Source organism: Triticum aestivum, chromosome 2B (genome assembly GCF_018294505.1).
Source record: "Triticum aestivum cultivar Chinese Spring chromosome 2B, IWGSC CS RefSeq v2.1, whole genome shotgun sequence".
NCBI lineage: Eukaryota > Viridiplantae > Streptophyta > Magnoliopsida > Poales > Poaceae > Triticum > Triticum aestivum.
This window is the reverse complement of record NC_057798.1, coordinates 414,900,871-414,964,577: the sequence shown is the minus strand read 5'-3', so window position 1 is coordinate 414,964,577 and position 63,707 is coordinate 414,900,871. Positions and strand designations below refer to the sequence as shown.

Genomic DNA, 63,707 nt, shown 5'->3' with positions numbered 1-63,707 from the left:
TAAAGGAGATGCAGAAGCTGGCTGGCTACGTAACCTTGGACGCTTCATTTCCAAGCTTGGGGAGCGTGCCCTCCCGTTTTTCAAGCTAATGAAAAGGAAGGAGCCATTCGAGTGGACCCCCGGGGCACACGCAGCCTTCCAGGACCTCAAGAGATATCTGAACAGTCCGCCCGTGATGGTGGCACCGCACCCTCTCGAGCCCTTGGTGCTCTATCTGGCAGCAACCCCACACTCAGCAAGTGCTGCCTTGGTAGCGCTAAGGAAGGAGCGCCCGATCAAGAAGCCATAGCAGGATGCACAACCAGCAAGTGAAGTGCAGCACACCCCAAGGAAGGCATTTGAAGTCTCTGCCAGCGCAGTGGTCGACATTCCTCCTGAGGCTACGAATGGCCCCATGGCTATCGAGGCTCCGGAGCACATGCCTCATGAGGTCAAAAGGGACATGTGCCCCTGTGAAGAACAAGATTCTGTTGATGCCTCCTCCCTCATTGAGCAACCCATTTACTTCGTCAGCACAGTACTAAGGGAGGCCCGGGCACGATACCCCATGCCACAGAAGCTCTTGCTCGCACTTCTAGTCGCCTCCAGGAAGCTGCGCCACTACTTTCAAGGCCACCCCATCAAAGTTGTCTCAGCATACCCGCTAGAGAGGGTGCTCCGGAGCCTGAACGGAGTCGGGCGAGTTGTTGAATGGAGCTTCAAGCATTTGATCTCGAGTTCAGTACCACCATGGTCATCAAGGGTGCGGCCCTCGCTGACTTCGTGGCCGAGTGGACCGACGCTCCAGATCACGGAGAAGGCGAGGATTGCTCCCTCCTGTCAGGAGATGAACAGCCAGACAGATGGGTCATGTACTTTGATGGGGCGTTTGCTTGGCAAGGCGCAGGGGCAGGGGTCATCCTCATCTCGCCCACCAAGGACAAGCTTTGCTATGCAGTACAACTCTGCTTTCAGCGTGGCGAGAAGGTCTCCAACAACATCACAGAATTCGAAGGCTTGCTCGCCGGGCTTAGGGCCGCGGTCGCGCTAGGGGTAAAACGCCTCACCATCAAAGGCGATTCCTAGCTTCTCGTCAATTTCTCCAACAAGGAGTACACGCCTAAGGACGAACACATGGAGGCATACCTAGAAGAGGTGCGCAAGATGGAGAAGCGATTCATGGGCATGGAGCTGCAGCATGTGCCACGTGGGACGAACAAGGAAGCAGACGACTCGCCAAAAGAGCCTCTCGCAGGCTCCCTCAGGAGCCAGGGTTTTTTGAGGAGCGGCTCTTCAAGCCATCAGCGGTTCCGCACGTCACGACTCCAGCACCACCTCAGGAGGACCTGCCACATGCACCAGAGAAGGGAGCTCTAGCCTATGGTCATCCCTTAGGAGCCTGCTTGCTACTCGCGCTTGAGCCTGAGGAGGGGTGCTGGACGGAGGAATTCAAGGCGTACTTGCTTCAGGGGACCCTACCAGAGAAGGAGGAGCACGCCGAGCGTGAGGCCCGCCAGTCCACCACGTACTGCATCAAAGATGGTGAGTTATACCGCAGGAGGCCAAATGATGTTTCTTTGCGGTGCATCTCCAGGGAAGAGGGGCTCGAGCTACTGGCGGACATACATGGTGGGGACTGCAGGCAACACTCCTCGTCCCGCACCCTGGTGGGCAAGGTGTTCCACAACGGCTTCTACTGGCCCACCGCGCTCAACAATGCTACGGAGTTGGTGCGCTCTTGTGAAGCATGCCAGTTTCATGCCAAGCAGATCCATCAGCCCGCGCAGGGCCTCCAGACGATACCGCTCATGTGGCCGTTCGCGGTTTGGGGGCTGGACATCTTGGGGCCATTCCCTCAGGCGCTAGGAGGCTACCGATACCTCTACGTTGCCATCGACAATTCACCAAGTGGGCGGAAGTAGAAGCCGTGTGCATCATCCAAGTAGGATCGGCCGTCAAGTTCATCAAGGGAATCGTGAGCCGGTTCGGGGTCCCCAATCGCATCATCACCGACAATTGCTCATAGTTCACCAGCAATCTTTTCAAAACATATTGTGCTAACCTTGGAACGCAGATCTGCTATGCCTCGGTAGCACACCCACAGAGCAATGGACAGGCTGAACGGGCCAATGCGGAGGTCCTGAGGAGCCTCAAGACCTGCACTTTCAAAAAGAAGCTCGAGGCCTGCGGCAGGGGATGGCTCGACGAGCTACAGTCAGTGTTGTGGTCCATCCGCACCACCGCAACCAAGCGAGCAGGAGAAACACCTTTATTCCTCGTCTACGGAGCAGAAGCGGTTCTCCCTCACGAGGTCAGGCATCACTCCATGAGGGTCCTGGCGTTCGACGACATGCAGCAGGACGCCACGCGGAGGATGGATCTCGTGCTGGGGGAGGAACACCGCCGTCAAGCCTCGCTCCGGGCAGCGAGGTACTCTAGGACGTTAGAGGTGGGCGATCTCGTCCTGAGGCGGGTGCTCTCTAGGGAGGGGCTGCATAAGCTCTCTCCCATGTGGGAGGGCCTGTTTAGGGTTGCCAGTGTCTCTAGGCCTGGCGCCGCGCGCCTGGAGACATAGGACAGGGTCCCCACCCAGAACGCCTGGAACATCTAGCACCTCCGGAAGTTCTACCCCTGAAGAAAGGCTCTGGACTGTGAAGCAAGGCTCCAGCCTGTGAAGGTCTCCACTCGTGACACTCTCACGTAATAATGAGTGGGGCTGTACACGCCCCGGAGTCTCCTGAGAGTCGCCCTGGGGCCTCATGGGGGCTCCCTCCCATGTTCTAGTGGCGGCACTTAGCTCCGCGCTGGTGAGAAGACTAGATTAGGTGCCGGACGCGGCTGTTCATTTGCTTTCTGAAGTTGCTTGCGATTTTCTTAGTAAGTTTTTCAATGGATTTGGTATTCGCGAGCGCTGGTTCCTCAAGTGTGTTTTCTCCTAAGCTGCTTTGGTCTAAGGACGTGAGGGAGGTGGCAGTCGCCCGCCACTTCTCCTCGCGCTCCTCGCGCGTGGGGCTAGGTAAGTGTGTGCGCTTAGGGCTTGCCTTTGCGCGCACACCGTGCCGAACCCCATTATTTCGTCTTTATCCTCATGAGGAGCCCTCGATCGAGTCCGCTGGCGCCAGCACCCCTCATTTTCGTGCCCCCCGGGCAGCGCAACGCGGTGCATCAGGCCCTTAACCTATGGCAGGGGGCTCGCGTAAAGGGGAGCAAGTCGCTCGACAAATTTTCTCTTCCTACAAGGGACGGCTCTGCCCTACTGCGGCTCCTGAGGGCACATGGTGTATCTCCTGAGGGCACAAGATGTATCTACTAAGGGCACAGGGTGTATGCCCTGGGAGGCCTGTCAAGTACCTAAGGATATGTTCTCATGAGGCGGAGGACGAACACACGTATCAAGCTAAGCCTTCCTACCTTGACCCACTCAAATTACAAATACTGCAACACAGCATCAAGGACATCAACCATAACATAAAAAGGCATAACAACATTAGTTCATTACACGCCCTCGCAGGGTACATTCTTCTTTTTTTGATTTGCAGGAGAAAGGAAAAGCTAAACAAAGAGGGCCCGAAGGCGTGCAGGCTTGGCACCAATGCCGCATCCTCAAGCAGCGCCTCAAGGTAGCCCAGCGCTCCACCAGTTCTTCCACAGGAGATCTGGGGCCACCGGCCTTGAGTCCAAGTTCGCCGGCCCTCAGCTTTAGGCTGGGCTCCTCTCCGACTTCACTGGAGCGCTGCGACGGGACGAGCCACTGGTGTCCTCGACACGAGCACGACGACGCGGAGGCCGGTCATAGCCACTGCTGCTCGACCTCTCGTCCGAGGAGGAGCTGCCGCCACGAGAGGAGGAGCGCGCGTCACTAAGGCCAAGTTCGCCATCGCCACCATCGTCCTCGCTGCTATCCTCTGGGCAGTACCCCCCGCGGTGTCTGTCCCCCCTGAATACCCACACGAAGTGGGTCGCCAGTCCGTCGTACTTGAAGTGGAGGGTGCACCTTCCGCTCAAGCCACGCGCTCGGGCGAAAGTCTGCCAGCCACGGGTCAGCACCACGCTACCAGAGGCAGAAACCTCGGTGTTGACCCACGAGGCTCTGCTGCAGCACCCATCAGCCTGCAGCCAGAGGCCAGCAAGCCCCGAAGAAGGAAGCTCGTCGGAGAAGAAGCGAGGGAGCTGGAGCGAGGTGCCAGTCGGGCTCTTCAACCACACCACAAACTCGGGAAGCACCTCCAGTGAAGAAAAGCGCGGCAGGCGGGCGCACGATCACGGCACGCCTCCCTTCGTCATGGGGGCTGCTCCGGGGCCGGTAGCCCCCGCCACAGGAAGAGGTGCCATCATGGGCGCCCGTCGCAATGCTGCCTTCGGGGGGTTCGCGCCCGCGCCCCCTGGATGCTGCTGGAGGGACCACAGGGTGCTTGTGGGGACGGCCACGGCCCCTCTTGGGAGGAGGAAGGCTGGCCCCTCCTTGGGGGCCTTCCCTTTCTCGGCTGCTTAGAACCTCTTCGGCGACGCCATGGGAGCAAGACGGAGAGGAAAGTAGCAAGCGGGAGCAAGACAAAGGGAAGATGGGCAGGGGGCTCCGCCCCTCTCTCACATTTATAGTCAAGGAAGGCCAACCGCCGGCCTCCACTACCTCGCGCCATCATGACCCCCTGCATGCAGCATCGACTAGTCAAGTCGAGCAGTTGCCGAGGCAGCATGGGGAAGCAGAGTCGCCCACGTCCAATCAGTCGCCACGCGTCATCAAGGCCGCAAGCGGTTAGGGCCCGCGGCGCTCCGCACTTGCCCTTTGGCTTCGCTTCGAAGCCAAGCCCGAGCGCGCCTTGGGCCCGGAGGCTATTGTCGGTGTCCTGGACTTGGGGGTATCCAGTCCTGCTTGCCTGCGGCCCACCATGTGGCTCCATCGACGGCCTGCCTGCGGCCCACCATGTGGCTCCATCGACGGCCTGGTACGACCCAGCTTCAACACCAACACAGCAAGACCCTCGCGAGGGGCCAAGCCTCGCAAGGTGGAAAACGCCAAGACCCCCGAAGGAGTTGGCCTCCTCAGGAGGGCTCCTGAGGGGCGGAGAGATCTATGCAGCTACCTCATGAGGCTCAGCTGACGTGAGCCATGACGACCAAGACCAGGCGGGCGCCAGGCGGTTGCAAAGCGCAGGTTTCCTCTTCGGTGCAAGGGAGGCAAGCCGCAGGCACGGAGTCCCGAGGAATCAGCCAAAGGTTTCCATTCTGGTGCAACAAGACCAAGACCGCCAGGACGGCAAGACGGAGGTCATCACCGAGCCCACCGCAGTGTCACGACCAGAGGCTTTTCGCAGGCGAAGACTACTTTTGTCAGGATAGACTGTACTACTTGTCCCCTTTCAAATCCCGCCGTTGTGGAATCCCTTCCCGCTCATATTTGGGAGGAGGACCAAGGCCACTATATATAGGACTTAGCCACCACCATAGAAAGGGACCGAAACAAGAGCAAGTAGAGCACCACACAGCTCAAGAACACCTCACCTCCTGAGGCTTATTCATCCTTGTACTAGTTCATCCATAGCCCCTCGAGGCAATCCACCACACCACACTGGATTGGGGTGTTACACCACAACGGTGGCCCGAACCAGTATAAATCTTGGTGTCTTTGTGTCTCTGTGAGCTCTACGTGCTAGGCTAGGGAGGATCGCGAGTAGGCAGGCTGGACAGGTTGATATCTCCACATGCACCCCCAGTGTTCGAACCTCTCACGGGTTGCCGGATCCCGAAATCCGACAGTCATGCAGGTGCGTCTCCGGCCCACCCAGGATGAAAAGCCCATTTTATGTCATGATTTTTTTGTCATAGAAGTAGGAGCCCACCACATCTACGATGATACCGTGTTTTTCACAATTATCGTAATAGAAGTGTCATAAGCATGACAGAATAAAATTTCATTCCGCCCAAAATGTCACGGATGTGTCTTTTTTTTGTACTGTTAGTTGGTCCTTCCTTCGGGAAGTGTTGCTCAGGAAAGGGTTTGACGATCGTTGGGTCACCTGGGTCATGCAGATGGTGTCCTCTGGGCGCACCGCGGTGAACATTAATGGGGAGATCGGGCCCTATTTCCCCACCTTATGTGGGGTTAGACAGGGGACCCCTTTTCTCTATTTCTGTTCAGCATGGTAGTTGACGCCCTGGCATCGATCCTTGATAAGGCTAAGGCCGCTGGACACATCCATGACACAGTGCCGCACCTAGTGGATGGAGGTGGTGTATCCCTCCTACAATATGTCGATGACACCATTATTATGGTGGAAGGCTCGGTGGCCGATATCTCGAACCTGAAATTTCTGCTGTTGTGCTTCCAGCAGTTGTCGGTTCTCAAAATAAACTTTGATAAGAGCGAGGTGATGGTCCTTGGCTACCCCCCTCCAAAAGCCAGAGTATTGCTAACCTACTCAACTGTTGGCTCGGGTCTTTCCCCACCACCTACCTGAGGATCCCCATTAGCGACTCTCGGCTCTCCGTGGCAGATCTAAGGCCCTTGATGCTCAAGCTTCAGCACTGTATCGAGCCTTGGCAGGGCCGATGGTTGTCTAAAGTGGCTCGAACGATCCTCATCAACTCGTCCTTGTCCAGCCTCCTCCTGTTCATCATGAGTTTCTACAGCCTGCCCGAAACGTTGCACCATGAGATCGGCTTAGTCCAGGTGCGCTTCTACTGGGCCGGCAAGGGTGATAAGCAGAAATACCATATGGTGCGTTGGACCGACGTCTGCAAACCTAGGGACCAAGGCGGCCTCGGCATCATGTCCTCCAAATGCATGAACCTGGCTCTCCTCACGCGATGGCTCTGGCGCATTGTGAATGGAGAGCGTGGCCTGTGGTTGCAAATCATCCTGAAGAAATACTTGTGCGGCCAACCTCTTGCCTTTTGCCTGAGGACGGGAGGCTCCCAGTTCTGGCAGTCCGTCATCCAGCTGCTCCCGGTTCTCCACATCGGGACCTCCATCTCGGTTGGCTCTGGGGCATCCACCCTGTTTTGGTTCGACCGGTGGGATGGGGACTCCCCCTTTGCTGCCAGGTTCCTGGATCTTTTCTCCATTGCGGTGGAGCCTTAGAATCTCCGTCGAGACGACCCTTATTGACTTAGGGTGTCTCGCGTTCTGGCGGCCATTTGGGCCCCTGGAAACCGCCTCCTGGCATGAGCTCCTGAAGGTCGTTGCCCTCCACGAACCTGATCTGGCGCAGCCTCATGACGCTTATCCTGACGCCTCGAGCCCTCGGGCCGGTTCTCCACGAAGTCCCTATACCAAGCCATTGCCCCCTCCCTTGGCCCAGCGGCCCTTGAGATGATCTGGGCTATTCGTGTGCCCCTCAAGATCAGGATCTTCATGTGGCAATGGATCCGCGGTCGGCTTCCCTCCGGCGTTGAGGTGTTAAAACGGAATGGCACGGGCGATGGGTTCTTCCCCCTATGTGGGACGGAGGAAACCTCGAATCACATCTTCTTCTCGTGCGTTTCCGCCCAGTTCCTCTGGAGCTGCCTCCGTGAGGTTGTCAGGGTAGTTGGTGTAACACCAACTTCCCAGACTTCCTCGCCGAGGTCTAGGCTTCTTCCCCGTCGGGCCGCCATATTAGGTGGCTGCTCATTGGGGTCCTTGATTGGACGCTCTGGATCGTGCGTAATAAGCTTGTCATCCAGTGTGTGCCTCTTCGACGTGCCACTGACGCGGTGCTCAAAATGTGTGGTTATTTGCAGCTCTGGCGGCTGCTTAGCCGCATTCAGGACCGGGACGCCATCAACACCATCATTGCCGACCTTCGCACGATGGCTCTCCGCTTGGCGCCGCCGCCTCCTCCTGCACCACCTGAGCCGGATTAGCTTCTTAGCTGCGGTGTATCCACCTTTGTTTTTGTTTTCAGCGCTCGTTAAGTTGTGCCCTCAGCAGAACCCTCTTTTACTCTATGTTGTGTGACTATCTGTGGGTGGGTAAACTCTGTGGTACTTTGTAGCTGTGGTGGTTTGCTTTATTTATAAAGCGGGGCGAAAGCCTTTTTCGGCTGTATTGATTCCTCCACCCAAACACTCGCACATCTCGAAGATTCAAAGAAGATCAATCGATCTACACTTTCACCGAAACACTCGTCTTTCATGGCGGGTGGCCACAAGTGGCTCCAAGGTATGCTGCACGACTTTAGGTGCAAAAGTACACAATAAAATTCCCCTACAAGCACTGTGTCCATATGCTTTCACAAAAATATAACCCAAGGGGCAATTTGTACATGATTATTCTTTTTGTCAACATGTATTTTTACCACACCTTTATGTAGCACTACAGCACACAGGCTTATTCAACACACTAGTTGTATACCAACAACGAAGCATACCTACATACCGCAGCTTATTTTACATACCGGCATTCGCAACAATGGGAGTCCAACTCTGGTCAATACTCAAAAAACACAAGTATGATTACCCTCCTGTGCCTGTTTGGAATCATGAACTCCTGTAGTCCCACTGAAGAAAAATGGCTACTCAGCTTTCAAGGATGACAATGGAGGGGTCTCAGAATACTTCCAAGTACTCGCCATTTCAGAGTACCGCTCACCCTGGACATCACCGGCAGCGGCATAGGACTCAGAGTTCGGCCATCTCCTCTGGTGTGAGCCTCACAGATAGTGCTCCCACATTCTGGTTGAAATTCTCGATTTTTGTTGTGCCAGGTATGGGACAAACATCGCTCCCCTGATGATGAACCCAGGCCAATGCAAGTTGTGATGGTGTGCACCCTTTTCTTGTTGCCATTGCGTTAACACGCTCAAATATCAGGGTATTCTTCTCAAGATTTTCTGGCTGGAATCTGGGCATATGCTGCAAAAGTATGAAGTTTTCAGTGAAATGGACAACTGGCCGTGTAAGTCCCATTCCCCTTTTGTGACAAGAAACTGAAAAGGCGTTTAAATTAAGAAAAGGTATGTGTATGATCAATGCAAAGAAAAAAATCCATCAAGCATAAACACAAATATGTTTGATTGATGAAGAGTTAGAAGCTAACGAAAAAGCAGGATTAAACTGTACCAAAAATAGCAAAGTCTACATAGCAGTCGTTGGAATTCACCTTGCGGTAGTCCTGATCTGATAGCGAGTCGATCAGTTTTGCTCCACCAGAGAAAAATCCTCTACCAAGTGGGCTGTAAGGTACAATTCCAATTCCAAGTTCTCTTGAATTGACACAACAAAATAAATTTAGACCATGTAGTCCCTGATTTCAACAAGCAGAAGATAGCGATTTTTGTTCATTACCTGCAAGTTGGAATTATGTCTTCTTCCACATCTCTAGACCATAATGACCACTCCAGCTGAACTGCAGTAATAGGATGGACAGCATGAGCCCTTCTGATTGTTGAGGCAGATGCTTCAGATAGTCCGATGTATTTTATCTTTCCTTCTTCTACTAGCTTCTTGAGTTCGCCAATCTAGCAAGGTGGAAACTCAGATTTAAAGATGTAAATTTAAAAACATGTCTCAAATTGTGCAACTGGGGTTCTCAAAATTCCGCCAATCTAGCAAGCTCACGTTGTATATGACAGTAACATAAAAAGGGATAGTTCACGTCCACGTTCAAATGTACATGTCTAAAATGGTGCAAGTGGCCCGCGTCGCTCCCAGGGGGCGGCTCGGGCGAACCCTACCGCCGCCGCTGGGCAACGTCGCCGGGCAAAGCCCACGCGGCGGCCGGCGGCGGCAGGCCCTTACCTCTCGAGCGGGGAGACCCCCTGTTGGCGTGGCGCGCTGGCCCTGGACAAGGCGCCCGGTCGGCAGCGGGCGGACGCCGGGGCGGCGGCCCCAGGACCTGGCAGTGGTGTGCCGGCTTCTGTGGCTGTTGGGGTAGCGCGGCAGCTGGATCTGGTGGTGCTCGATGGTGGTTTGGCCGCAGCGGCTCGAGCTCGGATCTGGCGTCACGGCCATGGGCTGGGCGGCTCGGTGGTGGTCGGGTGAAGCGGGCGCGGCGCGAGGGCTGGCAGCACGGCTGCTGGCGCAAAGGGCTGCACGTGGCCGCCAGGTCGGCCTGCTCTGGCTCGGCCGGATCTGGCCGCCGGGGCTGCGGGCGGCGCCGGGGATCCTGCCGGTGCTCCGGGGATGGTACGCTGGGGCGGCGGCCCCAGGCCGCGATGGACTCGCCCTCCTCTTCCCGGGGCGGAGGCGCGAAGAGGTGGATGGCCGGGCATCATGGCTGGTTGTGCTGCGGTCTCCGGGTGGCGCTGCATTTCCTGGCCGTGAGGGCGGCGGGGCTGTAGCGAGTGGATGCAGGCCCTGGTCTTCCCCGACCGGGGGCTGCGGTGGACTCGCCGGTTGGCGGCGCGACGGCATCCGGCTCCCCCATCTCCACAGTGATGGCCCAAGGTGGCAACTTTGCCCTCCCTTCCAGTTTGCTGTGCTCCGGAAGTTGATGGACATGGCCAAGGAGAAATCCAGCGCGGCTGCGGCTGCGGGCAACGGCGACGCTTTTTGGCGCCGTCTCCTCCCTGGGGGCGTTGTCATGGCATGTCCATCCCCTGTTCTGTCACCGGGGGAAACCCTAGGCTCGGTTCGCCGGGCCAGGCAGTGGCGGCGTCTCGGCGCCGTCCCCTTCTTGGAGGCGCTACCTAGGTGCTCAGGGTGCGTCCGGAGGAGCAGCTGGTTTGTTGCCTCGCCCGCTTCAGCGGTGAGGCTTGGGGTGCCAAGTTGTCATGCGCAGGGTGTTGCTGGGGACATGAGCATCCAGGGCACTATATACTGCATCATCAACACTTCTCCGATGGCGTCTTCTCCGAGTCAGGCTATCTCCCGTTGTCCGCTCGCCAGTCCTCTTGGCACCAAGGGTGGAGAGTGCGTTGAGCTAGTTTGGTTAGGTGTTTTTGTCGTCTTTTGAGTTGTTTGGTATAGGGGGGCGCGGCCTGTGTGCTCTGTGACCGTCCTCTTCGCCATTGTTGGCTTGAGTATGGTCAAGGCGGGTTAGTTGCCGGTGTTGTCACGGTGGATATGGGTGCTATCTTCTGTGGTAGAACGTTGCCGAAAGGTGTTGTACCAGCCGTCTTGGCTCTTCTTCTTTAATATATAGTACGCACGCTCGTGCATATTCGAGAAAAAAATGGTGCAAGTTCACGACTGCTAAAGGTATCATTACTTACAGTGGATAGTTCAAATTCTTGTGACTAAAAAAGAAAGAAATGTCATGAGAATAGCAGCATTTAACCACGTTTCTGTCCTATTATTTTTTATTAATTATTGTGAATTGTTTGGGTGAAGTTCAGTCGATGTGGCATTTGGAATTTAGGTTTGGATACTCAAAAGAAAGGATGGAGTGTAGTACTATTTTGAACTTTTAAAGATCAGCAAACTTATTCTTTGAAAAGAAAAGTAAGATGGAAAGTTTAATCCTGTCTTTCAGCTAAACATTTTGAGTTTGCTGATCTTAAAAATGAGAGGAGACAGGTGATCACTCATGTGAGTTGTTTCTGAATTAGTGCATATTTTGTTAACCATTCAACAGACTTGTGAGGCCGGGGTTTATCCTTCTTTTCGGGAAAAGGAAAAAAACTACTCCCTCCATTCCTAAATATAAGTATTTTTTAGAGATGTCAATATGGAGTACATACAAATGTATATAGACGCATTCTAGAGTGTAGATTCACCAATTTTGCTCCACATGAACGGAGGGAGTAATTGTTTAGCTAGTATGTGGACCTGGGTCCAGCATCACCTTTTCGTTGTAGCTAACAAAATAGATAAGTGGGGGTGTGACACTCACCGTGACCTCGATGGGCACATTTTTGTCGATGCGGTGCTGGTAGTAGAGATCAATACAGTCGACACCCAGCCGCTTGAGGCGGCCCTCGCAAGCCGCGCGCACTACGCTGGATCCCCCTGGATGTTCCACTTGTTGTCTGCGAACGAGACGCCGAACTTGGTGGCCAGATCTACCTTCTCCCTCATGTCACCTTGCAACGCCTGCGAGGAGCATTACATCGAACACCTTGAGTGCACGTCGGTGAAACAGACTCCGACTAATTAGTCTAGCTTCTAGGAATCTAGGACCAACCTTGCCGAGTAGAATCTCGTTGGTGTGCGGCCCGTACATGTCGGAGGTGTCGAGAAAGGTGATTCCGGTGGCGACGGCGTGATGGATGAGCGCGACCATGTCGGGCTCGGGCTTGGGCGCGCCGTAGAAGGCGGACATGCCCATGCAGCCGAGATCTCCATTCCCTGAGAGCCCAGCTTCATGCGGGGAACCGCCGCAGGAGCGGACGCCATGTCTCCGGCAAGATGCTGCTCTCAGGCGTGGCCGGGTCGATCGGCGACCACCGTGGTTTGGTGTTGGTGTGGACTGTCGTGGAGGAGCTCGTAGTCTCGTACCTTTATGTAGTGTCAGTGCCCTGTGAGGCTGGCGGGAAGGGTAGCGTCACCCCATATGTCACGCGAGTTGACAAGCGTAGAGTTTCCGTTCAGACTACCCACAGTGGCAGTAATACAGAGGATAACAAATAAATAGTATAGTTTGTACAGGCCAAATAAAAATAAAAATGTTTCACATAGTTTTATGAACGAATAAAAGTAGATACATCTATTGGTTGCCAACATGAGTCATCGTATACTCAACCAAATCATTTTACAGTTGTATGTGAGTTTCCCAATCACGCATGTCTTCATGAAACTGAGTGAACTGCTCAAATGTTGCCACTACTCCATGCTCAGGCACAACATTCTCACTCTGAAACTGAAAGCCTTGATCGTACAGACGTTCTGGGCGCTCGTCTTCTACGATCATATTGTGCATGATCACACAAGCAGTCATCACCTTCCATAGTTTCTGCATGCTCCAAGTATTAGCAGGATACCAAACGATGCCCCATCGAGATTGCAAAACACCAAAGGCACGCTCGACATCCTTTCTAGCACTCTCTTGCTCTTGGGCAAATCTTTTCCTTTTCTCTCCAACAGGGTTGGGTATTGTCTTTACAATAGTGGTCCACTGAGGATAGATACCGTCACCCAAATAGTACCCTTTGTCGTAGTTGTGGCCGTTGACAGTAAAGTTCACCGGTGGGCTGTTGCCTTCGGCAAGCCTAGCAAACACCGGCGAGCGCTGAAGCACGTTGATATCATTGTGTGATCCAGCCATGCCAAAGAAAGAGTGCCAGATCCAGAGATCTTGAGACGCCACGGCCTCTAGTATGACAGTGCAAGCCCTGACATGTCCCTTATACTGCCCTTGCCAAGCAGAAGGGCAGTTCTTCCACTCCCAGTGCATGCAGTCTATGCTGCCAAGCATCCCAGGAAGCCCCTGCTAGCATTCACCGCCAACAAACGGGCTGTATCTGCAGCTGTCGGCACTCTCAAGTACTCATGCCAAACACAGCAATCACAGCCTTGCAGAACTTATACAGGGACTCTAGGCATGTAGACTCGCTCATACGGACGTACTCGTCAATGAGATCACCGGGCACTCCATATGCAAGCATTTGAATGGCGGTAGTGCATTTCTGATAAGAGGAGAAACCAATCTTGCCGATAGCATCCTCTTTGTACTCGAAGTAGTCATCATAGCCGACCACTCCCTCTCTAATACGGTTGAAAACATGCCTACTCATACGAAACCGGCGGCGGAATTTGTGATGTTTGAACAACGGATTTGTTGTATCAAATTAGTCCTTCCAGAGAAGGAAATGCCCGCTCTCTCGGTTATGATTCAACGCCGGAAGGTGGCCCGGAATGGAGCCACGGAACAACGGCCGTTGGTTGTTGAGGTGGTGGTGGACCAACACGGCAGTCAATATCTCCTCCTCGTTGTCGAACGACGAATCGTCGGAGTCGCAAATGAAATTATGGAAAAAGAACTCGTCGGTGGAGTCCATTTTCGTACCTTGGCAAACTGTCGAACAGGTAGCGGGCGTCGAAGAAGGAGACGGCCGGCGAGGGGAGACGCGGCGCCCACAGACCAGCTAGCTGCCCGGCCGGCGTCCGACGAGTGTGACAGCGTCCGACGAGCGTGCCGGTCGTATGTGGCGGGGGCGGCGAGGCGTCTTCTTGGTCGCGGGCGGCTGTGCGGTGGGGGAAGCGGCGGCGGGAACTAGTTTACTCCTCGGCGGCGGCGGGCGACTGGGGACAGGGGCGGCGTTGCTGGGCGGATGTGGAGGCGGCGGCAGCTGGAAGAGTCGCCGCAAAAATGGGCGGCGGCGTCGGTGACGGAGGAGGCGGGGGGCGAGGGTTGCTTGTTGGCCGGAGGAAGGGAGCCAAATGTGCCACAGACCAGCGGGCCCGGGATAGGAGTAGGCGACCGCGCGCATCCGTCGCGTATCCGCGCCGACGCAACTCAGGCATAAAAATGGGTCGGGAATGGGTCACCCGCGGACGAAAAATGGGCGCGCGTCCGTTTGGGTCGACGCGTTGGGCTGCCTTTTCTGTCCGCATCGACCCAAACGAACGGTCGCGGACGAAATGAGTCCCCACATTGAAGTTGCCCTTACTAATCTAAATTACTACCCATTGTAACTAGTCTCAGAAGTAAGCGGTTTCCAACATAGCAGTGTCATCCCATAGGTAAACGTGGCGTGTTGCTACAGAATGAAGTACTGTAGATCTCATCACGTGTCACGTCCTTCTTGTTCTTCTTTTGCGGGTTCTTGTGGCATGTCCTTCTTCGTGCAAATCCTAGTTTTTCCTTCGGGGAGGAAATGGCCACAAAAATTACGTAGAGTCCTGGTCGAAATTAACAACTTTACCCTGTAAAAGAAGAAAAGAAAATACAACAACTTGACTGGGAATAGCAAAAGCAAAGCACATAGCACTTTGCAAAAGGACCGTGCCACAGCGGCACGACACTTCTGCGCGACGCATGCCACGGTGGCCTATTTTGATCTTGTCAGAAAACTATAGCAAAAGTAAACTTTTTATGAAATTATTTCACAATTTATTTATTTTTTGCAACGTCAGAAAACGTGGCGTTTCTATTCCACGTGAAAACGCCGAGCTAGCTAGCATTGCCGCTTCACATGGAAACGCCGAGCTAGCTGACGTTGCTGCCCATATAAAAACGCCAGGGGCGCCAAGGGCGTTGGCGTTTTTGCGCTAGATAATAATTAAGTGTTCTGACAGTGATTTCAGCCGCTGCTATGTCGATCCGACGCAAAGGCCTGAAAACACCATCCCATATGGCCAGTGCATGCATCTAGCTTGAAACGCTTGTTGGCCCGCCCGACGAACAACTGCTGATTATCCAACCTATGCCACATTGCTCCTAGGCCCTGAGCATGCAGATGCATGTACATCATGCCTGTATGTACGGATACCCATGCGAGAAGACAAATAGCCTAGCAGTGGATGCAGAGGAGCAGTAGGAAACCTACCGATCATGTAAACCTGCAGCACATGCACACGGTGAAAAGGCTTGAGAAAAGGTTTTGTTTAATCGTTCTTTGAATATACTCATAAATCAAGTCCAATGAGCACTAGAAAGCTATAATTTAAAAACATGTTTAGGGCAGAAACGCCATGACCACTGGCGTTTCCAGCTTGCCACATCAGCGAGCCCCACGGCCACTTAAATATTTAGGGCAGAAACGCCAAAACTCCGGGCGTTTCCAGGACCGCTTCAAACGCCAAAGCCCCTAGTGTTTCCATATGGGCAGCAACGCGAGCTATCCCGGTGTTTTCATGTGGAGAAGCAACGTGAACAAGCTCAGCATTTTCATGTTGGAGCAGAAATGTCACGGCGTCTGACGTTGTCAAAAGGGCCAGATTGTGAAATAGTTTTGTGCAGAGTTCATTTTGTGCTATACTTTCCTGACAAGGTCAGAACAGAGATTTTGGCCCGCCACGGTGCACGTCACTCCTGACACAATCATGCCATCCTAAAAGAAAAGTACATCGTTGTGTGGCGGTCAAGCGGTGTTGGGCTGCCTAACATGCGCTCTGGCTAAAATGAATCGGAAGTAATTGAACTTGTGGCTCTTTGATCACCGTACTCAAGAATACATCTAATGCAATCACTAAATATGACAAGACATGACTATAAGGTCACTCTTTCACGTATCAAGCTCGTACGCGCCACTATTGATCGCGGACTAGTATCCTCTGACCTACGTCAGTTCTGACGTTGGTCACTGACATGTGGGCCAGCTGGCCCACATGTCAGTGACCAACATCAGAACTGACGCACGTCAGAGGAGCCGCTTCCATTAATCGCGTGCTGACCAATCCACCATGAGAGCTGACAGGAAGTGGCCATTTGCGTGTCGTTTTTGCACACACCCCCCCCTAAAGTGTCATTCAAAATAAATCAAACCCCATTGCCTTTTCATCTTCGGTCACACCGAAGCAGGGTACCGCGCAGGGGAGAGAGAGGCGATCATCGTTGCCACCGACTCATTACCGACGGAGAGGCGTTGTGAGGGTAGAGACGCAACATTCGTCAACCCATGTTCGTCTGGGGGGTGCAGAGGTGTGGCGGCGATGGCCCCTGTTCGTCCCCCCGACGGTGCGCCGCCCCCAAACTACAGTAATCCTCAATCTTTCCCATCAAGTCTTGGATTCTTGGGATGTTAATCTGCAATATTTTGTTTGGCATCAACAATCTTGAGTTAGTTTGATAGGGTCGCCCGCATTGGAGTAGAGATTTCGCTAGGGTTTTCCGCATGATTTGGGGGTTTTAAAGTAGGATCTTAGCTATGTAAAGGAGGATCTTGTAGTTGATTCTGATGCATTTGTACATGTTTTAATCGGCAATATTTCGTTTGGCCATCATCAGTTTGAGTTAGTTTGATAGGGTTGCCCGCATTAGCGTGTTGATTTCGTTGGGGTTTTGGACATGATTTGGGGGGTTTGGAGTGGGGTTTTCTATGTGTAAAGGTGGTGCCTTGTAGTTGATTTTGATGCTTATGTACATGTTTTATTCTTGCAAGGTGCGTGGGGCAAAAAGAATTATATTCAGTTCAACCATGGTGAATATATCCTTGGACGTGGTAGCAACCATTTGTATGGCATGCTCATGTTGTGCGGTGTGTTGAACTAGATGTTGTGATATGGTCTCCAATTATGGTTAAACATTTTGTTGTGGAGATTGGGTGGGAGATGACAGACAGATTGTCAGAACCCGGTCCCGAGAGGGGCCCGAATCTCTGTGATTTATGTGCCAGTCTCTGGATTGATTACTGGTTGATATGTCTCAACGTATCTATAATTTATGAAGTATTCATGCCATATTTATAATATTTTTGTACGGTTTGATATTATTTGAATGTAATTAACCCGGACTAACGTTGTTTTTAGCAGAACTATTGTGGTGGTGTTTTTTGTGCAGAAATATAAGTTCTCGGATTTGGCTGAAAATTTATGGTGATTTTTTATTGACCAAAAGAGACCCCCGGAGCTTCGAGGAAGGATCATAAGACTCACGAGGAAGCGACATGCTCAAGTGGCGCGGGTCCCCACAGGGCGCGCATACCGAGCTTGTTGCTCCCTTATGGGCCCCTTTGATGCGAAACCAACGCCTAAACTTCCTATAAATACCAAAAAAATTATTCCGCTCCGCCGCCGCAAGCCTATGTGCCAAAGTGATCACGTCTGGAGGCCTTCTTTGGCACCCTGCCAGAGGGGGAAATCATCACTGGAGGCCATCTTCATCATCCCGATGGTCTCCGTGATAAGGAGGGAGTAGCCCTCGGGGCTGATGAAATGGATCAAGATGGACCTAGAGGGGGGGTGAATAGGTACAATTACAAATTTTAATTCTTAGTTAGCAATTTTAGGCTACAATGTGGAATACGAAGGTGAGCCTAACAATTGCAAAGATGATACAATGAGCTAAGCAAGGTGACCAAGTATTACAAGGATGTGAATAAGCAAGCAGAATATGTAACAAGTAAAGATAAATAGACAATTAACGACAAGTAGGGAGCTAGGGTTAGGAATAACCGCAACTCCGAGAGACAAGGATGTATGCCGATGTTCACTTCCTTGGAGGGAAGCTACATCACCATTTAGAGAGGTGGATGTTACCATGAAGGCACACCAACACCACAAAGGCTCACCCTATTCTCTCTTTGAGATATCACCATGAAGGCGATTCTCAACCACTAGTGGTAGACCTTGGGGTGGTCTCCAAACCCTCACAAGCTTTCTGGGGGTAATCACAATGGTCGATTCCTCTCCTAAGAACTCCTACCGCTTAGGAGTCTCCAACCTCCAAGACTAACAAGAACGATGGGGAAAAGCTCAAGACTTGCTCAAATCATGAATTTCTTTGGTGCGAAGAAGGGGAAGGAGTGGATCTATCACTTGATTTTACAACTTCTCACAAATGCTCTCAAATCTCTTCGGGATCTAAGATTTGGTGTATGAGTGTGTGTGTGTGTGTGTGTGTGTGTGAGAGAGAGAGAGAGAGAGAGAGAGTGAAATGTGTTCTAGGGTTTGCTCAAAGTGGATGGTCAACCCTCTCTCATGGAAAAAGAAGGCTATATATAGTGTTGGAGCAAATATGGTTGTCGTAGTGTAAGTGACAGGGGTACGTAGGCCGGACATCCGGCCCAGGGGCCGGACATCCAGCACAATGAGGCGCCTATGTAATAAACCAGAGAGCAGTGAACAAAATAGAGAGGCCAGACATCCGGGGGTGGACTCGGACATCCGGCGCACCAGTGAGGTATCGAACATCTAGAAGTAGGCCCTACATCCGGGGTTGTAGGAACAATGAGGCTTCTGTAAAAGAGGTCGGATTTTCGGGGAGCCCCGGACATCCGGCGTCGGGGCCGGACATCCAGCAGCCCAAACTCTGCACAAGAGCACATTCTGTGATTGGGGCCGGATTTTCGGCAAGGACCCCGGACATCCCGTAGGCCATAGGCCAGAAACACATGAAAGAGGGATAGAGTGAGTGTATGAGGTGATAGTTGATCCTACAAGTGATCCAAACTACTTGGGCATATTTAGAAGGTGTAGAAAGGTAGGAAAACATAATGACTTGAGCAAATCTCGTGCTAACCCTATCGATCCCCTCTTAATAGTGTGGGATACCTATACTCAAGAATAAACCAACAAAAAGAGTTATTGATGTGATGTTTATTCTTCATTGAGTTGCATCAATCTCATACGTCCATAATCCACGCACATGTATCATCCTGGGGCTAACACTTGCGATTTAGTTTATACACATAGTTAGTCCCCTACATGTATATTGTCATCAACATCAAAATATGATGTAAGGGCATGATTGCGCTTTCAATCTCCCCCTTTTTGTTTGTTGATGACAATCATACATGTAGTACCAAAATAAAATATCTTGCAATGCAATACATATGTCATATTGGATTTAGCTCCCCCTTAATGCGTGCATAAGAGGCTAAACAATAATACAAAGCACATTTTTTATGTATGTGAATGGGAGAGAGTGAAATATCAAAACAACCCATGTTGTAGTCAATCCATAAAGAGCAATGAAACTTGTGATGAGCAAAGATGGCAGAAAAATTAAGCAAATATATGAGATACACCATCAACTCAAGGTTTCATAGATAATAGGATAGAGTCTCATAATTAAGTACCACACATAGCATACATAAACAATATGAAGATAACAATGCAAACATAGAGCTCGACAACAAGGTACTACAACTACAACTCGCCCTTCCAGAGCAACATGCAAAAAGGGGCGAAGATAGTAGAGAGAACAAAGCTAGATCACTCCTGGCGGAAGTCATCATCATCGGCCACCCCATCAAAGAACTCGGCGTACGCATCACGAGAAAGGAAACCGAAAGAAGAAGTGGATGGAGCGGTAGGAATGGGAGCATCCTCGCTCACTGGACTGCCACGGTCACGAAGCCGCTACTTGAGCTGATTCTTGGAGAGGATGAGACACTTCTGAACATCGTGGTTTTGCTTGCAGTTGAACGTGATAGCCTTCATGATGGTAGACTGTGCTTTCCCCATGAACGAGGCAAGGCGGCCAAAAGGATCACTTATGGAGGAGGAAGCACCAGAGGAGTTATTGGGCTTGATAGGAGTCTTGCCCTTGGTGGTGGCTGTCTTGGACATGTGAATAGTGGGTCTCCACAGAACATGCTAAACAATTTTGACAATCTCAAAAGGAGCAGTGTGATCAATGAGAGCCTGAATGAATGGGGCATGGGGGAACTGATGAGTCTGCAGAAAGCTGGATAAACGGTTCTCATGCCAAATGTAGTGAGCAGTGTCAAGTGGCTCTATGGGCTTATCATGCATGTGTACCATCAAGTCAATGAAGTACCCACGAGCCCAAGAACGGTCTCCTTTCTTGGGATAGAGAGTGCGAAGAACACAGTGAAAAAGGATGTAGTAAGGATATCTGAAGATGGATGACTCACTAGGAGGATACTCAACCTCTTCGCACAGACGCACACTTTTGACCTGCGGCATACATGCATCAATCCCCATTGGATTATGATGAGGATCCAGACTTTGAATCTTATGGACAACACCAAATAGGCCCAAAATCTGAACAAACTGGCGATATGTGACACGGAGCTGAACATTCCCGGTCATCTAGGTTGAGAGTGTTATTTGGTCCAAAGAAACATGTGGCATAGAACTATTATGGCAGCTTCATTCCAGTCACACTTGAAGGTCATGGACGGACCGAGAGCCATATCATCAATGATCTTGACAATGCCATCCGGAAACAACTCAGGATGAGCTCTCATGTAGGGAAGATCCACAGGGCGATGAGGAGCCAGGCCACATTTGCAAACCATGCTAGCATAGATATCTTGCTGCATGCGAGTGCAAAAATGAGGGTATTTCCGCATCGGCTAGCATCTCAAACTGATTGACATCCCTCTGAAATTCCAGATAGGGACCAGCCCCCATGGTCTTGAAGTTGTGAATGGCATGGTTCCCACTAAGAGGCATCTCCATGGAAACATGTCACCCATGAGGGATAGGCATAGCCGACCCACAGGCTTGAGGCATAGGGGCATGCAGAGGACGTCGGGTACCAGACTTGGACTGACCAATAGGTTGCCCGGGGACAATTTCCTCCTCTTCCTTGGCAATGTAGTCCTCATCCTCCATATCAGAGGCAGAGGGGGGGCTATGACGATGCTGTGACCGGCTCTTGGTAGTGGTCTTCTACTTTGGCTTGATGTTCTCTTCGGAGTCGATGGAGCCTTGACGGCGAGGGTCTGAAAGTGATTACAAGATAGGGATACCGATGAGAAATAGCACAAGATGATATGAACAAGGACCAAAACAATTAAACAAGTGGGGATGTGGGCATTTTGTTCATGACCATAGGACAAGTCCAAGTGGTAGATCAAAATATCAACATACCCATGGTTAATTTGTTTAGACAAGTTCACAGGGTGTAATTTTGGACTAGTCAAGTGACAGCAAATCGATAGAGGGACATATGCAGTAAGAGAGCATCCATAAGATTTACCGGAACCCCTAGAATAGGTGAGTAAACACAAGATTAGGAAGAACAGAGGCAGCCATACCCCAAGGAGGTCCGCATTGCTTGGTATGAGCCATGGAGACCACTAGAGTCCGTCGGTTGATGTGCCACCCAAATGAGCCCCTCCCGAGTGCTAGACACCACAAAGATGGAAACAATTGGGTGGAACGATAGATCGGGAGGAGACCGAGAGGTGGAGGGAAGATCGGAGGCCGGTTGTGGAGGAGATGGCCAGGACGGGCCGAAGCAGTACCTGGCGGCAGCGAGGAGCAGGTGGGGGTGGAGGGAGACAGGGAAGAATGCCCCCAATGTTGGAGAACGTTGCAGAAAACAAAAAATTTCCTACTCGTTTCACCAAGATCATCTAGGAGTTCATCTAGCAACGAGTGATTAGATGCATCTACATACCTTTGTAGATCGCGCACGGAAGCGTTCAAAAGAACGGTGATGATGTAGTCGTACTCGACGTGATCCAAATCACCGATGACCAGCGCCGAACGGACGGCACCTCCGCGTTCAACACACGTACGGGACGGGAGACGTCTCCTCCTTCTTGATCCAGCAAGGGGGGAAGGAGAGGTTGATGAAGATCCAGCAGCACGACGGTGTGGTGGTGGATGCAGGGCGTCACAGCAGCAGGGCTTCGCCGAGACTACGAGGGAGAGACGTAACGGGGGGGATGGAGGCGCCAGGGGCTGGTGTGAAATCCCTCCTCTCCCCCCACTATATATAGGGGTGCCAGGGGGCGCCGGCCCTAGTAGATGAGATCTACTAGGGGGGGCGGCGGCCAAGGGGAGGTTTCCCTCCCCCCCAAGGCACCTAGGGGTGCCTTCCACCACATGGACTCTTCCATGGTGGAAACCCTAGGCGCATGGGCCTATAGGGGCTGGTGCCCTTGGCCCATCTAGGCCAAGGCGCACCCCCTACAGCCCATGTGGCCCCCCGGGACAGGTGGCCCCACCTGGTGGACCCCCGGGACCCTTCCGGTGGTCCCGGTACAATACCGATAACCCCGAAACTTGTCCCGATGCCCGAAATAGCACTTCCTACATATAATTCTTTACCTCCGGACCATTCCGGAACTCCTCGTGACGTCCGGGATCTCATCCGGGACTCCGAACAACATTCGGGTTTCTGCATATACATATCTTCATAACCCTAGCGTCACCGAACCTTAAGTGTGTAGACCCTACGGGTTCGGGAGACAAGCAGACATGACCGAGACGACTCTCCGGTCAATAACCAACAGCGGGATCTGGATACCCATGTTGGCTCCCACATGCTCCACGATGATCTCATCGGATGAACCACGATGTCGAGGATTCAATCAATCCCGTACGCTATTCCCTTTGTCTATCGATATGTTACTTGCCCGAGATTCGATCGTCGGTATCCCAATACCTCGTTCAATCTTGTTACCGGCAAGTCACTTTACTCGTACCGTAATGCATGATCCCGTGACCAGACACTTGGTCACTCTGAGCTCATTATGATGATGCATTACCGAGTGGGCCCAGTGATACCTCTCCGTCATACGGAGTGACAAATCCCAGTCTTGATCCATGTCACCCAATAGACACTTTCGGAGATACCCGTAGTCTACCTTTATAGTCACCCAGTTACGTTGTGACGTTTGGCATACCCAAAGCACTCCTATGGTATCCGGGAGTTACACGATCTCATGGTCTAAGGAAAAGATACTTTGACATTGGAAAACTCTAGCAAACGAACTATACGATCTTGTGCTATGTTTAGGATTGGGTCTTGTCCATCACATCATTCTCCCAATGATGTGATCTCGTTATCAATGACATCCAGTGTCCATAGTCAGGAAACCATGACTATCTGTTGATCAACGAGCTAGTCAACTAGAGGCTCACTAGGGACATGTTGGTGTCTGTTATTCACACATGTATTACGATTTCCGGATAACACAATTATAGCATGAATAAAGACAATTATCATGAACAAGGAAATATAATAATAATGCTTTTATTATTGCCTCTAGGGCATATTTCCAGCAGTCTCCCACTTGCACTAGAGTCAATAATCTAGTTACATTGTGATGAATCGAACACCCATGGAATTCTGGTGTTGATCATGTTTTGCTCTAGGGAGAGGTTTAGTCAACGGATCTGCTATATTCAGGTCCGTATGTACTTTACAAATCTCTATGTCTCCATCTTGAACATTTTCACGAATGGAGTTGAAGCGACGCTTGATGTGCCTTGTCTTCTTGTGAAACCTGGGCTCCTTGGCAAGTGCAATAGCTCCAGTGTTGTCACAGAAGAGCTTGATCGGCCCTGACGCATTGGGTATGACTCCTAGGTCGGTGATGAACTCCTTCACCCATATTGCTTCATGTGCTGCCTCCGAGGCTGCCATGTACTCCGCTTCACATGTAGATCCCGCCACGACGCTTTGCTTGCAACTGCACCAGCTTACTGCCCCACCATTCAAAATATACACGTATCCGGTTTGTGACTTAGAGTCATCCAGATCTGTGTCGAAGCTAGCGTCGACGTAACCTTTTACGACGAGCTCTTCGTCACCTCCATAAACGAGAAACATTTCCTTAGTCCTTTTCAGGTACTTCAGGATATTCTTGACCGCTGTCCAGTGTTCCTTGCCGGGATTACTTTGGTACCTTCCTACCAAACTTACGGCAAGGTTTATATCAGGTCTGGTACACAGCATGGCATACATAATAGAACCTATGGCTGAGGCATAGGGGATGACACTCATCTCTTCTATCTCTGCTGCCGTGGTCGGACATTGAGCTGAGCTCAATTTCACACCTTGCAAAACAGGCAAGAACCCTTTCTTGGACTGATCCATTTTGAACTTCTTCAAAATCTTATCAAGATATGTGCTTTGTGAAAGACCTATGAGGCGTCTTGATCTATCCCTATAGATCTTGATGCCTAATATATAAGCAGCTTCTCCAAGGTCCTTCATTGAAAAACTCTTATTCAAGTAGGCCTTAATGCTGTCCAAAAGTTCTATATCATTTCCCATCAAAAGTATGTCATCTACATATAGTATGAGAAATGCTATAGAGCTCCCACTCACTTTCTTGTAAACACAGGCTTCTCCATAAGTCTGTGTAAACCCAAACGCTTTGATCATCTCATCAAAACGAATGTTCCAACTCCGAGATGCTTGCACCAGCCCATAAATCGAGCGTTGGAGCTTGCACACCTTGTCAGCATTTTTAGGATCGACAAAACCTTCCGGCTGCATCATATACAATTCTTCCTTAAGGAAACCATTAAGGAATGCCGTTTTGACGTCCATTTGCCAAATTTCATAATCATAAAATGAGGCAATTGCTAACATGATTCGAACGGACTTCAGCTTCGCTACCGGTGAGAAAGTCTCATCATAGTCAATCCCTTGAACTTGTCGATAACCCTTAGCGACAAGCCGAGCTTTATAGATGGTCACATTACCATCCGCGTCTGTCTTCTTCTTAAAGATCCATTTATTTTCTATGGCTCGCCGTTCTACGGGCAAGTCAGTCAAAGTCCATACTTCGTTTTCATACATGGATCCTATCTCGGATTTCATGGCTTCTAGCCATTTGTCGGAATCCGGACCCGCCATCGCTTCTTCATAGTTCGAAGGTTCACCATTGTCTAACAACATGATTTCCAAGACAGGGTTGCCGTACCACTCTGGTGCGGAACGTGTCCTCGTGGACCTTCGAATTTCAGTAGGAGCTTGATCAGAAGTATCTTGATCATTATCATTAACTTCCTCTTTAGTCGGTGCAGGTGTTGGGTAACGTTGCAGAAAACAAAAAATTTCCTACTCGTTTCACCAAGATCATCTAGGAGTTCATCTAGCAATGAGTCATTGGATGCATCTACGTACCTTGTAGATCGCGAGCGGAAGCGTTCAAAGAACGGGGATGATGTAGTCGAACACGACGTGATTCGAATCACCGGAGATCCTAGCACCGAACGGACGGCACCTCCGCGTTCAACACACGTACGGAACAGCCACGTCTCCTCCTTCTTGATCCAGCAAGGGAGGGAGGAGAGGTTGAGGGAGATGGCACCAGCAGCAGCACGACGGCGTGGTGTTGATGGAGCTGCAGTACTCCGGCAGAGCTTCGCTAAGCAATAAGGAGATGGATGAGGTGTTGGGGAGGGAGAAGGAGGCAACCAAAGGCCAAGGACTCAAGGTATGAAGTCCCTCCTCTCCCCCACTATATATAGGGGTGCCAAGGGGGGGTGGCCGGCCCTAGGAGATCCAATCTCCTAGGGGGTGCGGCGGCCAAGGGGGGTTTCCCTCCCCCCCAAGGCACCTAGGAGGTGCCTTACCCTCCTAGGACTCTTGCCCCCTTGAACCCTAGGCGCATGGGCCTATGTGGGGCTGGTGCCCTTGGCCCAAGCAGGCCAAGGCGCACCCCCTACAGCCCATGTGGCCCCCGGGGATGGGTGGCCCCACCCGGTGGGCCCCCGGGACCCCTCCGGTGGTCCCGGTACAATACCGATAACCCCGAAACTTGTCCCGATGCCCGAAACAGGACTTCCCATATATAAATCTTTACCTCCGGACCATTCCGGAACTCCTCGTGCCGTCCGGGATCTCATCCGGGACTCCGAACAACATTCGGGTTACTGCATATACATATCCCTACAACCCTAGCGTAACCGAACCTTAAGTGTGTAGACCCTACGGGTTCGGGAGACAAGCAGACATGACCGAGACGACTCTCCGGTCAATAACCAACAGCGGGATCTGGATACCCATGTTGGCTCCCACATGCTCCACGATGATCTCATCGGATGAACCACGATGTCGAGGATTCAATCAATCCCGTACGCTATTCCCTTTGTCTATCGATATGTTACTTGCCCGAGATTCGATCGTCGGTATCCCAATACCTCGTTCAATCTCGTTACCGGCAAGTCACTTTACTCGTACCGTAATGCATGATCCCGTGACCAGACACTTGGTCACTCTGAGCTCATTATGATGATGCATTACCGAGTGGGCCCAGTGATACCTCTCCGTCATACGGAGTGACAAATCCCAGTCTTGATCCATGTCACCCAACAGACACTTTCGGAGATACCCGTAGTCTACCTTTATAGTCACCCAGTTACGTTGTGACGTTTGGCATACCCAAAGCACTCCTATGGTATCCGGGAGTTACACGATCTCATGGTCTAAGGAAAAGATACTTTGACATTGGAAAACTCTAGCAAACGAACTATACGATCTTGTGCTATGTTTAGGATTGGGTCTTGTCCATCACATCATTCTCCCAATGATGTGATCTCGTTATCAATGACATCCAGTGTCCATAGTCAGGAAACCATGACTATCTGTTGATCAACGAGCTAGTCAACTAGAGGCTCACTAGGGACATGTTGGTGTCTGTTATTCACACATGTATTACGATTTCCGGATAACACAATTATAGCATGAATAAAGACAATTATCATGAACAAGGAAATATAATAATAATGCTTTTATTATTGCCTCTAGGGCATATTTCCAACAGTCTCCCACTTGCACTAGAGTCAATAATCTAGTTACATTGTGATGAATCGAACACCCATGGAATTCTGGTGTTGATCATGTTTTGCTCTAGGGAGAGGTTTAGTCAACGGATCTGCTATATTCAGGTCCGTATGTACTTTACAAATCTCTATGTCTCCATCTTGAACATTTTCACGAATGGAGTTGAAGCGACGCTTGATGTGCCTTGTCTTCTTGTGAAACCTGGGCTCCTTGGCAAGTGCAATAGCTCCAGTGTTGTCACAGAAGAGCTTGATCGGCCCCGACGCATTGGGTATGACTCCTAGGTCGGTGATGAACTCCTTCATCCATATTGCTTCATGTGCTGCCTCCGAGGCTGCCATGTACTCCGCTTCACATGTAGATCCCGCCACGACGCTTTGCTTGCAACTGCACCAGCTTACTGCCCCACCATTCAAAATATACACGTATCCGGTTTGTGACTTAGAGTCATCCAGATCTGTGTCGAAGCTAGCGTCGACGTAACCCTTTACGACGAGCTCTTCGTCACCTCCATAAACGAGAAACATTTCCTTAGTCCTTTTCAGGTATTTCAGGATATTCTTGACCGCTGTCCAGTGTTCCTTGCCGGGATTACTTTGGTACCTTCCTACCAAACTGACGGCAAGGTTAACATCAGGTCTGGTACACAGCATGGCATACATAATAGAACCTATGGCTGAGGCATAGGGGATGACGCTCATCTCTTCTATATCTTCTGCCGTGGTCGGACATTGAGCTGAGCTCAATTTCATACCTTGTAACACAGGCAAGAACCCCTTCTTGGATTGATCCATATTGAACTTCTTCAATATCTTATCAAGGTATGTGCTTTGTGAAAGACCTATGAGGCGTCTCGATCTATCTCTATAGATTTTGATGCCTAATATATAAGCAGCTTCTCCAAGGTCCTTCATTGAAAAACTTTTATTCAAGTAGGCCTTGATGCTGTCCAAGAGTTCTATATCATTTCCCATCAAAAGTATGTCATCTACATATAATATGAGAAATGCTACAGAGCTCCCACTCACTTTCTTGTAAACGCAGGCTTCTCCATAAGTCTGTGTAAACCCAAACGCTTTGATCATCTCATCAAAGCGAATGTTCCAACTCCGAGATGCTTGCACCAGCCCATAAATCGAGCGTTGGAGCTTGCACACTTTGTCAGCATTCTCAGGATCGACAAAACCTTCCGGCTGCATCATATACAATTCTTCCTTAAGGAAACCATTAAGGAATGCCGTTTTGACGTCCATTTGCCATATTTCGTAATCATAGAATGCGGCAATTGCTAACATGATTCGGACGGACTTCAGCTTCGCTACCGGTGAGAAAGTCTCATCATAGTCAACCCCTTGAACTTGTCGATAACCCTTAGCGACAAGCCGAGCTTTATAGATGGTCACATTACCATCCGCGTCTGTCTTCTTCTTAAAGATCCATTTATTTTCTATGGCTCGCCGCTCAATGGGCAAGTCAGTCAAAGTCCATACTTTGTTTTGATACATGGATCCTATCTCGGATTTCATGGCTTCTAGCCATTTGTCGGAATCCGGGCCCGCCATCGCTTCTTCATAGTTCGAAGGTTCACCGTTGTCTAACAGCATGATTTCCAAGACAGGGTTGCCGTACCACTCTGGTGCGCAACGTGTCCTTGTGGACCTTCGAATTTCAGTAGGGGCTTGATCAGAAGTATCTTGATCATTGTCATTAACTTCCTCTCTAGTCGGTGCAGGCACCTCAGGAACATTTTCTTGAGTTGCGCCATTTTCCGGTTCAAGAGGTAATACTTCATCAAGCTCTACTTTCCTCCCACTTACTTCTTTCGAGAGAAACTCTTTCTCCAGAAAGGACCCATTCTTGGCAACAAAGATCTTGCCTTCGGATCTGAGGTAGAAGGTGTACCCAATAGTTTCTTTTGGGTATCCTATGAAGACGCATTTCTCTGACTTGGGTTCGAGCTTTTCAGGTTGAAGTTTCTTGACATAAGCATCGCATCCCCAAACTTTTAGAAACGACAGCTTAGGTTTCTTCCCAAACCATAATTCATACGGTGTCGTCTCAACGGATTTCGACGGAGCCCTATTTAAAGTGAATGCGGCAGTCTCTAAAGCATAGCCCCAAAAGGATAGCGGTAAATCGGTAAGAGACATCATAGATCGCACCATATCTAATAGAGTGCGATTACGACGTTCGGACACACCATTACGCTGAGGTGTTCCAGGCGGCGTGAGTTGTGAAACTATTCCACATTTTCTTAAGTGTGTGCCAAACTCGTGACTCGAGTATTCTCCTCCACGATCTGATCGTAGAAACTTGATTTTCCTGTCACGTTGATTTTCAACCTCACTCTGAAATTCCTTGAACTTTTCAAAGGTTTCAGACTTGTATTTCATTAAGTAGATATACCCATACCTACTTAAATCATCAGTGAGGGTGAGAACATAACGATAGCCACCGCGAGCCTCAACACTCATTGGACCGCACACATCAGTATGTATGATTTCCAATAAGTCGGTTGCTCGCTCCATTGTTCCTGAGAACGGAGTCTTGGTCATTTTACCCATAAGGCATGGTTCGCATGTGTCAAATGATTCATAATCAAGAGACTCTAAAAGTCCATCAGCATGGAGCTTCTTCATGCGTTTGACACCTATGTGACCAAGGCGGCAGTGCCACAGGTATGTGGGACTATCATTATCAACCTTACTTCTTTTGGTACTCACATTATGAACATGTGTAGCATCACGTTCGAGATTCATAAAGAATAAACCATTCACCATAGGAGCATGACCATAAAACATATCTCTCATAAAAATGGAACAACCATTATTCTCAGATTTAAAAGAGTAGCCATCTCGAATTAAACGAGATCCCGATACAATGTTCATGCTCAAAGCTGGCACTAAATAACAATTATTAAGGTTTAAAACTAATCCCGAAGGGAGATGCAGAGGTAGCGTGCCGACGGCGATCACATTGACCTTGGAACCATTCCCGACGCGCATCGTCACCTCGTCCTTTGCCAGTTTCCGCTTATTCCGCAGCCCCTGCTTTGAGTTACAAATGTGAGCAACTGCACCGGTATCAAATACCCAGGAGCTACTACGGGCACTAGTAAGGTACACATCAATTACATGTATATCACATATACCTTTTGTTTTGCCGGCCTTCTTATCCGCTAAGTACTTAGGGCAGTTCCGCTTCCAGTGACCGCTTCCCTTGCAATAAAAGCACTCAGTCTCGGGCTTGGGTCCATTCTTTGGCTTCTTCCCGGCAGCTTGCTTGCCGGGCGCGGCAACCTCCTTGCCGTCCTTCTTGAAGTTCTTTTTACCCTTGCCTTTCTTGAACTTAGTGGTTTTATTGACCATCAACACTTGATGTTCCTTCCTGACTTCTACCTCTGCTGATTTCAGCATAGCAAATACTTCAGGAATGGTCTTTTCCATCCCCTGCATATTGAAGTTCATCACAAAGCTCTTGTAGCTTGGTGGAAGCGACTGGAGGATTCTGTCAATGACCGCATCATCCGGGAGATTAACTCCCAGCTGAGTCAAGCGGTTATGCAACCCAGACATAGTGAGTATGTGCTCACTGACAGAACTGTTTTCCTCCATCTTACAGCTGAAGAATTTGTCGGAGACTTCATATCTCTCGACCCGGGCATGAGCTTGGAAAACCATTTTCAGCTCTTCGAACATCTCATATGCTCCATGTCTCTCAAAACGCTTTTGGAGCCCCGGCTCTAGGCTGTAAAGCATGCCGCACTGAACGAGGGAGTAGTCATCGGAACGTGCCTGCCAAGCGTTCATAACATCTTGTTCTGCAGGGAGAACGGGTGCGTCACCAAGCGGTGCTTGTAGGACATAATCTTTCTTGGCAGCTATGAGGATGATCCTCAGGTTCCGGACCCAGTCCGTATAGTTGCTGCCATCGTCTTTCAGCTTGGTTTTCTCTAGGAACGCGTTGAAGTTGAGGACTACGTTGGCCATTTAATCTACAAGACATATTGTAAAATATTTAGACTAAGTTCATGATAATTAAGTTCAACTAATCAAATTATTAATGAACTCCCACTTAGATTAGACATCCCTCCAGTCATCTAAGTATTACATGATCCGAGTTTAACTAGACCGTGTCCGATCATCACGTGAGACGGACTAGTCAACGTCGGTGAACATCTTCATGTTGATCGTATCTTCTATACGACTCATGCTCGACCTTTCGGTCTTCTGTGTTCCGAGGCCATGTCTGTACATGCTAGGCTCGTCAAGTTAACCTAAGTGTTTGCATGTGTAAATCTGTCTTACACCCGTTGTATGTGAACGTCTGAATAAAACACCCGATCATCACGTGGTGTTTTGAAACAGCGAACTGTCGCAACGGTGCATAGTTAGGGGGAACACTTCTTGAATTTATTGTGAGGGATCATCTTATTTACTACCGTCATTCTAAGTAAACAAGATGCAAAACATGATAAACATCACATGCAATCAAATAATAAACGTGACATGATATGGCCAATATCACATAGCTCCTTTGATCTCCATCTTGGGGCTCCATGATCATCTTGTCACCGGCTTGACACCATGATCTCCATCATCATGATCTCCATCATCGTGTCTCCATGAAGTTGCTCGCCAACTATTACTTCTACTACTATGGCTAACGCGTTTAGCAATAAAGTAAAGTAATTTATATGGCGTTTCTCGATGACACGCAGGTCATAAAAAGAATAAAGACAACTCCTATGGCTCCTGCCGGTTGTCATACTCATCGACATGCAAGTCGTGAATCCTATTACAATAGCATGAACATCTCATACATCACATATAGATCATTCATCATTCATCACAACTTTGGCCATATCATATCACAAACCACTTGCTGCAAAAACAAGTTAGACGTCCTCTAATTGTTGTTGCAAGTTTTACGTGGCTGAATTAGGGTTCTAGCAAGAACGTTTTCTTACCTATGTTAAAGCCACAACGTGATTTGTCAACTTCTATTTACCCTTCATAAGGACCCTGTTCATCGATTCCGCTCCAACTAAAGTGAGAGAGACAGACACCCGCCAGCCACCTTATGCAACTAGTGCATGTTAGTCGGTGGAACCGGTCTCACGTAAGCGTACGTGTAAGGTTGGTCCGGGCCGCTTCATCCCACAATACCACTGAAGCAAGAAAGGACTAGTAATGGCAAGAAAGTTGACAAATCTACGCCCACAACAAATTGTGTTCTACTCACGCAAGAAGAACTACACATAGACCTAGCTCATGATGCCACTGTTGGAGAACGTTGCAGAAAACAAAAATTTTCCTACTCGTTTCACCAAGATCATCTAGGAGTTCATCTAGCAACGAGTGATTAGATGCATCTACATACCTTTGTAGATCGCGCACGGAAGCGTTCAAAAGAACGGTGATGATGTAGTCGTACTCGACGTGATCCAAATCACCGATGACCAGCGCCGAACGGACGGCACCTCCGCGTTCAACACACGTACGGGACGGGAGACGTATCCTCCTTCTTGATCCAACAAGGGGGGAAGGAGAGGTTGATGAAGATCCAGCAGCACGACGGCGTGGTGGTGGATGCAGGGCGTCACAGCAGCAGGGCTTCGCCGAGACTACGAGGGAGAGACGTAACGGGGGGATGGAGGCGCCAGGGGCTGGTGTGAAATCCCTCCTCTCCCCCCCACTATATATAGGGGTGCCAGGGGGGGCGCCGGCCCTAGTAGATGAGATCTACTAGGGGGGGCGGCGGCCAAGGGGAGGTTTCCCTCCCCCCCAAGGCACCTAGGGGTGCCTTCCACCACATGGACTCTTCCATGGTGGAAACCCTAGGCGCATGGGCCTATAGGGGCTGGTTCCCTTGGCCCATCTAGGCCAAGGCGCACCCCCTACAGCCCATGTGGACCCCCGGGACAGGTGGCCCCACCTGGTGGACCCCCGGGACCCTTCCGGTGGTCCCGGTACAATACCGATAACCCCGAAACTTGTCCCGATGCCCGAAATAGCACTTCCTATATATAATTCTTTACCTCCGGACCATTCCGGAACTCCTCGTGACGTCCGGGATCTCATCCGGGACTCCGAACAACATTCAGGTTTCTGCATATACATATCTTCATAACCCTAGCATCACCGAACCTTAAGTGTGTAGACCCTACGGGTTCGGGAGACAAGCAGACATGACCGAGACGACTCTCCGGTCAATAACCAACAGCGGGATCTGGATACCCATGTTAGCTCCCACATGCTCCACAATGATCTCATCGGATGAACCACGATGTCGAGGATTCAATCAATCCCGTACGCTATTCCCTTTGTCTATCGATATGTTACTTGCCCGAGATTCGATCGTCGGTATCCCAATACCTCGTTCAATCTCGTTACTGGCAAGTCACTTTACTCGTACCGTAATGCATGATCCCGTGACCAGACACTTGGTCACTCTGAGCTCATTATGATGATGCATTACCGAGTGGGCCCAGTGATACCTCTCCGTCATACGGAGTGACAAATCCCAGTCTTGATCCATGTCACCCAACAGACACTTTCGGAGATACCCGTAGTCTACCTTTATAGTCACCCAGTTACGTTGTGACGTTTGGCATACCCAAAGCACTCCTACGGTATCCGGGAGTTACACGATCTCATGGTCTAAGGAAAAGATACTTTGACATTGGAAAACTCTAGCAAACGAACTATACGATCTTGTGCTATGTTTAGGATTGGGTCTTGTCCATCACATCATTCTCCCAATGATGTGATCTCGTTATCAATGACATCCAGTGTCCATAGTCAGGAAACCATGACTATCTGTTGATCAACGAGCTAGTCAACTAGAGGCTCACTAGGGACATGTTGGTGTCTGTTATTCACACATGTATTACGATTTCCGGATAACACAATTATAGCATGAATAAAGACAATTATCATGAACAAGGAAATATAATAATAATGCTTTTATTATTGCCTCTAGGGCATATTTCCAACACCCAAATCCCTGCGCCCCCATAGATTTTAGTCAGAAGCGGGTGGGCCAGACATCTAGGATGGGACCCCGGAAATCCGGCGATAGCGATAGAACAGAAACCGCTCCATGTCCGACCCCATTGCCGGATGTCCGGCCACTAGAGGAGTTCGACCGACGAGAACTGACAGGGCCCAGATGTCCGGCATGGATGCCGGATGTCCTGCCCATGGACAGTGAACAGAGACGGTTTGTGTGTGTGTGTGTGTGTGTGTGTGTGTGTGTGTGTGTGTATACTCCGCCTAGGAGAATTATAGTCATAGTACCTCCATTATCAAGGAACTAGATATGCATAGCAATGGACCCATAATAAGAAAACTATGATTGATTGATGCAACATATGAGCAGTGACCGAGGTCACCATGTTTGAGCATATGAGACATGTTACCGCAAATATGAATCCTTGGGTACATATTCTCTGCTCCATCATTTTAAAGCACCATAGTTCGAAGAACATGATAACTTTGAGAGTGTTTGTTTCATTTATGCATTATACAGAGAGAAGGCAATTCATGAGTTGAATCTCTCCCCCTAAATATATGCCTACATCTAGATCAACATGAAGTAACTGTATGCATAGGTACAAGATTTCACATAATGTTATCAAGCTCCAAGATACCAAGTTCACGCCTAAGTTGACAAAACCTTGCTTCATCCAATGGTTTGGTGAAAATGTCGGCAAGTTGCATATCTGTACCAACATGAGCAATATCAATGTCACCCTTTTGCACATGGTCTCTCAAGAAGTGATACCTAATATCAATGTGCTTGGTGCGAGGATGATCAATAGGATTCTCAGCAATCTTGATGGCACTTTCATTATCGCATAGAAGAGGCACATGTGTATAGGTGATACCATAATCCTTCAAAGTTTGCCTCATCCATAGTAATTGAGTTGCACATCTTGCGGTTGCAATGTATTCTGCTTCGATGGTGGAGAGAGAGAGACACAATTTTGCTTCTTCGAGGACCAACTTACCAAGGAGCGTCCAAGAAACTAACATGCACTGGAGGTAGACTTCCGTCCCACTTTGTCTCCGACCCAATCCGCATCCGTGTACCCAATGAGATCGAACTTGGCATCCTTGGGTTACCATAGACCCAACTTTGGGGGTGTGAACAAGGTATGTAATAATATGCTTAACCGCCTTATGATGACTTTCCCTAGGGGAACCTTGAAATCTTGCCCATATGCCTACACTTAACATGATGTCTGGTCTAGATGCACAAAGATAAAGCAATGAACCAATCATAGAGCAGTAAAGAGATGGGTTAAAAGGGATACCGTTGGTGTCCTCAGTGAGAACAAGTTTTGTTGGCATGGGTGTCTTACATGGGCTTGCATTTGTCATATCAACCTTCTCTAAAATGTCCTTGAGGTATTTTGTTTGGGACAAGAAAATACCTTCTTGAAATTGTTGAATTTGAAATCCAAGAAAGAACTTCAAATCCACATTGAGTGAAATCTCAAAGGTCTTGGTCATGGAGGCCGCAAACTTCTTGCGCAAATGAATGTTAGGAGAACAAAAATATGATGCCATCTACATAGATTTGGCATAGGATCAAATCACCCTTTTCCCTCTTAGTAAAAAGAGTGGGATCAATCACCCCTCTCACAAAACCATCATCGAGTAGAAACTTCTTAAGATGATCATACCAAAAACGAGGTGCTTGTTTGAGGCCATACAAATCCTTGTGAAGTTTATACACATAGTCTTTGTGATCGGGATCAACGAACTAGGGTGGTTGTGATACATATACTTCTTCTTGCAGGGGACCGTTAAGGAAAGCACTCTTTACATCCATTAAAGTGAAACCATTGAAAGCAGCATAAGCAAGTAAGATGCGAATAGATTTAAGACGGGCACCGAGAGCAAAGATCTCATCAAAGTACAAACCTTCAACTCATGAGTACCCTTGTGCCACTAAACTTGCCTTGTTTCGAATGATTATGCCATTTTCATCTTTCTTGTTTTTGAAGATCCATTTTGTTCCAATAACATTGTGCTCCTTAGTTGGTCTCTTGAATAATGACCACACTTTGTTGCGTTCAAAACTAATAAACTCTTCTTGCATAGCAACGAGCCAATAATTTTCCATCAATGCATCTTGTACCTTGAGTGGCTCAACACTAGAGACGAATGAAAAGTGAGCACAAAAGTTTGTCAATTGTGTACGAGTGACTCTACCTACCAATATGCAGTACGAGCTCTTACCAGCCGGTCGTGTTGATGTTGATCAAATTCTTAAAGGCATATCAGTAGGTAGACTCAATAGGTGTGAGAGTTTGATCCATAACCAACAAATATGACCTCAATTGTTTTGGATTGAAAGTTTCCTAACTGTTCTCTCTTGTTGAGAATGAATCACTTGCACCCAAATACACGAAAGTACTTGACATTTGGTGTGTTCCTGGTTAGGAGCTCGTATAGAGTCTTCTCCAATATCGTGCGGAGGAAGAGCCGGTTTGATGCATGGCATGCAGTGTTGACAGCCTTGGCCCAAAAACTATGTGGTGACTTGTACTCATCCAACATGGACCTTGCCATTTCCATAAGTGTACGTTTCTTCCTCTCAGCTACACCATTTTGTTGAGGAGTGTAGGGTGTGGAATATTGATGCTCAATCCCCTCATCACCACTACAAAAAAATACACTTCCATGATGATACGTGCTTCTCACAGTAGGTCATGTTTTCTGTCATGTATGTACATCCATGATGATTTTATGGCAGAATCAAGATAGTCATACATGTGTTGTCATAGAAGTGTTCCATGACAGTACCAAAATTATCATCACAGAAGTGTTCACTTCCATGACGATAAATGACGCGTCATGGAAGTGCTTTCGTCAAGGGTAACCGACACGTGGCATCCACCATAACGGGTCGCCGTTAAGCTATCGTGTCCGGTTTTGGATCCGATAACCCGTTAACAGCCTGGACCAATGGGGATTTTCCATGTGTAAAATTCTCATTGGCCGAAGGAAACACGTGTTAGCTCGTCATTAGGTCAAATAGGCACCTATGATATGTCGACACATGCGATGGCCCAACGCTGGCCCATATAGCTTACAAAGGCCGGCCCGTTTGACTTGGTCAAAAGTTAGCGGGCCGACCCATGAAAAGCCTGTTAACGGTAATGTTTGCATATAGCCCATTTTATGGCCCGGTAACTCACGACCCGTTAGGTCCTTCCCGAAATCGGCCCAATAATGTCATGTGGGCCGTCAAATATAACACTAGCCTGTTTCACTTTTGGCCCATGTATTTCCCACGACGTCTTTCGGCCCATATGAGGTCTTACGTATCTTTAGGCCCTTTAGTGGCCCACGGTGACTCTGACCCATAACGAACAATAAATTTTTTTGTACCCGTTAATGGCCCATGATTCACATGGGCCATTTCCAGCCTGTGTTAGCTTTCAGCCTACTAACGACCCATAAGTTCTTGGGCTCCTTTCCGGCCCTCGATTACTTCCGGCCTGTTACTGGCATGTTCCCCTAATGGGCCAAATTTGGCCCATGGTTAGAATCAGCCCGTTTGTGGCATGTTAACCCGCTGCACCATTTCCAGCCCGTCCTATATTCTGGTCCATTAACGACATGTTATGCCTGTGATAGAATTATGCCTTTGCTGTCTTCTGGCCCGTTAACGGCTTGTTATCGTGCTGGCCCGACACGAATTACGCCCGTTTATGGCCCATGTGGACCCATTTATCCGATGGCTTGAGGCCCACTGATTCTATGACCCGTTGGAGGCCCATTTATTCGACGACCCGTAGGAGGCCCATGGATCCTACGGCCTGTAGCAGGGTCAAGGTTACCATGGTCCGTATATGGCCCAGGGTTGTTACGGCCACTAGCAAACCATGGAAAAAGAAGAGTAGAAAATAAATAAGCTAGAAACTAACGCCAGGCTATTAAGGAGATTGCACATATTAGATCCAATGGGCATCAAAGTTCGCCACCACTGCAAATATAGGGAACACCCTACACCATACGAAAATGGCTTGCTGTTTTCTTCAGCCGGTGGCTACACGTTAAGAACAAATTTTGTATTGCAACAAAACAAATTACAACCATAAAACAAAAGGAAGGTTGGCATAAAAGTTAACAGTCTGGCAGATAAATGCACCACCAGAAGTTCAGAAGCTCGGTTTGTTTAACCTGACTATTACATTTTCATGTTGTACTATCCGATGGAGCACCATAACATTCGCCTTCATTTCTCCTAGGCTCCTGAATAACATAGCAAATGTCTGATAGTCTGGTTTCAAAACCATGCATATCTTGATGACATCGAACAATGGTTGTCCTTGTTTCATAAAGGGTCTTTGTTAGGGAATGGACTTGTGTCTAGAGCGTAGATATAACATTGTTTTGAGCTTGCATATCTTGATCATGAGGCAGTTTGGACAAGATTGCCTTAACAACCAACCTAGTATTACGCAGGAACATGCTTTTGGCACTGTTAGTGGACAGGTACTAACCCACTGCACCAAGAGGTGACATTGCGGTTATAGTTGCCTCGCCACCTTCAGAAGGTGGCGGTTCCACCATTTTTTCCATGGCTTGCCGAAAAGTTGAGTTTTTACATTAGTAGTACCAGAACAGGAGATATTAAGGAGGTAGCAAAACCAAACAAAATAAGTTTGGTCTATATACAGAACTTATTCTGGTGAACCCGTGTAAAATATTAGTTCTATTTTACTGCAAAGTACATAATAAAACCAGGCTCCAAACATATGGCCATGTACCATGGCTAATGTATTGTCTATGTCTTCACATTGTATTAACAACTAAGGATAAAGAGACAAAGCTTATAATACGGTAAGCATAGTATGGCATCATTCATATGACAAAACAACTGAGAATAGACAAACACGCAATTGTAACATTGTGTGGGCAAGTCTAGCACGGGACTAGATTACAGATCAAGATCAAAGGAACATCACTCCTCTCTTTTAAACCTTGTAAGGTGCAATGATACGCTAAGACAATTGTGTATAAAATTGAAAAGAGTAATAGACTTATGACCCACACGTATAGGGGATCTATCGTAGTCCTTTCGATAAGTAAGAGTGTCGAACCCAACAAGGAGCGGAAGGAAATGATAAGCGGGTTTCAATAATGTATTCTCTGCAAGCACTGAAATTATCGGTAACATATAGTTTTGTGATAAGGTAATTCTAATGGGTAACAAGTAACAAAAGTAACTAAGGTGCAGCAAGGTGGGCCAATCCTTTTTGTAGCAAAGGACAAGCCTGGACGAACTCTTATATAAAGCAAAGTGCTCCCGAGGACACATGGGAATTATTGTCAAGCCAGTTTTCATCATGCTTATATGATTCACGTTCGCTACTTTGATAATTTGATATGTGGGTGGACCGGTGCTTGGGTGCTGCCCTTCCTTGGACAAGCCTCCCACTTATGATTAACCCCTTTCGCAAGCATCCGCAACTATGAAAGAAGAATTAAGGTAAACCTAACCATAGCATGAAACATATGGATCCAAATTAGCCCCTTACGAAGCAATGCATAAACTAGGGTTTAAGCTTTTGTCACTCTAGCAACCCATCATCTACTTATTACTTCCCAATGCCTTCTCCTAGGCCCAAACCATGGTCAAGTGTTATGTAGTCAACGTTCACATAACACCACTAGAGGATAGACAACATACATCTCATCAAAATATTGAATGAATACGAAATTCACATGATTACTTATAACAAGACTTCTCTCATGTCCTCGGGAACAAACATAACTACTCACAAAGCATATTCATGTTCATAATCATAGGGATATTGAATAGCATTAAGGATCTGAACATATGATCTTCCACCGAATAAACCAACTAGCATCAACTACAAGGAGTAATCAACACTACTAGCACCCCACAGGTACCAATCTGAGGTTTTGAGACAAAGATCAGATGCAAGAGATGAACTAGGGTTTGAGAGGAGATGGTGCTGGTGAAGATGTTGATGGAGATTGACCCCCTCTCGATGAGAGGATCGATGGTGATGACAATGGCGGTGATTCCCCCCCCCCCCGGAGGGATGTTTCCCCGGCAGAACAGCTCCGCCGGAGCCCTAGATTGGTCCTGCCAGGTTCTGCCTCAAGACGGCGGCGCTTCGTCCCAAAAGCCTCTCTATGATTTTTTCCAAGGAAAAAGACACCATATAGCAGAAGATGGGAGTCGGGGCCTGCCAGGGGGCCCACGAGGTAGGGGGCGCGCCCAGGGGCTATGATTTTTTTCAGGGAAAAAGACACCATATAACTATGATCTCAGTCATTGAAGCAATTGCAATTTATCATAACATAGGAAAGAGTCAATATAAGAGCTTTTCAGCAAGTCCACATACTCAACTATCATTTAGTGTTTCACAATTGCTAACACTCACACGATACTTATGGGTACAAAGTTTCAATCGGACACAGAGAAAGATATGGGCTTATAGTTTCGCCTCCCAACCTTTTACCTAAAGGGTAATGTCAACAATAATACTTTATGAAAACCTACAATCAAGTGGATATCTCTACTCCTAATGTCTCATTTGGTAGTCTCTGCTCACCAGTTAAATTTCCTCCCACCACCACCGATTTTTTTGTCCTTCCTCCCACCTCACAGGTAGTCCCGTCGAAAAAAAAAAACGCCTAGCGATGTCCCACGCAGTCGAAGGCAAACCTCCTGTCGCACCAGAGAAAAAGGCCAAAAATAACCTACAAAAAAATCTATGAAATTAAACCAGCAAAAAAAACTGCTAAACGAACCGCACGCACGTCCGAGTGACGCCTCCTGCTCCTCTCGATCCCCTCGACCTACGATCTGTGACTGCAGATGCACGAGATCGCCACTGCCGCGGACCTCGCAAGGAAGACACGGACGAGATCCCAATCCGCTGCTCCTCCTCTCCCGAGATGCAGCCGCCGCCGCCGAACCAGGGAGACACCAGTGACCGTCACCGCCGTCGTGGATCACCAGGACTCCGCCGCCTGCACCGCCACCGCCGTGCCTCAGATACGTCACGGATCACCGGGACGCGACTATCGCAGATCACTAGGACACCGCCGGCAGCGGCGCCTCAGATACCAGCGACCGACGGCGGCGCCTCAAATATCGGCGACCGGCGGTGATCTAAGACCAACGAGTCGGCGCCACATCCCTGGTACTTCCCTCCCCCATCCGCCAACCCTCTACCCTCCCCCTCTACAAAGGCCAGTGCGGCCCTGTCCGTCCGACCTTTCCGGACGTGACCAAGGATGGTTGTGCATCCCGACGCCTCTCTTCTCCATTGATCCCCCATCTCCTCAAGGTGAATCTTCTCTAGAAGGTACCCCTCTCCTCTCCAACGATCCACCATCTCCTCTTCTGTTTTTATCCCTCGATTGGTAACCCAAGAACTTGATGGCTCTGGACTGAGATGTAGACTTCCCAGTGGAACTACCTGTGCGCAGGAGGATCTGATGATGCCGAACGCAACCATGGAGGACTAGGAGCACGGGGAGAGGATGTGGGAGTGGGTGGTCTCCGTGGTTAGCTACTTCGCTTTTATTTTTGATGGTCTGAGGTAGGAGAGCTAGATGCACACCCTTAGCTCGACTTTTATGATTCAGTTCCGTCAGAGTAGCTTTTACATGAGAAATGCGCCGACATATTCAGCCAGAGTACTGGGCTTTGGACTGTGAACTTCTTCTAAGCTCACCTCGAACCCGTGAAAAATAAAATCATGTCAGTGGAACTTTGTGTACTTTTTCCATAGCATTCATTTATAATCAGTTAATTTGGTCAGAAAACGATTTTGCTGTGCGTACAACAGTTAGACATATTTTTTTTACAATCCTGATTTAAGCCACACATCTCACAGAGCTGAAGTGATCCAGCAATTGACAGATGCATATCATCCAGATCCAGGGGTACGTATAGCATCTGCAATCTCATCTGGGAGTGTCGTACGTATAGCATCCAGGATGGCTATTTAAAACTTTGATAGCATTACTTGTCAGAAAAATGTCATCCAAAAGTTGAAGTGAGCTCAAAACAAGTGAATTCATAAACACTTGAAAACCAAAAACTGAACTGAGGTTTTACTTTGTTTGTCATGCAAACTTCAGGTTTAGCTTGACCCATCTAATACTAATATGGGAGATGGACAGGACATTCTAGGTATAGTTCGTAGTTCATATGAGTGGTGATTCACTTGATCCTTGCTCTTTGTGAGACCTGTTTGGATGTATCCAATTCCATGATCTTCAGATCATCAAATTGTTGAGGAGGAAGAAGGCATTGTGCTTGGAGGCGGGACTGACAGTGACTATCAAGAGATACCTATATGGTTAACCTGTTGAGACCAATGTCCAAGAGTAAGATGCCCGACCCTCCCCCTCTGCTACCATCGTTGGTTTTTTCAAATTGATTGTTTAGTCAAAGAATTTGATTTTATGGTTAACATGTTCGTCTTGGATTTCCATCGCCCGCTAGAACTTGTCTCATTCTCGCAGATTCATTCATGTGTCGGACCACATGTGTACAGGTGATTTCCGCATAGCTTTTGTGTATGATGGCAGGAGGACTAACTACAACCTCGCCTGCCTCAGGGTCCAGAGAGGTCCAAGGCGGCACAACCAACTGCCTATGCATCCATATGCTGGCAATTTACTTTGACTGTTAGTCGTTGACCATGAGCAATAATCTGTCAATTAATTTGATGCTTTAGTTAACTTGTCATTTGCTGAATTATTGGTTAAGCATCGTGCATGTCTTTGTTTGATTGTTAGTTGGTGACCATTAGCAAGAAGTTGTAGGAGGTTAAAATCATCTGCCAACTCTCTTTAAAAAAACTGCCAACTTAATTAATGAATCATGTCGAATTGTAGACGCAGTGAACAGATTTGAAAACTATCGGTGTTACATATTTGCTAATACTATCCGTGTACACGTCTAATGCCCTTTCTAATGTTTCTCACTATCGAGATTATGCTTTTTTTAAAACTGTTTGTTTTGTTTGGCGTCAATCTAGAACAAAATCTGTTTTGATTCCACTCTGGACAATCTTCAAAGAGATGCTAATTCTTCATGATTACTAACTTGATGTCAGAAATATTAATTTCGTCTGTCCTATTTTGGTTTCTTTCAGTTCAGTGTGGTAATCTGCAGCAATCAAGTTAACAAATCTGAAGCATTTTAGCAACGCAACGGTGCAAGTGCTCTTTTGGTGGAAGATGAAGCTTTTGTTGGACTTGTGATGTTTTTTCTGAAGAAGACTGACAATGAACTCAAAAGATAGATGTCATGCGGTATTTGTGATATAGAACTAAATGATCGAGGACTATAGTAGCTCCAGAAAGGATGGCATTCTTCATATTGTGATGCAACGTCATGATACTAGGTTGTTCCTATTTGTTCGGATGCAAGTTCTATAATAGTAGGTTGCTACTACGGGATTACCTAATGTTGCTTCATGTCTGTTATATCTTCCAATATTTACAGAAACTTCCGAAACTAACACCAGGTCAGGACATTCTGATGATAACCTTCCAGTTTTACTGAATCATTGTTACTTGAGTAATCTCTATTCCTAAAGTGTTCTTCAAAGGTGCTCATCAAATCTGTCGATACACAACACTGCAGTTATTGGTGGTTTACACCGGATAGTTTCTAGACCTTTATCGCAAGATGGACGAACTTGGCATCTGAGCCAGTAATCTACCTCATCAATAGTGTGATGTCCCTTTGCATGAAGTTAGGCCAACATCAGAAGGTCCGTAGCCTTTTTGAGGAGATGAAGGTGAAGAATATTAAGCCGGATAACCTCACATGTTGCCTTCTAATGACTAGCCATGCGGCATTGAACAAGATAGATGTTGTTGGAGAAGTTTTAGAAGAAATGCAAGAGAAGGATGTAGTCTAGGGTGGTCTGCATATAGCATGGTTTCTATCTACCTGAGTGTTGGTTTGGTTTTAAAAAACAGTCCGCTCCGAAGAAACTCGAGGGCCTTGCTTTTAGAAGGTAACATAAATATCTAGATTGATTGTTCATGGTCCTGGGGCTGTTTGTTATAGTTCAGGCAAGAGTTTAGTCCATAATACTCAATTTCATCCTGCTTGCATCACCACCACCGTGTAATATAACATAGTACTATGCACAACGATGCATCAGCACTAAGCTCAACATCTAAATAACTTGAAATGTTGGCTCAGAGTATTTTTACTTCATAAAAATGATTTTATTTTTCCTGATGCATTGCTATTTAGGCTTCATTATTCTGCAATTTCTGTCAAAGTAATAAACATGACATGTATAATTTGGTAATGAACCGCAAAATATATAGATGTCCCTTGTTTTGTTATTTAGGCTTCATTATTCTAAAAAATATATTTATTACTTTGGTTACTCAGATTACCACAAAATATATAAGTTATTTAGGCTTATATTTTGTTATTGTTCTACAAAATATATAAGTTTTTTAGGCATATACAATAACTTAGCGCAGAATATATTTTGTTATTTAGGCTTCATTATTCTACAATTTCTGGCAAATCAATAAACATGCCATACATAAGTTGTTTTTGAACCCCCCCCCCCCCCCCCAAAAAAATGTCCCCTGTTGCAACGTACAACCTCTTTTCCTTTATTTCCTTTCTTAATATTAAAGGGAGGTGAGTTTCTTTAAATAGTTTACATTGTTTATAAAATTTTAAAACCATGGGAAAGTAGTGCATCAAGGAAGGTTCACCACTAGACCCCCCTGATTGCAACAAAACATCCTTTATGTTGGTTTTTTGTGGTAATTATGCATTTAACAAAACTCTCGTGTTCTGCTGGCGCGCGCCGTTGTTCCTCTGCAAGTGCCACTTTGCTGCAACCACTCTGTCATTCATGAAGAATGTGAAGGCAAGCCTCCATTCAAGGGAGCGCGGCTAGCAACTAGACCCTCTAGGTGGAAGCGATCTTGAGCAGCGAAGAGCAGATGCTCCGACAAGGCGAGCGTGGTTGCAGGCGACTGTTACACGTGGTTGCAGGCGACTGTTACACATGTCGAGTTTGCTGATGAGATTTCTGTCTCAAAAGGCAAGCATGAGGCCACCACAAGGTAAACCCTCCTGTACAACAAGTACGAACAATTAGGCAACAATATAATATTTCAACGATGGGCATGTCTACATATTTTTTTTGGTTGAGCACAATTGTATATTGCTAAAAGGGAATATTTCAATTTGGTTGTTGTAACATCCCAAATTTTCCAATTTGAAATGTTATACATAGATCATAATTGCATATCATATTTTATTGCATTTTGGTTGATTCTAGAAATTCTAAGCAACTCAAGGACCCATGGAGAGAATTGAGGATTTCGTTTATTTTTCATATTTAAGTTTTCTCAAATATTGAAAGAAGGATCAATTTGGTTTTAATCATTTTCTCTCCAAATATTTCCAATGTCAAAATAAAAGAGAGGGGATAAAATGACTTCTTCAAAATAAAAGAAATATTGGAGGAAAATGTTAAAATCAAATAAGAATTTTATTTGGATTTTTATTGCTATTTTATTTGAATTAGAAAAAAATACGTTTTTCAAAATTGCATTAGTAACCCAAATAAATGTTCACTTTGTCCGCAATATTATTAGAGGACCGTGAAAATTTATTTCAGGATTTTTGGACTTCGTTTAACATTTCTTTTGTTTGTTTTTTTACGTCAGTTTTTTTTAAAAAGAAAAAAAAACGCACCGACCTAACGGGCCGTGCCTGAGCCGGACTCCGCCCCGGCCGGACTTTAAAGGGCGAGGCCCAATAGCCCCCAGCGCCGCTAGCCTTGCCCGAAACCCTAGCGCCGCTGCCTCGAAACCCGCGCCGCCGCCGCCACTTCGCGCAGCCGTCGCCCCCCGCCGCCGCCGCCGCCCTCCCGTCGGAGTCGCCGCCGCCGCCACCGATCCCGCCGCCACCGTTGTCACTCGCCGGAGGTAGATGCCGCCGCCACCGCCGTTTCGGTTTTTCTCAGACGTTTTTTAGAAACCTAGATCTGTTTTTTTAGAATAGATCGGTTTGTTTTTTTGGTTTAGTTAATTAGCGGACGTTCGTTCGTACATTCGTCCGTATGTTTATTTTAACGAACGTTGTTCGTCAGTTAGTCGCAAACAATGAACGTTTGTTCGTTAGCCTGTTCGTCTCGTCTTTTTTTCCAGGGGTTTTCAGCCATTATTTCCGATCGTGGTTTCTGCCCTGATCTTTGTTCTAGTATATCTTTTAGCTCGTTTATCCAAATTAGATGAAATAAGCGCCTAGATCTTCATCTCGAAGCCCTCTTTCTGTTTAGCCAACTTGAACATGATTTTGGTATTGTAAAATTTGACTTTAGTCCAGATTAGTAAACGATTCTTGTTTCTTTCATAATTTGAGTTTTGTTGCTCCATTTGATTTAATTCTTTTTGCAAACTGGAGTTCTTCAGTTGAACTTTTTGTTTAGACCTTCTTATTTGAGTTTTACCTGTGCTTCTAGTTGAGTGCTTATGTATGCTTTTGTTTGTTTGCGATAGAATTTCTGGAGTGCGAAGCGTGCTACTACGAGTCTCTAGGTTTTGCGGATCATCAGCAAGGCAAGTAACACTTTGATCATATCCCTTTATTATCCAGTTTTTATGCATTAGTTCCAATCCTCAAATATTGCATGGTTAGGATTTGAATAACATATGGGTTTGGGAAGTAGATGATGAGGTAGAACCTACTGCCCTTTTTATATCAAACCTTTGGGAGTTATTTTTACGTTATGCTCAGTATTGCTATGCTATGCTCATAGACGTGGATTGGGTGAGTGTATCCATGACAGATGTGAGTATTGTTAATTAACGGTTAACTTAAGGTGGCTACTTAAATATAGATTTGGGTGGATTGGTTGAGGCACCTTGGAGTACCCAGTGGTTGTCAGGGCGCCTGGAGAATCCAGTGTTGTCCTAGGATATCCCGGAGTACCCGTGTGATCATCCTACGGTTCGCCACCCAGGCTTAAAGGGATCATAAGATTATTCATGCTAGAAACTTCCGTGTGCAGCCACAAGCTATTATGGGCTCTAGCATAGTTGAGTAAGTTGCATGACCTCTTTCATTGGTGGGCTAGCAGATGTAGGGGAAAGTAGGTGTAACTGTCCATCCAGAGTAAATAGTTGGTGTTTCTGAAAGACCGTGTCTTTGTCATCCGTTTCTCAAACACCATGTAGTGCGAGAAATCTAACGGAGGAGATCGAGTCTTGTGGGCAAAGTGCGCAAACCTCTGCAGAGTGTACAAACTAATCATGATTAGTCGTGTCCCCGGTTATGGACATCTTAAGTATCTGGTACTTGAATTATTGATTTGATCTCATCACTTTAATTTAAATTTGTTGGGTTAATTGATATTGCTTAATTGGGACTGAGTTGGAGGAACATTCTCAATGTTTAACAACCACCATGATAGTTAAATAAATTTTATTCCTTTGTTGTAGGAAAAAATTGGCTTTATGCAAAAAGAGTAACCATAGAGCTTTCCACCAGCCATATATACATGTAGTGATAGCATTTTATCTGTTCATTACTCTATCTGTTATATTGCCAGCATATTCCATGTGCTGACCCGTTTCGGGCTGCAACATATCATGTTGCAGACTTTTCAGACGACGAATAAGGTGCCATAGGTCGTTGTCGTTCACTCAACTATGCTGTTGGAGTTGATGGACTCACTTTATCTCCAAGCCTTCCGTTGTTATCTTATTTAGATGGCCTTAAGACATATTATTGTAATAAGTTTTCTTTTGAGACATTCGATGTAATAAGTGTGAGATTGAAACTCTATTATAAATCCTCAAGTACTGTGTGTGTCAGCATTATCGATCCAGGGATGACAATGATGCACAGAGACTAGACTGTTTGAGGTATGGTCGCTACAAGATGGTACCAGAGCCAGGTTGACTGTAGGACATGACCACTAAGCTAAAACCATAGGTCACTCTTCTCTACTCATTTCTGACTCCTCTCCCTTTTCTACTCTATAGGATGGCGGACTCAAGGAACAAGTTTACTCCGTCGGATGAAGACACCCCTTTTGAACGACACTTGAAGGAAGTTACTAGGTACCTGAACATCGGAATACCAAGCTTCAACAGGACATACATCGCCACTTTACCAGAAAAGGAGTGTTGGATGATTCGAGTTCAAGTTCCAGGAAGGACGTTCATGCCAGTCACTCAGCCCATAGAGTTTTCCTTTGATGCATCAACCTGGAGTCTAGGAAAGAGCATGGCAGCCCACATCGTCATGGGATGCATTGAAGAAGTTTACCACAAGGATCTCAAGGACAGTATCTACCAGATATGTGGGCGCCGAGATGAGCAATGGGAGATGAGCAGCACCAGGAGGGACATGTCCATTGCAGCTTTCATCCAGGAGTTAAACCAGCACATTCGTCGCCAAGAGAACTAGATGTGCGGAGGCATGATAGATCTGAAGAAGGCAATGACCAGGATTACGGAGCTAGAGGAGGAACTCAAGTCTACATGTGATGGATATGAGGAGGAAATGACGATACTAGTGGAGAAGAATGACGACCTGACCAGGAAGCTAGGAGTATTCATGGGAGACACCGCGCCAGGAGGAGATGACAACGATTCCAAGGACATTCGTTCGGAGGACTACATCATCATCGACGACACCGACTCATACACCGATGATAGCGATGATGACTATGTTGATGAAGCTGGAGCAGATATCATGGAGTCTTCTACGGATCAAAACTTCTACTCGACCACCATATTAGTAGTAGTATTCCCCATGTATATAGTATAGTCCGAGCACTTTTGTAACGATAGTTAGACCGATTGTAAGCCCTTTGAATTGATTGGTGTGATATGATTGTGTTTGTCTCATGTGCATATGGGTAGTGTTTTCTCTCTGGACCTCATTCTATTCCATTTTCTCACCTTTTCTAAACCCATCAGATGCCTCCGAGACGTGACAATGGATTTGCTTTTCCACCGGAGCTCACTCAATTAATCCAGCAGCAGAATACCCTGATGCAACTGTTAGTTTAGAATCAAAACCAAGGTTCTTAGAACACCTATGTTAGTAAGCTTGCCAGGAGCAGAGCATATGGCAAGCCAAGGATGTTTTCAGATGCCATTAACCATAGGTAGGCATGTTTTCCCCTCAGATCTGATAATTCTGGAGTCGCAAGGGTTGGATGTGATATTGGGTATGGATTGGCTATCGATGTATGGAGGAAACATCGATTGCGCCAGTAAGTCAATTATGCTCACCACCCCATAAGGAAGAAGGATCAAGTATGTATCACGGCATGTGCCGAAGAGGACTCAAGTGAATTCCTTATCGGGAGTTGTACAGAAGGAAGTACCAGTGGTGAAGGATTACCCCGATGTATTTCCGGAGGAGTTGCCAGGCATGCCACTGGATAGAGACATTGAGTTTTTGATTGAGCTTTTGCCAGGCACATGGCCAATATCAAAGAGACCGTATCGGATGCCCACACATGATTTGGAGGAAATTAAGTAGCAGATTAAGGAGTTACTGGATAAAGGGTATATTCGACCAAGTTCGTCACCTTGGGGAGCCCCAATACTTCTAGTGGAGAAGAAGGATGGATCATTGAGGATGGTTGTTGATTATCGTGCATTGAATGAAGTGACGATCAAGAACAAGTACCCACTGCGGATGATCAATGATTTGTTTGACCAATTGCAAGGAGCTAAAGTATTTTCCAAGATCGATCTGCGATCAGGATATCATCAGTTGAGGCTTCAAGAGCAGGATATACCCAAGACAGCTTTTACCACAAGGTACGGGCAATATGAGTATATCGTTATGTCATTTGGTCTGACTAACGCGCCTGCCTATTTCATGAACATGATGAACAAGGTGTTTATGGAATTCTTGGATAAGTTCGTCGTGGTGTTCATTGATGATATATTGGTCTACTCAAAGAATGAAGAGGAGCATAAGGAGCATTCGCGTTTGGTTCTTGAGAAGCTCAGAGAACATCAGTTATATGCCAAGTTCAGCAAGTGTGAATTTTGGTTGAAGGAAGTTGGATTCCTCAGACATGTTATATCCGAAGAAGGAATAGCAGTAGAACCTACCAAGGCTGTTTCTGTGACTAAATAGGTGGCACCCATGTCAGTTGGAGAGATCAGGAGTTTTCTTGGACTCGTAGGTTATTACCGGAGGTTCATTGAGAATTTCTCCAGGATTGCAAAGCCCATGACAGAATTGTTGAAGAAGGACACCAAGTTCAAATGGACTGAGGAGTGTGAAGCCAAATTTCAGGAGTTGAAGAAACCTTTGGTTACAGCCCCAGTGTTGATTCTTCCAGACCAACGAAAGGATTATCAAGTGTATTGCGACGCTTCACGTCGAGGGACTTGGAGCAGTGCTTATGCAGGAGGGAAGAGTTGTGTCATATGCCTCATGACAGCTTAAACCTCATGAGCAAAATTATGCTACACATGATTTGAAGTTAGCAGTCGTAGTGCATGTGTTGAAGACATGGAGATATTTCCTCATCAGAAATCACTGTGAGGTATACACGGATCACAAGAGTTTGAAATGTATCTTCGCATAGAAGGAGTTGAATCTCAAGCAGAGGATATGGTTGGAGCTCATTAAGGATTATGATATGAAGTTGCACTATCATCCCGGAAAGGCTAATGTAGTAGCAGATGCATTGAGTCGCAAGAGTTATGTTAATACGCTCATGACCGGAGGATTACCCAAGGAGTTAGCAGAGGATCTTCCTAAGCTATGTTTGGAAATAGTTCCGAGAGGTTATGTAGCAATATTGGAAATTCATTCCACTTTAATGGATCAGATCAGAGAAGCTCAAAAGACTGATACATCCATTTTGCCTCATGCTTTTATATCAATATTTATTGCATGATGGGCTGTTATTACACATTATATCTCAATACTTATGACTATTCTCTCTTATTTTACAAGGTTTACCATGAAGAGGGGGAATGCCAACAGCTGGAATTCTGGCTGGAAAAGGAGCAAACGTTGGAAACCTATTCTGCACTGCTCCAAAAGTCCTAAAACTCCACGAAACATATTTTTGGATTTATTAAGAATTATTGAGCGAAAGAAGTACATCAGGGGCCCACACCCTGGCTAGGAGGGTGGGGGGCGTGCCCCCCTACTGGGTGCACCCCCTGTCTTCTGGGCCCCCTGGTGGCCCTCCGGTGTCCATCTACCGCTATATGAAGGCCTTTTCCCCGGAAAAATTTGTGGGCAAGCTTACGGGATGAAACTCCGCCACCACGAGGCGGAACCAATCTAGGGCTCTAGCAAAGCTGTTCTGCCGGGGACACTTCCCTCCGGGAGGGGGAAATCATCACCAACGTCATCACCAGCACCATCTCCTCTCAAACCGTAGTTCATCTCGTGTATCCAATCTTGTATCCAAAACCACAAATTGGTACCTGTGGGTTGCTAGTAGTGTTGATTACTCCTTGTAGTTGATACTTATTGGTTTACTTGGTGGAAGATCATATGTTCAGATCCTTAATGCATATTATTACACCTCTGAATATGAACATGAATATTCTTTGTGAGTAGTTACGTTTGTTCATGAGGACATGGGTGAAGTCTTGCTATTAGTAGTCATGTGAATTTGGTATTCGTTCGATATTTTGATGAGATGTATGTTGTCTCTCCTCTAGTGGTGTTATGTGAACGTCGACTACATGACACTTCACCATTATTTGGGCCTAGAGGAAGGCCTAGGGAAGTAATAAGTAGATGATGGGTTGCTAGAGTGACAGAAGCTTAAACCCTAGTTTATGCGTTGCTTCGTAGGGGCTGATTTGGATCCATATGTTTCTTGCTATGGTTAGGTTTACCTTAATACTTTTGTTGTAGTTGCGGGTGCTTGCAATAGGGGTTAATTATAAGTGGGATGCTTGTCCAAGTAAGAGCAGTACCCAAGCACCGGTCCACCCACATATCAAATTATCAAAGTACCGAACGCGAATCATATGAACGTGATGAAAACTAGCTTGACGATAATTCCCATGTGTCCTCGGGAGCTCCTTTCTCATTATTAGAAATTGTCCAGGCTTATCCTTTGCTACATAAAGTATTGGGCCACCTTGCTGCTCTTTATTTACTTTGTTTACTTATTACTTGTTTCTATTTATGTTATCACAAAACTATCTATCACCTACAATTTGAGTGCTTGCAGAGAAAACCTTACTGAAAACCGCTTATCATTTCCTTCTGCTCCTTGTTGGGTTCGACACTCTTACTTATTGAAAGGACTACGATAGATCCCCTACACTTGTGGGTCATCTAGACTCTTTTCTGGTGCCGTTGCCAGGGAGTATAGCGCTTTTGGTGAGTGGAACTTTGTAAGGAAACATTTATTTAGTGTGCTGAAATTTTTGTTACTTGTCACTATGGAAACTAATCCTTTGAGGGGCTTGTTCGGGGTATCTTCGCCCCGACCAGTAGAGCAAAGAGTTGCTCCTCAACCTACTGAACTTTATAAAAATATTTATTTTGAGATTCCTTCGGGTATGATAGAGAAACTGCTAGCTAATCCATTTACAGGAGATGGAACATTGCATCCCGATTTACACCTTATCTTTGTGAATGAAGTTTGTGGATTATTTAAGCTTGCAGGTATTCCCGATGATGTTGTTAAAAGGAAGGTCTTCCCTTTATCTTTGAAGGGAGATGCATTGACATGGTATAGGCTATGTGATGATACGAGATCTTGGAATTATAAGCGATTGAAGTTGGAATTTCACCAGAAGTTCTATCCTATGCATCTTGTTCATCGTGATCGTAATTACATATATAATTTCTGGCCTCGCGAAGGAGAAAGCATCGCTCAAGCTTGGGGGAGGCTTAAGTCAATGTTATATTCATGCCCCAATCATGAGCTCTTTCGGGAAATGATTATTCAAAACAAATTATGCTCGGCTTTCTCTTAATAATCGCAACCTGCTCGATACTTCCTGTGTTGGTTCTTATATGTTGAAGACTATTGATTTCAAATGGGACTTATTGGAAAGAATTAAACGCAACTTTGAAGATTGGGGTTCCGACGATGGTAAGGAGTCAGGTATGACACCAAAGTTCGATTGTGTTAAATCTTTTATGGATACCGATGCTTTTCGTGGATTTAGCACTAAGTATGGACTTGACTCTGAGATAGTAGCTTCTTTCTGTGAATCTTCTGCTACTCACGTTGATCTCTCTAAAGAGAAGTGGTTTAAATATAATCCTCCTGTTGAAATGAAAGTAGTTTCACCTATCACAGTTGAAGAAAAGACTATCACTTACAGTGATCCTATTGTTCCTACTACTTATGTTAAGAAACCACCTTTTCCTGTTAGGATAAAGGATCATGCTAAAGCTTCAACTGTTGTTCGTAAGAGTAATACTAGGACTTATACACCTCCTGAGCAAATCAATGTTGAACCTAGTATTGCTATGGTTAAAGATCTCTTAGATGATGATTTAGATGGGCATGTTATTTATTTCTGTGATGAAACTGCTAATATTGCTAGACAAGATACTAAGATACATAGACCTGTCGTAGGCATGCCTGTTATTTCTGTTAAAATAGGAGATCATTGTTATCATGGTTTATGTGATATGGGTGCTAGTGCTAGTGCGATACCTTATGATTTATATAAATAAATTATGCACAAAATTGCACCCGTTGAATTAGAATACATTGATGTTACTATTAAGCTTGCTAATAGGGATACCATTAAACCAGTTGGGATTGTTAGAGATGTTGAAGTTTTGTGTGGGAAAGTCAAATACCCTGCTGATTTTCTTGTTCTTGGTTCTCCACAAGATGCCTTTTGTCCCATTATATTTGGTAGACCCTTCTTAAACACTATTAATGCTAGGATTGATTGCGAAAAGGATGTTGTTACGATTGGCTTAGATGATATGACTCATGAGTTTAATTTTGCTAAATTTCGTACCCATGATAAAGAATTATCGAGTAAAGATGAAATAACTGGTCTTGCTTCTATTGCCGTGCCTCCTACTGATCCGTTAGAACAATATTTGCTAGACCATGAAAATGATATGTTTATGAAAGAAAGAAGGGAAATAGATGAAGTATTCCTTAAACAGGAACCTATTTTGAAACATAACCTTCCTGTTGAAATTCTTGGGGATCCCCCTCCACCAAAGGGTGATCCCGTGTTTGAACTCAAACCTTTACCTGATAATCTTAAGTATGCTTACCTTGATGAAAAGAAAATATATCCTGTTATTATTAGTGCTAACCTTTCAGAGCAAGAAGAAGAAAGATTATTGAAAACTCTGAAGAAGCACCGAGCTGCTATTGGATATACTCTGGATGATCTTAAGGGCGTTAGTCCCACGTTATGTCAACACAAAATTAGTTTGGAGGAAGGAGCCAAACCAGTTAGAGATCCTCAACGAAGATTGAATCCCAAGATGAAAGAAGTGGTAAGAAAGGAGATACTAAAGCTTCTTGAGGCAGGTATAATTTATCCCGTTGCTGATAGTGAATGGGTAAGCCCTGTCCATTGTGTCCCTAAAAAGGGAGGTATTACTGTTGTTCCTAATGATAAAGATGAATTGATTCCGCAAAGAATTATTACAGGTTATAGGATGGTAATTGATTTTTGTAAATTAAATAAAGCTACTAAGAAAGATCATTACCCTTTACCTTTTATTGATCAAATGCTAGAAAGACTATCCAAACATACACATTTCTGCTTTCTAGATGGTTATTCTGGATTCTCTCAAATACCTGTATTAGCGGAAGATCAATCAAAAACTACTTTTACTTGCCCTTTCGGTACTTTTGCTTATAGACGTATGCCTTTTGGTTTATGTAATGCACCTACTACCTTTCAAAGATGCATGATGGCTATATTCTCTGACTTTTGTGAAAAGATTTGTGAGGTATTCATGGATGACTTCTCCATTTGTGGATCCTCTTTTGTTGATTGCTTGAGCAACCTTGATCGAGTTTTGCAGAGATGTGAAGACACTAGTCTCGTTCTGAATTGAGAAAAATGCCACTTTATGGTTAATGAGGGCATTGTCTTAGGGCATAAGATTTCCGAGAGAGGTATTGAAGTTGACAAAGCCAAAGTTGATGCTATTGAAAAGATGCCATGTCCCAAGGACATAAAAGGTATAAGAAGTTTCCTTGGTCATGCCGGTTTTTATAGAAGGTTCATTAAGGACTTTTCAAAGATCTCTGGGCCTCTGACTAACTTACTGCAAAAAGATATTCCTTTTGTCTTTGATGATGATTGTGTAGAAGCATTTGAAATACTTAAGAAAGCTTTGATCACTGCACCTGTTGTTCAGCCACCTGATTGGAATTTACCTTTTGAAATTATGTGTGATGCTAGTGATTATGCTGTAGGTGCTGTTCTAGGGCAAAGAGTTGATAAGAAATTGGATGTTATCCAGTATGCTAGTAAGACTCTTGATACTGCCCAAAGACATTATGCTACTACTGAAAAAGAATTCTTAGCAGTTGTGTTTGCATGTGATAAGTTTAGACCTTATATTGTTGATTCCAAAGTTACTATTCACACTGATCATGTTGCTATTAAATATCTTATGGAAAAGAAAGATGCTAAGCCTAGACTCATTAGATGGGTTCTCCTGCTCCAAGAATTTGATTTACATATTATTGATAGAAAGGGAGCTGAGAACCCCGTTGCAGACAACTTGTCTAGGTTAGAGAATGTTCTTGATGACCCACTACCTATTGATGATAGCTTTCCTGATGAACAATTAGCGGTCGTTACTGCTTCTCGTACTGCTCCATGGTATGCTGATTATGCTAATTATATTGTTGCTAAATTTATACCACCTAGTTTCACATACCAGCAAAAGAAAAAGTTCTTTTATGATTTAAGACATTACTTTTGGGATGACCCACACCTTTATAAAGAAGGATTAGATGGTGTTATTAGACGTTGTGTACCCGAGCATGAACAAGAACAGATCCTATGCAAGTGTCACTCTGAATCATATGGAGGACACCACGCTGGAGATAGAACTGCACACAAGGTATTGCAATCTGGTTTTTGGCCTACTCTCTTCAAAGATGCTCGTAAGTTTGTCTTATCTTGTGATGAATGTCAAAGAGTTGGTAATATTAGTAGATGTCAAGAAATGTCTATGAATTATTCTCTTGTTATTGAACCGTTTGATGTTTGGGGCTTTGATTATATGGGACCTTTTCCTACCTCTAATGATTATACACATATTTTAGTTGCTGTTGATTACGTTACTAAGTGGGTAGAAGCTATTCCAACTAGTAGTGCTGATCATAACACTTCTATTAAAATGCTTAAAGAAGTTATTTTTCCGAGGTTTGGAGTCCCTAGATATCTTATGACTGATGGTGGTTCACATTTTACTCATGGTGCTTTCCGTAAGATGCTTGCTAAGTATGATGTTAATCATAGAATCGCATCTCCTTATCATCCGCAGTCTAGTGGTCAAGTAGAGTTGAGCAATAGAGAGCTCAAGTTAATTTTGCAAAAGACTGTTAATAGATCTAGAAAGAATTGGTCCAAAAAACTTGATGATGCATTATGGGCCTATAGAACTGCATACAAAAATCCTATGGGTATGTCTCCAATATTAGCTCACTTGATGAATGGAGAGCCCAAGCTTATGAGAATGCCAAGCTATTCAAAGAAAAAGTTAAATGCTGGCATGATAAAAGGATACAAAAGCGTGAGTTTAACGTAGGAGATTATGTGTTATTATTCAACTCTCGTTTAAAATTTTTTGCAGGAAAGCTTCTCTTTAAATGGGAAGGTCCCTACGTTATCGAGGAGGTCTATCGTTCTGGTGCCATAAAGATCAACAACTTCGAAGGCACAAGTCCAAGGGTGGTAAACGGTCAAAGAATTAAATATTATATTTCAGGTAATCCTATTAATGTTGAAACTAATATTATTGAAACCGTAACACCGGAAGAATACATAAGGGACACTTTCCAGAATGTTCAAGACTCTGAAAAGGAATAGGTATGTGGTACGGTAAGTAAACCGACTCCAAAACAACTCAAATGACATTTTTATCAGTTTTGGATTATTTAAGAATTTTAGGAAGAAAGAAGTAGTCCGAAAGGGACACGAGGCCCCCACGAGAGTGGAGGGCGCGCCCACCCTTACTAGGCGCGCCCCCCTGTCTCGTGGGCACCTCGTGTGCCTCCCGGACTCCGTTTTCTTGCACGTTACATATTTTGGCCGGTAAAAATTCGTTATATATACTCCCGAAGGTTTTGACCACTCTATCGCGCAAATATCCTCTATTTTCGTTTCAAGCTGTTTCTGTTTCAGATCTAGAGCATCATGGCATCTCCAAGCGCTTCCAAGGACAAGTTTTTCGAGAGGGTTATGAACCCCTATCTCGCGGAGGTGCTGTAACACCCTCAAACCATTGAGATGCATGAGGGGGTGGTGCACATCCGTGATGTGGAGGGACCAAGGCGTACCGGAAGCATGGAGACAAAGCTCGAATCTGTGGAGCAGCAAGTCTTCAAGTGCCAAGGGTTGGTGGAGCGTGGACTCAACACCAACCAGATGATGATCACGGAGTTCACCAACAACCACAAGCTAGATGCCAAAGTCATTGGGGAAACCATCTTCAAGCTTCAAGAGAAAATCGAGCACCTCCAAGCCCAGATCTATGACCTGCAAAACCAGAACTATGAGTATGAATATAGATTCAAAAGGATGAGTTCGGCTGCAGATTTAAGGATCCCGGAGACTCGATCATCCTTATACGATGGTGAGCCTATGCCTTGGAAGATGGACGACAAGCCTATATCATCAACGACTCCTACTTCACCACCTCAGAGGACATAATCACATGGGTATGGGCACTCCCCTTGGCAACTGCCAAGCTTGGGGGAGGTGCCCCGGTATCGTATCACCATCACACTCCTATCTTTACCTTTTTATTTAGTTCGATCCTTTTAGTAGTATCTTGATCTAGTAGATTTAAGTTTTGATATCAAGTAGTTTTGAGTTTTGCTTTGTGATCTCTTTTTGTAATCGAGTCCATGAGCTATCTATAATAAAGATTAGTGTTGAGTCAAGGGCTTTGCTATGTTGCTATGATCTTGAGAAAGTAGAAAGAATTAAAGAGTTCTTATTGATCTTATGGTTAGTGATAACTTCACATATAGAAAGTATGAGGCATGAAAATTGTTGAGAGTTGATAAACGTAGTTTTGGTCATCGTTGCAATTAATAGGAAGTGATAAGGAAAGAGAGGTTCACATATAAATATACTATCTGTGACATCTTTTATGATTATGACCACTCATTAAGTATCACATGCTAAAAGAGTTGACGTTGGACAAGGAAGACAACGTAATGGTTTATGTTTTGTCACATCTCAGTTAAAGTATATTGTCATTGACCTTCCAAACATGTTGAGCTTACCTTTCTCCCTCATGCTAGCCAAATTCCTAGCACCAAGTAGAGATACTACTTGTGCTTCCATATTCCCTTAAACCCAGTTTGCCATGAGAGTCCACCATATCTACCTATGGATTGAGTAAGATCCTTCAAGTAAGTTGTCATCGGTGCAAGCAATAAAAATTGCTCTTTAAATATGCATGATTTATTAGTGCGGAGAAAATAAGCTTTATACGATCTTGTTATGGAAGCAATAAAAGCGACGGACTGCATAATAAAGGTCCATACACAAGTGGCAATATAAAGTGACGTTCTTTCGTACTAAGATTTTGTGTATCCAACCCTAAAAGCGCATGACAACCTCTGCTTCCCTCTGTGAAGGGCCTATCTTTTACTTTATGTTCTTACTTTTTGTTTTTATTTTATACTTGAGTCAAGGTGATCTTCACCTTTTCCCTTTTTCATTTTATCCTTTGGCAAGCTCCTCGTGTTAGAAAGATCATTATATATATATCCAATTGGATGTTCGTTAGCATAGACTATTATTGTTGACATCACCAGAAGGTGAATACGTTGGGAGGCAACACAATAAGCCCCTATCTTTCTTAGTGTCTGGCTGAAACTCCATAACCACAAGTATTGCGTGAGTGTTAGCAATTATAGAAGACTATATAATAGTTGAGTATGTGGACTTGCTGAAAAGCTCTATTGTTGACTCTTTCTGATGTTATGATAAATTACGATTGCTGCAATGACTAAGATTATAGTTTGTTAGTTCTCAATGAAGTTTTTGAACCATACTTCATATTGTGAATGGATTGTTACTTGAGCATAAGAAATTATATGATGGAATCTATATATGTTGCTGTTATAAGAATGATCATGATGCCCTCATGTCCGTATTTTATTTTTATCGACACCTCTATCTCTAAACATGTGGACATATTTTTCGATATTGGCTTCCGCTTGAGGACAAGCAAGGTCTAAGCATGGGGGAGTTGATACGTCCATTTTGCATCATGCTTTTATATCAATATTTATTGCATTATGGGCTGTTATTACACATTATATCTCAATACTTATGGCTATTCTCTTTTATTTTACAAGGTTTACCATGAAGAGGGGGAATGCCGATAGCTGGAATTCTGGCTGGAAAAGGAGCAAACATTGGAAACCTATTCTGCACTGCTCCAAAAGTCCTGAAACTCCACGAAACATATTTTTGGATTTATTAAGAATTATTGAGCGAAAGAAGTACATCAGGGGGCCCACACCCTGGCGAGGAGGGTGGGGGGGTGCCCCCCTACTGGGCGCGCCCCCTGTCTCCTGGGCCCCCTGGTGGCCCTCCGGTGTCCATCTTCCGCTATATGAAGGCTTTTACCCTGGAAAAAATCGTGGGCAAGCTTACGGGACAAAACTCCGCCGCCACGAGGCGGAACCTTGGCGGAACCAATCTAGGGCTCTGGCGGAGCTATTCTGCCGGGGACACTTCCCTCTGGGAGGGGGAAACCCTCACCAACGTCATCACCAATGATCCTCTCATCGGGAGGGGGTCAATCTTCATCAACATCTTCACCAGCACCATCTCCTCTCAAACCCTAGTTTATCTCTTGTATCCAATCTTGTATCCAAAACCACAAATTGGTACCTGCGGGTTGCTAGTAGTGTTGATTACTCCTTGTAGTTGATACTTATTGGTTTACTTGGTGGAAGATCATATGTTCAGATCCTTAATGCATATTATTACACCTCTCATTATGAACATGAATATGCTTTGTGAGTAGTTACGTTTGTTCCCGAGGACATGGGTGAAGTCTTGCTATTAGTAGTCATGTGAATTTGGTATTCGTTCGATTTTTTGATGAGATGTGTGTTGTCTCTCCTCTAGTAGTGTTATGTGAACGTCGACTACATGACACTTCACCATTATTTGGGCCTAGAGGAAGTCATAGGGAAGTAATAAGTAGATGATGGGTTTCTAGAGTGACAGAAGCTTAAACCCTAGTTTATGCGTTGCTTCGTTAGGGGCTGATTTGGATCCATATGTTTCATGCTATGGTTAGGTTTACCTTAATACTTTTGTTGTAGTTGCGGATGCTTGCAATAGGGGTTAATCATAAGTGGGATGCTTGTCCAAGTAAGGGCAGTACCCAAGCACCGGTCCACCCACATATCAAATTATCAAAGTACCGAACACGAATCATATGAACGTGATGAAAACTAGCTTGACGATAATTCCCATGTGTCCTCAGGAGCTCCTTTCTCATTATTAGAATTTGTCCTGGCTTATCCTTTGCTACATAAAGGATTGGGCCACCTTGCTGCACTTTATTTACTTTGTTTACTTATTACTTGTTACTATTTATCTTATCACAAAACTATCTATCACCTACAATTTCAGTGCTTGCAGAGAAAACCTTACTGAAAACCGCTTATCATTTCCTTCTGCTCCTCGTTGGGTTCGACACTCTTACTTATCAAAAGGACTACGATAGATCTCCTACACTTGTGGGTCATCAAAGACTGACAAGGAGATTGCTGAGATAATGGAAATGATGAGCAAAGGAAAGGCTAAAGGATTTCGTGAGGATGAGCACGATACTTTATGGTTTGAGGATCATGTATACGTGCCTAATGACCCCGAGATCAGGAAGTTGATTCCGCAAGAGGCCCACGTTTCACTGTATTCAATTCACCCAGGAAACACCAAGATGTATCTGGATTTGAAGGAAAGTTTCCAGTGGACGAGAATGAAGAGGGATATTGCTGAGTACGTAGTAGTATGTGATGTATGTCAGAGAGTGAAGGCAGAGCATCAGAAGCCAGCAGGATTGCTACAGCCATTACAGATACCCGAATGGAAGTGGGACAAGCTAGGCATGGATTTTATCACGGGATTGCCCAGGACTCGTTCAGGCTATGACTCGATATGGGTTGTAGTCGATTGATTGACAAAAGTAGCCCATTTCATCCCAGTGAAGACCACTTATACAAGTGCTAAGCTGGCAAAGATATATATGACCAGGATTTTATGTCTGCATGGAGTTCCGAGGACCATTGTATCAGATAGAGGAACCCATTTTACCTCAAAGTTCTGGAATCAGTTGAACGAAACTTTGGGTACTAGGCTAGAGTTCAGTACAACCTTTCATCCACAGACAGATGGATAGACCGAGAGAGTCAATCAGATTCTGGAGGACATGTTAAGAGCTTGTGCGCTAGATTATGGATCTAGTTGGGACGACAATTTGTCGTATGCAGAGTTCTCTTATAACAACAGTTATCAAGCCAGTTTGAAGATGGCCCCTTTTGAAGCCTTGTATGAAAGGAGGTGCAGGACACCGTTGCTATGGGATGAAGTTGGAGACCGTCAGTTGTTTGGACCAGATTTGATTAAGGAGTCTGAAGGGAAGGTTAAGTTGATTCACGACCGACTCAAGGTAGCTCAGTCTAGGGAGAAGAGTTATGCAGATTCTAAACGCAAGGACACAATTTACGAAGTCGGAGACAGAGTATATCTTCGTGTGTCCCCACTTCGAGGGGTTAAGCATTGTGGATTTAAGGGAAAGTTTGCACCATGTTTTGTGGGACCATACAAAGTTTTGGAACATATGGGAGAAGTTGCTTACAAGCTGGAATTGCTAGAAGGATTGTCAGGAGTTCACGACGTGTTTCACGTTTCCCAGTTGAAGAAGTGCCACGCAGAGATGGCCAATATTACTCTGAGAGATACAGTGCCACTAGAAGCGATTCAGCTTGATAGCGATTTGACCTACGAGGAGAAACCAGTGAAGATTCTCGAGTTTGCTAGCCAAGTCACACGCAGCAAGGTTATCAAGTTGCAAAGTTCAGTGGAGCCACCACACCAAGGATGAAGCCACCTGGGAATGAGAGGAAGACCTACGGAAGGACCACCCACACCTATTTTCTAGCCAACCCGAATCTCGAGGGCGAGATTCATCTTAAGGGGGGTAGGTTTGTAACATCCCAAATTTTCCAATTTGGTATGTTATACATAGATCATCATTGCATATCATATTTTATTGCATTTTGGTTGATCCTAGAAATTCTAAGCAACTCAAGGACCCACGGAGAGAGTTGGGGATTTCAATTATTTTTCATATTAGAGTTTTCTCAAATATTGAAAGAAGGATCAATTTGGTTTTAATCATTTTCTCTCCAAATATTTCCAATCTCAAAATAAAAGAGAGGGGATAAAATGACTTCTCTAAAATAAAAGAAATATTGGAGGAAAAATGTTAAAATCAAATAAGAATTTTATTTGGATTTTTATTGCTATTCTATTTGTGTTAGGAAAAAAATGTATTTTTCAAAATTGCATTAGTAGCCCAAATAAATGTTCACTTTGTCCGCAATATTATTAGAAGATTGCAAAAAAATTATTTCAGGATTTTTGGACTCCGTTTAATATTTCTTTTGTTTGTTTTTCTGCGTTAGTTTAAAAAAAAACCGCACTGACCTAACGGGCCGTGCCCGAGCCGGACTCCGCCCCGGCCGACCTTTAAAGGGCGAGGCCCAACAACCCGCAGCGCCGCCAGCCCCGCCCAAAACCCTAGCGCCGCCGCCTTGAAACCCGCGCCACCGCCGCCGCCCCGCCCGCCAGAGTCGCCGCCGCCGCCACCGCCGCTGCCACTCGCCGGAGGTAGATGCCGCCGCCGCCGCCGTTTCGGTTTTTCTCAGAAAACTATTCATTTTTTTAGAAACCTAGATCCGTTTTTTTAGAATAGATCGGTTCGGTTTTTTCGGTTTAGTTAATTAGCGGACGTTCGTCCGTACGTTCGTTTTAACGAACGTTGTTCGTCAGTTAGTCAGAAACATTGAACATTCGTTCGTTAGCTTGTTCGTCTTATCTTTTTTCCAGGGTTTTTCTGCGATTATTTTCGATCGCGATTTCTGCCCTGATCTTCATTCTAGTATATCTTTTCGCTCGTTTATCCAAATTAGATGAAACAAGCGCCTAGATCTTTGTCTCGAAGCCTTCTTTCTGTTTAACTAACTTGAACCTGGTTTTGGTACTGTAAAATTTGACTTTAGTCCAGATTAGTAAATGATTCTTGTTTCTTTTGTAGTTTGAGTTTCGTTGCTCCGTTTGATTTGATTCTTTTTGCAAACCGGAGTTCTTCAGTTGAACTTTCTTGTTAGACCTTCTTATTGGATTTTTACCCATGCTTCTAGTTGAGTGCTTATGTATGCTTTTGTTTGTTTGTGATAGAATTCTCGGGAGAGATTTGCTCCATATAAGAATTTGTACAGGCTTGTCCTTTG

General features: G+C 46.2%; 1 long non-coding RNA gene and 1 pseudogene across 3 annotated transcripts; one reads left to right on the top strand and one right to left on the bottom strand.

Annotated features, from left to right (window-relative positions):
- Nucleotides 1–8,162: 8,162 nt before the first annotated feature.
- Nucleotides 8,163–12,331, bottom strand: LOC123045229 (probable aldo-keto reductase 2; annotated as a pseudogene). Its single transcript, XR_006421161.1, has 5 exons — nucleotides 12,026–12,331; nucleotides 11,735–11,934; nucleotides 9,247–9,419; nucleotides 9,062–9,164; nucleotides 8,163–8,814 (listed from the first exon to the last, which is right to left on the bottom strand). The product of XR_006421161.1 is annotated as a probable aldo-keto reductase 2 (transcript).
- A 28,291-nt stretch (nucleotides 12,332–40,622) lies between these two features.
- On the top strand, nucleotides 40,623–44,535 carry LOC123041310 (uncharacterized). 2 transcript variants are annotated; one of them, XR_006418466.1, is made up of 4 exons: nucleotides 40,623–42,148; nucleotides 42,239–42,345; nucleotides 43,119–43,493; nucleotides 43,613–44,534. It is a non-coding gene; the product is annotated as an uncharacterized lncRNA (long non-coding RNA). The 2 variants fall into 2 exon arrangements; XR_006418465.1 differs by having other exon boundaries at nucleotides 43,119–44,535.
- The last annotated feature ends 19,172 nt before the right edge of the window (nucleotides 44,536–63,707 follow it).